Below are 52,500 nucleotides of genomic sequence, written 5' to 3'. Positions count from 1 at the left end.
ACTGTACTATGAAGTTTATAACGACTTTTATCTCTTGGGTTTGATAACAAACATCATGGAAAAGGGGGGAGAGGGAGGGGGAGGGGAGGTAGAAAGAGGCCTGGGGGTATGATGAGAGATAAGGTCTGAGGGAGGAGATTTGGCGTAGAAGAATTAGTTGTTAGATGATTGTTTATGTGATTGGGTGTGTTGGTACTTACTCGGTGAAATTATCCGCGGTGGTATCCACGGTATTATCCGCGTTACTAAAGTAAGCAAGGATGGACAACTATTTTACCGATTTCCTTTGTGTGTTTGTGCGTGTGTTTTTTATATTGAAGCTGTCCCATTGGATGGCATCTTGTGGTGATATTCCTTGATATACTGTATGTATTTTCCAAAAAAAATTACCACTTGTGTGTGTATTTTTTTTTTTACTGATTCTGTGTGTGTTTTTTTTTATATTACTGCTGCCCCATTGGATGGCATCTTGGGGTGATATTCCTTGATATACTGTATGCATTTTCCAAAAAAAAAAAAAAAAATTATCACTTGTGTGTGTGTTTATTTTTCTTTTTCTTTTTTTTACTGATGCCATGTTCGTGTTTATGCTTGTGTTTTTTTTATATTGCTGCTGCCCCGTTGTATGGGATCTTGTGGTGATATTCCTTTATATTATTGTATATTTTTTTTAGAATTTTTTTTTCCACTTTTGTGTGTATTTTTTTTTTATTGCCGCCGTTTCATTGAATGGCATCTCGTAGTGACATTGGTCTGATTTATACATTTTCAATAGATTTGATGTTTTTGGAAACGCTGTCCAAGGAAATGCTCGTATTTCAAAAAGAAATTATAATGACTTAATTCATAAGAACTGGTTTTTTTTATACTTTTTCATCTTCATTGGAGAAAACAATAACTGTTCTAAACTTTATATCCATGAAGATTTTATTAGAGCGAAAACTTGTTCATTTCAAGTTTAATGTGACAAAGCAAACAACTGTTCAATGCCAATTTCATCATATGTCATCTAATATAACAATGAACAATTATTCAATGAACACTGAAGTTGGCAACATTTTCCTCAAGTATAAAACGTGTACACTTTACGTACAGTTGGACACAGGAATTCATGGCGTACCTCTCTGAGGAAGTGTACCCAGCCTCACTCTTACTACGCGACAAGTTCCTGTGCTTGACCCGCCTACCACCTCTACCATATGTCCCTATGCTATCTGTTTGGCTACTTGCCGCAAAGGATTTTGGTCGCCTATTGGAAACGTCCTTGCCTATCGATCTCGTATTGGGGTTCGAGTCCCGCTCAAACTAGTTAGTTTCTTGTAGTATCTGTAACCTCATCATCCTTTTAAGCTAAAGAGTTTTGGGGGATCCTATAGGTCTACCTGCTGAGTCATCAGCGGCCATTGCCTGGCCCTCCCTGATCCTAGCTTGAGTGGAGAAGGACTTGGGGGCTGATCATATGTATATATGGTCAGTCTCTAAGGCATTGTCACTGTTCCATGCCGCTGCCATCCATGAACGGAATAAAGTAATTGTGTGACAGGGTGCACTATAGTCAATTCTTTTTGGCGAGACAGATTTGTACCGACTCGCAAGGGTGCCCTTTTAACTCGGAAGAGTATCCTAACAGCTGATTGGTTGGACAAGATAATTCCAACCAATCAGCCACCAGGAAGCTTTTCCGAGCTAAAAGGGCACCCCTGCGAGTAAGTGCATATCTGCCTCACTAAAAAGAATTGACTAAAGTATGGAACGAGGTGTATCAGGGACAAGATAATTCCAACCAACCAGCGATCAGGAAACTTTTCCGAGCTAAAAGGGCACCCCTGCGAGTCGGTGCAAATCAGCCTCACTAAAAAGAATCGACTAAAGTATGGAACGAGGTGTACCAGGGACAAGATAATTCCAACCAATCAGCGATCAGGAAACTTTTCCGAGCTAAAAGGGCACCCCGGTGAGTCGGTGCAAATCAGCCTCACTAAAAAGAATTGACTATAGTATGGAACGAGGTGTACCAGGGACAAGATAATTCCAACCAATCAGCGATCAGGAAGCTTTTCCGAGCTTAAAGGGCACCCCTGCGAGTCGGTGCAAATCTGCCTCACTATAAAGAGTTGACTATAGTATGGAACTAGGTGTACCAGGGACAAGATAATTCCAACCAATCAGCGATCAGGAAGCTTTTCCGATCTAAAAGGGCACCCCTGCGAGTCGGTGCCAATCTGCCTCACTAAAAAAAATCGACTATAGTATGGAACGAGGTGTACCAGGGACAAGATAATTCCAACCAATCAGCGATCAGGAAGCTTTTCCGAGCTAAAAGGGCACCCCTGCTAGTCGGTGCAAATCTGCCTCACTAAAAAAGAATTGACTATAGTATGGAACGATGTGTACCAGGGACTTTTGTGTCCGACTGTACAATTTCCCACCACCAGGACGCGAGTGTTTACCAACAATGGGCAAATCGATTTTCAATTGCCTCATATTAGTGCCCATTTGAGGTCACAGCTGTTGGTAGAATTGCCCAGCATTTGTTTCCAATTGAGGTTGATTGGTTAAGATGATGCCCACAGACCTGTCGCTCTATTGAACTTCGTTGAGGTGGTTATTCGTTTAATTTCTGTTGGTGTTTGTTTGTTTATTATAAATAATATAAAGTTAGCTCTACAAATTTTGAATCTGAAAAAAACTTTGGTTTTTCTAGTCTTTTTCTCATCATAATCATTTGCTTTAATCTTTCCTTTCTGCATATATATACATGAGTCTTTTTATAGTTTTTATAGTCTTTTTATAGTTTATTTATGACATCTGTTTTTGACGTTGTTAATAGTTTATATAGGACATATCTGTTTTGACGCTGTTACTGTTTTTAGAATTATATATTGTTAATTTATTCTCATCATTTATTTATTTCCTTATTTCCTTTCCTCACTGGGCTATTTTTCCCTGTTGGAGCCCTTGGGCTTGTAGCATATTGCTTTTCCAACTAGGGTTGTAGCTTGGCTAGTAATAATAATAATAATTATAAAAATAATAATGATAATAATAATAATATATACATATATATATACACATACATACACACAGACACATATATATATATATATATATATATATATATATATATATATATATATATATGTATGTATATATACATACACACAGACATATATACACTGTATATAGTGTGTATTTCAAGGGTACAAAAGGAGGATATATAAAAAGAACACGATGAACCCAATATCAACATGTAGTAAACTTTGCTTCATCATTTAATAAAGAGTTTCCAACAGAAAGGTTATAACAGTCTCTCTCTCTCTCTCTCTCTCTCTCTCTCTCTCTCTCTCTCTCTCTCTCTCTCTCTCTCTCTCTCTCTCTCTCGAAGATTGCCAATATTGCTCACAGCCGTATGAACCGATTGCTTAAATTGCCATCTCGTTCTGAACAACAGTAATAAACAGAAAAGTGACGACAAAATTGCAGTTTCTGTATAATGTTTATCTCGTTGCAAGATAGCATCATTTGTACCAATATTACATTCGATTTGATGACACTCGAAAGTTTAAAAGCTTTGTAATGTTCTACTTCGTGTTTTACCGTCACACACATATATACTGTATAATTATATATATATATATATATAAATATATGTGTATATATATATATATATATATATATATATATATATATATATATATATATATATATATACATATACATATATGTATATATTAATATTAATTGAGACTGCTGTGTCTTTTACGTGTTTTTAATACATTACAAAAATGTACCTTTATATAAAGAAGATTGTGGCTAAACACTGAACTCTTACTTATACTTAATTTTCTTTATTCCCTACCTTGGTTAGCTAGCTAAATGCCCTCATTCTTCTTTCATTCATCTTTCCTCTCAGGTAAAAAACTAAACTTTTATTTCCACTTAAAATCAAGTTTACTTCCCTTTTTGGGATGATATGCATCTGGTTTTTATGTTGATGTGTTATTTCTGTGGTATATATTTATTTATTTATTTTTTATTTGATGCTTTTTCTTATTGCTTTTTATTAAAGTCTGTTCATTACCCATGAAGATATTTTTTCTCTATTGACCTTTGGAAATGTAGCATTCTGCTTTGTTGTTGTGCTTGTTTATTATTATTATTATTATTATTATTATTATTATTATTATTATTATTATTATTATTACTTATAATGTTATAATTCCTGTTTCTCTTTATTTATATCATTATCTTTCCTTTTTCAGGAATAAATCCAGAAGACCTTGCCTGTAAGCATTCACATCCTTTTGGACTAGCCAACAACATCAGCCTTTAATCTCTGGAAAATCCTGGAAGTTCCTTGAAGCTCAAATCCACAATAGAATTAGGACGTCACAAGTCAGAAGAAGAAGAAACAGCAGCAGCTTGATGTATTGAAAAGTTCTGGAAGCTCCTGGAAGCTCAAATCCACAACAGAATTAGATCATCACAAGTTAGTAGGAGAAGAAGAACCTTGATGTCTTGACTCAGAGACAACCAATCACCAATATGATTTAAAAACCCAATTTCTAGTCTTCGAAACATTAGCTATTGGCGTAGATAGCACAGGGTATATTTCGTGGTTTATAAGGACTATATAAACATTAACCTTTAAAGAATCAAAATGGCGAAGATAGATGGACCAGCTTGGATTCTTTCCGTATTATACTTAGCCTTTGGGATCACCTTCGCTCACCTAGATTCGCCGCCAGGTGGCTCGGCCCTGCAGGGAGACTTCGAGCAAGGGTTCTTCAGATATGTCAGCTATAATGGTGAGATAACTTTAATTAATTGTGATGTTTCAGTGAGAGTATTGATAGTGAATTGTAAATTTATGAGTATGAGTATGGTGATATGTAACTGCATTGATAGTGATGTGTTCATAAGCGAGTACTGTGATATGTTAAGTATCAATTCTGTGATGATTCCCAGATGGGGTGGGTTCGAATCCAGGCTCTGGTAGATGTATTTTATTATTTTTATTCCCAGGTTCAGGGAATTTGATATTAAGAGTTATTGTAGGTTTGATATTTGAACTTGTTTTATGTATGTATATATATATATATATATATATATATATATATATATATATATATATATATATATATATATAATGTGTGTGTTTGTGTGTGTGTATGTATATATATATATATATATATATATATATATATATATATATATATATATACATATATATATTTACATTTATATATATATATATATATTTATATATATATTTATATATATATATATATATATATATATATATATATATATATATATATATATATATATACCAGAGTATATCAATATGAAACCATAATTTAACTATATATGATTTAATTTATTTTATATTTACATTCCATTGATATAACCCATTTAACTCAATCTTTAACATCAATAAAATTATATGAATATTCCAACAGTTCTTCTGACCTTCAAAATAAAAAATCAGACAATTAATAAAATTAATTATTCTTTTTTTCATCTTTTCAGAACTTCTGGACACTACAGACAAGTTCAGTCTAAGCGGAGTCAAGAGCTATAGCGAACTGCTATTTGACCCGACTAATTACCAAATTGTGGTTGGAGCAAGGTAGGCCTATTTTTATTTTATACATAAGTATTTCCATTTTGTTTTAGGGGTTTCAATTAGTTTACATTTTCTTTAAACTTTTTATTGTTATTTTTTTTTATTTATCAAAAAATTTCTACATTCGTCAGAATTTTTTGTTTTTGTTTTTTCATTAGTTGTTTTTAGGCCTATTTTGTACATATGTATTTCCATTTCGTTTTAGGGGTTTCAATTAGTTTACATTTCTTTTCAACTTTGTTTTATCGTTAATTTTTATTTTTTTCATCAGACATTTCTACATTCGTCAGAATTTTTTGTTTTTGTTTTTTCATTAATTGTTTGTTAGGCCTATTTTGTACATACTTATTTCCTTTTCGTTTTAGGGGTTTCAATTAGTTTACATTTCTTTTCAACTTTTTTTATTGTTATTTTTTTTTTTTTTTTTTTCAAAAATTTCTTGATTCGTCGGAATTCTTTTATTTGTTAATAATTGGTTATAGGCCTATTTTGTACTTACGTACTTCCATTTCGTTTTAGGGGTATAATTAGTTTACATTTCTTTTCAACTTTTTTTCATTGCTATTTTTTTATTATTTTAATCAGAAATTTCTTCATTCAACAGAAATTTTGTTTATTTTTTTATTGATTTTTATTCTACACCAAATTTTCTTCGTTTCTGTGATTTTCAATTAGTTTGTATTTATCTGCAAACAATTTTATTTTTATTTTTATCTTTTATTAGATATCTCTTCATTCGTTAGATTTTATTTTTCATTCTTTTCCTCATTTCCAAATTAATTAACTCCTCAACTGGATCTCATAGAAAATATAATTGTTAACACAGCCATCATGGTTAACTAATATAAATGAAAGATATTAATTTATGCATCTTTAGAAAAATATTTCTTCAATCGTTAGATTTAATTTTTTCATTAATTTCCGCATTTCCAAATTAATTAACTCATCAACTGGATCTTTTAAATATATAATTGTTAACACAGCCATCATGGTTATCTAATATAAATAAAAGATATTAATTTATGCATCTTTAGAAGAAAAAATGTCATTTAGGACGCATCATGTAATTTTGAAAATGGGAAAGATAAAAAAAAGTATATGTATGTATAGAAGTACAACCACTCCAAAACCAATTGCGTAGCTTACATGTAATGGTTAAAATCCAAAATAGTTATTTATGATACATGAAACATGTAAATGATAAAAAACAACTAATCATGAATGAAATTACAAAAATAAGGAAAAAATTACATCCATCTGTATTGCGAAGTAACCGAATGTCTTGTTTCTCTTCATCTTGCTTTGTTAAATTTTTATAGTTTATATATGAAATATCTATTTTAATGTTGCTATTGCTCTTAGAATATTTTACTTTTCCTTGTTTCCTTTCCTCAATGGGCTATTTTCCTTGTTGGAGTACTTTGGTTTATAGCATTCTGCTTTTCCAACTAGGGTTGTAGCTTAGCAAGTAGTAATAATAATAATAATAATAATAATAATAATAATAATAATAATAATTATGATGATTATGATGATAATAATAGTAATAATAGTAATTATATTAATAATAATAATAATAATAATTATAAGATTAATAATAATAATAATAATAATAATAATAATAATAATAATAATAATAATAAAACGCTCCACCTTCTGCCCTCAGGGATCGAATCTTCCGCCTGAGTCTCGTGGGTCTCCAACTCCTCGAGGCTTCGGACTGGTCCTCAAACAAATCCACGGTGGAGACCTGCACCCTCAAGGGACAGAGCCAAGAGGCCTGTCACAACTTCGTCAGGGTGTTGCATCGCCACGACAGTCGCATCCTAGTCTGCGGGACGAACTCCTTCAGTCCTCTTTGCACCTGGAGGAGGTAAGGCGCCCTTTGGTTATATTTACTCTTGTTAATAGAGGGGCGAGTTGCCCTCAACTCGTACTTTCCTCGTTGGAGCCCCTAGGCTTTTAGTATCTTTGCTTTTCCAACTAGGGTTGTAGCTTAGCAAGTTATAATAATAATAATAATAATAATAATAGTAATAATAATAATAATAATAATAATAATAAACACCTCTAGGGCCTGAAGACATTAATTATTTCAGGCGTTTAGCCTTTGAAAATCAAGACATTTTGGCAAAAGAAATATACAAATTAATTGCATAAGATTAAACTTAGTTCCAATATGTATCCAAAATATTTAAACAACCCTTTCCCCCTTCCCCCTTCCCCCTTCTCTCTTCTCTTCTGCAGGTTATCCAACGTGAACGTCATTGATTCGTGGGAGAAGGGAGTCACTCGCTGCCCTTTTGATCCCGAGCACAGTGTGACGTCACTTCTAACACTGGAAGGAAATTTGCATGTTGGAACCACTACAGATTTCTCAGGTAAATATCAAGTTTTCTAAATGTGAGTTTGTATAGTTATACATGAACTTATGTATTATTTGTGTTTATTTATATTGTATACATGTGTACTGTATGTATATTGTGCTTTTTTCAACTACCTTACTGCTCTATCTACAAGTGAAAAGATGTATGAACACCATGAATATATTTGTGACATTGTGTTTTTAATATCATGGATAGACATTAATCTAAAAACATTAAAACTTTGGGTTTACCAATTAATGAAAAACAAATTATTCTGACATCAGTAATGAGAGAATTAACTATTAGAGACATATCTTGATATTTACAAAAGTATTACTGTTTTAGAATTTTTTGATTTTGGATTTAAGAACACAATAGTAAGTGGTACTGAATAATTTAATAATCTGAATATTGTAGAATGATGTTTTTTAATACAGCCAAATAATTAAAACATTTCAAATTTCATATATGTAATGAAATATACAGCTGTTGTTTCAATTACATTTCATTTTACAATGGTATAAAGATAACAATAACAAACAAATAATTTTGTCTTCCAGGTAGAGACCCAGCCTTCATGAGGTCCTTGGGACCAGGAGAACGTCTCAGGACACCCCAGTCGGACCTCAAATGGCTTTCAGAACCCACCTTCATAACTTCGTTTGAATCTTCGGGTTTCGTCTACACGATCTTCAGGGAAAACGCCATTGAAAACCTCAACTGTGGGAAGGTAAGAGCATTTTTAAACTAATTAGTCATTTAAAGGGTTAGGCAGTTAATTCTAATAGCCAGGCCTTCTCCATCATGAGGCTCAATACTACACAGTATTCTAGAAGTTTTATTCCAGCTGTGACCAAGTTGTGGAATGACATTATGATCGGGTAGTTGAATCAGAACTTCAAAAGTTCAAAGTTGCAGCAAATGTTTTTTTTATGTTGAACAGGCTGACATTAAGTCTTTTTATAGTTTATATATGACATATCTGTTTTTACGTTGTTACTGTTTTTAGAATGATTTATTGTCAATTTGTTCTCATCATTTATTTATTTCCTTATTTTCTTTCCTCACTGGGCTATTTTTCCCTGTTGGAGCCCTTGGGCTTATAGCATCTTGATTTTCCAGCTAGGGTTATAGCTTGGCTAGTAATGATAATAATAGGGGAGTCATTGTATCTCACGTAGTTCACTGTAGGCATTCCTGTACTTGAGGGTCATGGCAGGTTCTCCCCCCCCCCCCCGCCCTCCTTTAACTGCACCTGCTTTTTAGCCTTTTAGTCTTTTAGTCTACCTCCATTCATGCATTCTTTCTTCCAAGATTCTTGAGGATACGCTCAGGTACACGATTCTATCTTGTTTCTCTCCGTCTCGTCATTTTGAAGTTTTTATCCTCCTGTTATTTTCAAGTTTTTATATTTTATATACTGTATGAAAGCGTTATTTTAATTTTATTGTTGTTCTTGAACTTTTGTAGTTATTCCTTATTTCTTTTCCTCACTGAGCTATTTTTCCCTGTTGGAGCCCCTGGGCTTATAGCATCCTGCTTTTCCAACTAGGGTTGTAGCTTAGCATGTAATAATAACAATAATATTGGATGTTAATGCCCCAAAAGTGTACTTCATAAATAAGTCGAATTTAACCTTCCATCTCTTACTCCCTTTTCAGCATATCCACTCTAGAATTGGCAGAGTTTGCAAGAATGATGTTGGAGGAACGTTGGTTCTGAAAGAAAACTGGACAACGTTTCTGAAGGCCCGTCTTATTTGTTCCTCGCCTGGAGACTTTCCATTCTTCTATGATCACGTGCAGAGTATTGCCTACCTCCCTCAGGAACAGATGCTGTATGGTGTATTCTTAACAGCTGAGTAAGTTTTTTTTTAAACTTGTTAGTTGTAGCACACTGAGATCGGGAGTTGTAACGGCTCTCTCGCCCACGTATCCAATCCTATCCCATATCCTTCGAGACAAGGTTAACTTTATTTTGGGAAGGATAGCCGTGGCTTGTTTTAAACACGTCCATGGTTTATACACGATATCTCTCGGGATATTCGCTCATGAGGTAATAACTCTGCGATACCTCTTCAGGTAAAATTCTCTCGTATATCACGTTCAGAAATATCCCAAGTAGAAAGCTGCCTTATGAGGAACTTCCATCATGATGACATGGCTATCTCACCCAAAAATAGATTTTTCCTACGTCAGAATCCTTTTTTCTAAATTTTGACAGATAAGGATACTTTTTATATTGACTTTACTGTATTGTGAATGAATAACTGTAGTTGATTTTGAAACATGCTGTGTGTTAGTTGAATTCAAAAGAATACCACTGAAATTTTCTAGATGTACAAATTTACATGTTTACTTGTTTCTGTTTATGATTCCCACTCATGTTTAAACACCATCCTGCATATTATTCAATTGGTATATTGGTTGTATCGTACCTCTATTTTGATATTTCAGTTTTTCTCTTCCACAGAAATGGCATCATTGGATCAGCTGTGTGTGCCTTTAACATGAGTGCCGTTAACACCTCCTTTTACGGGCCTTTCAAATACCAGCCGTCTCCCTCTTCAATATGGGGACCTGTCACCGCAGACAACACACACTTTCAGTGCCAGGATTCAGGCTTACCCAGCAGAGAGTCAGATCTAGCTGCCAACAAATTCCAGTTGATGGACAAGCCTGTTGTACCACAGAGTCCAGCTCCCTTGTACCTCCTGAATTCTGAAAGGTAGGGATTTAGATGCCAGAGGGGCATTGAGTACAGGTCTATGTGCATTCAGAATGTCCTTTTATATTTTCTTTTTTAACATCATACCTTGTTTATATAATTTGCTTTAAACATGTAATATTTTCTTCTCGTTTCACTTTTGTTCTTTCCTTACTGTTTCTACTGTGTCATATTCCTAAACTTGCAATACTGTAATGCATAGCAGTGACTTTTTCATGTAAAATCCATTAAGATATTTGAAATGCTCTAGTTACCAAAGCATATTATTTAGGTAGTCCAAGAAAATTCAGTTTTCTGGTGCTTCAGTAAGTTGGAGAACATTATCTACTGTATATGTACTGTAACTGTTATTTATTATTTGTAAAATCACTCAAAGAATACAAAGACGCAGATTATCAGCCTTGTCCTTTCATTAATGTTTTCAGAATGGACAACCTTTAATTGGTTGATTAATTGATTCTTATGGGCCATTGCAGACTGACACATGTCATCGTAGACGTTGTGGTGACGAGACAAAGCGGAAGTGTCCACGTTGTCTTTGTCGCTGGTGCCGGAGGAGTAATAAGAAAGATGAGCTTGGTTCCCAACAGTCAAAACAGCTGTCTGCTCGAGGTCCTGTCGCCATTTCCAAGCAATTCCTCTGTCACAATTCATACGCTTAAATTCCTTAAAGATACGGTGGGTATTAGATTGTTAGCCTAGGAATAGTAAAAAAAATTTAGTTGTAAGGAAAGCATGTCTGTGAGATTGCTAGCTAAGGAGTTATGATGAAGTTTTAATCATATAAAAAGAATGTCTTGATAGATTACAAGTTATGTCATTTGTAATGTACAGTTCATTGAATTGGTGCAAGGAATGGGCAGTCAGTACTGTGTATAACAGTATATTATATGAACAGGAAAATCCCATTAATATATATTATTTGAAAAAATATTTTAACCCTTTTACCCCCAAGCTATTTGGAACTTTCCAACCCTTAACCCCCAGGTGTTTTTTTTTTTCAAGCACATATTGCAATATATATTTTTTAAATTGCTCCAACACCCTGTATTTTCATCAGAGAGAGGTCAGGTTGGTCTCATTCTTTTGAAAAAATGCCTGAAGTTTCTCCTAAAGTTATCAAAAATATGTAAAAAAAATGTGAACAGTAGTTTTTTTCCAAGGACGTATCAGTACAGTACGTTCATGGGGGTAAAAGGGTTAAAGCCATATTGTTCTTGGGATTACGAAGTTTTATCACCTGAACAAATTAACAAATTGTGTTCGCACTTTCAGAGCTCGCTGTACGTTGGAACCAATAATGAAGTGGTACGTATACCAGTACATCGTTGCGGACAGTACAAAACTCAACACTCGTGCCTAGCAGCAAAGGACCCTTATTGTGGTTGGGATACAAATCGTCTCGAATGCTCACCTCCACCTGGGAAGAATCCGTTTGTTTCTTCATGGATCCAAGAAGTCATTGATTGTCCAAAAGCTTCTGATCCAGGTAGTGTATTATGAAGTACAGAACTGTAATAAATTGATATAGTTTTGAATTATGTAAAGTGGTTTATTTGTTAACAGATAACCATGGCAATTTATCAGATAGGCAACTCTATATCTATCCATTTATTTTTCTAAACTTTCAAAGGTAGAGTATTCAGTTATTTGTACAGTAATCATAATTTTATTTTTAGAGATTATCTATTGCCCCACATAGGATACATCTTACACATTGATGTGCCATAGATTCTATGCCTCTAACCCTTTCACTGCCATTGGTGCCTTAGTCAAAATTTGAAAAAGGGAAACATCTTTTAAAATCCCCTAAACCAAAGCAAGTTGATATTCATTGGAGAGGGCTTAATGAGAGCTTCCCTGTAAATATCAAGAAGCTCGGGTTTTTATGATCTTGATAAATTTTGCTACATCAGAATTTTTTTTTTTCAATCACCACTGGTAGTGAAAGGGTAAGTATTAATAACACACTATTAGTGCAGCCGTAAATGGAAAAAATGTTCAAATGGTGGTAAATGTACCAAATTTGGTACAGTTGTAGTATTGTACACTTTTTCATTTAAGGAATAGTTCCACGAAATATTCATGGTAGGCTTATTAGCGGTTTATAGCCTTTTGAGCCTATTTATAGCCTTTTAAGCTTATTTATAGCCTTTTCATAGCCTTTTTAGCCACTACTATGGTTAGTAGAATGGGGGATTACTGAGCGGGTCACAATGTTTTCTAGGGGGCCCATTATGGTGTTCACCCTCTCAACGTGAGGGTTTTTGTAGTGAAGAATTTAGATCAATTAATTTTCCGTGTTGAAACACTAAAAGACAAGAAAAAGAGCTTCATGGATATGAGAGCAAACTAAAGTAGAGGATGATCTACAATAGAGTTACATTTTTTTCTCACAGTCGACGGGGGTTGGAGCCATTGGTCAGCGTGGTCGACGTGCAAGAAGGAAGGCAGCACCGATTCTTGTTTGTGCCGGCATCGTGTGTGCGACTCTCCAAGGCCTGCTCGCGGAGGTTCCGACTGCATTGGCTCGAGCACTGAGGTAGGATTTCTAGATTTTGGTTTCAAGTAATTCAGTATGAACTGTGACGTAATATGCGATGTACTTCATGGTATAGACATGAAATTTTAGATTAATTGTTTTCGTAACAGAATTTATTCTATGAATATTTCAATATACCTTGTACAGCAGCTTTATATGTACAGTACAATATATAAAAACATTTTGAATATCTAAAGGTCTCTTAAGTTCACTCAAAACAAAACTGGGTAATTATTATTAAAAACTATTCAAACTGAACTCGGTTGAGTCCCTTGTCAGGCTGGGAGGAACGTAGAGAGTAGAGGTCCCCTTTTTGATTTTGATTCATTTGTTGATATCAGCTACACCCCAAAAAGGGGGGGGTTGCCTTGGTATATGTATGTATGTATGATTCAAACAACTTCTTACTTCGATTCTCTATCTGGGATACAAAGTAGTGTGAAAACATACGTAATTGAAATAATACTCTACAAAAATAAATATATTCTATGTGCTCATATCAGTAGACTCAACTTCCAAATGCTAGAATCTACTTGTGATTTTGAAATCAATGCTTTTGCAATAATTTTAGGCATTATGTTTTAATCACAGAACTGTACAGTGTTTTAGTAATGTAAATTAATATCAAAGAAAGAATAGATATTTCAGAAAGACATAAGAAATATGACATCAAAGACAAACCTCAAATGGAATCACAGAACAGTACTGTAATTTTATTTACCTCTGATGATAAATTAAAAACAGTGAATGAATTTTGTAGACTGTATATGATTCTTTAGACCAAAAAGTAGTGTTACATACATCAAAGACAATTCCCAAATTGAATCACAGGACAGTATACTGTACAGTACTTTTATTTACCTCTGATGATAAATTAAAAACAGTAAATGAATTTTGGGGACTGTATGATTCTTTAGAACAAAAGGTAGTGTTACATACATTAAAGACAAATCCAAAATTGAATCACAGAACAGTACAGTACAATACTTTTATTTACCTCTGATGTTAAACTAAAAACGGTAAATGAATTTTCAGGTTTCCAACTGCACTCTACATGGAGGTTGGACAGCCTGGTCCTCCTGGTCGCAATGCTCAGCGACGTGTGGCATCGCCGTCAAGACTCGACGACGAACATGTTCCAACCCAGAACCTCGTCACGGAGGACGTGTGTGCGTTGGACAAGAACGCACGGAAATTTACTGCCATTCGCTTGCTCACTGCCCATGTAATTTGCCCTCTTTTTTTTTTTATTTTCAAATACTTTTTGGTACAAGGAATGAAATATCGTGTAAATACATTTGAATACTGTACTTAAGATATTTCTGTTATGGTATATAGGATGAGGGAAGTCTAATTTTAGTACAGTAGATCATGAAGATTAAGTCTGCCATGGTATATAGGATCAGGGAAGTCTAATTTTAGTACAGTAGATCTTGAAGATTAAGTCTGCCATGGTATATAGGATCAGTGAAGTCTAATTTTAGTACAGTAGATCTTGAAGATAAATTCTGTCATGGTATATAGAATCAGGCAAGTCTAATTTTAGTACAGTAGATCTTGAAGGTTAATTCTGTCATGGCATATAGAATCAGGCAAGTCTAATTTTAGTACAGTAGATCTTGAAGGTTAATTCTGTCATGGCATATAGAATCAGGCAAGTCTAATTTTAGTACAGTAGCTCTTGAAGGTTAATTCTGTCATGGTATATAGAATCAGGGAAGTCTAATTTTAGTACAGTAGATCTTGAAGATTAATTCTTTCATGGTTTATAGGATCAGGCAAGTCTAATTTTAGTACAGTAGATCTTGAAGATTAATTCTGTCATGGTATATAGGATCAGGGAAGTCTAATTTTAGTACAGTAGATCTTGAGAATTAATCTTCTTTCATGGTTGCATAGTTTTTGCAGCATCATCTTTTTGGTAACATATTGTAGATCTGCAACATTATTGATCAAGAGTTATTACTATGTAGAAAAACTTTGGACAATATTATTAATATAGTAATTATGATTACCGTTATAACCAGTTCTTCGACAAGAATTTTTTAGTCTTCTAAAACATAATTCAGTGCTAAGAATAAATAGCCACTGGGCTACTTTTTCTTGTTGGAGCCCTTGAGCTTATAGCATCCTGCTTTTCCAACTTAGGTTGTGGCTTAGCTATTAATGATAATAATAATAATCTTCTTGGAATATTTATACAAAGATACTGTACTAGAATTGAGAAAATATCTTGCAATGTTATATATTGCTATTTGGTATGCAATTACAGTTTTATAAATGAAATTTTAAACTTGAACATTTCCTATTGAAGCTTATTCAGCGCTGCCTGTGGATGGAGGATGGAGTGAATGGGGGTCCTGGGGAAGATGTTCTGCCACCTGCGGTACTGGCATCAGGCGCAGACATCGCACGTGCACCCGGCCCGTCCCGAAAAATGGAGGGGCTCCCTGCTCAGGGTGTGAAGAGGACGTTGAAACGTGTGGCAACTGGCCCTGTCCGGAAGCTCGCCAGCTTTCCTCCTGGACTCCATGGCTCAGGGCGAACGCATCCGGAGGATCGCAGGTTCAGAGACGATACAGAATGGAGTGCATAGCCACCGGAGATAAGGATAACCCAGTTCGCACGGGCAACATGCAGCAGGAAGATAGATTTTGCTCAAGTGAAGGCCACTGCTATGGTTCACACTCCTCTGACACTGACGAGAGCGGAGGCTGGTCCGAGTGGAGCGATTGGACCAAGTGTGACAAACCATGCGGAGGAGGTCATCAGTATCGGCACCGCTCTTGTGTTGACGGTTCTTGCAGTGGAAATTCTCTTCGAGAGAGAGTTTGCAATGAGAATGCCTGTCGAGGTATGAAATTCTAAGGGGCTTGTGTTGTTTGCTGTTTTAAAAGTGTTCATCATTATAAGTTTGAAGTAGCATATGTTTTGATGGACTTAGAGATTTGTCAAAGTTATTGTTATAATTGATATTCCCTGCAGACTGATTATAGAAATTGGCTCAATGCTCCAAGCATTTTTTAAAATGAAATAGCATTCACAAATGGTCATTATACTTTTAAGATTTCCAGACATCAATAGAACTGTACTTTTCAATCTGACCTTAACAGGATTGTGGGCGTGTTGGAGCGAGTGGAGTTCTTGCTCATCCTCTTGCGGATCTGGATTGCAATCTAGGACACGTCGATGTGTGTCCGCGCACAATCCATTTGTCGATGCGGAGGACTGTATTGGGTCTTATACAATGCAGCAACAATGCGACGAAGGAGCATGTCCAGGTAAGTTTCATTGTCATTTCTGTTTTAGATAAGTTTATTATTATTATCGTTATTATTGGTGTTTGTTCTGTAACTGAAATACAAACCACGCTATTTACATTGGGTTCTGAGCCAAATGTAAATAGCTAAGGTTTGTATGGTTAGGAAAAATACAAATTATCTCCGAATTTGTCATATTACTAGCCAAGCTACAACCCTAGCTGGAAAAGTAGGATGCTATAAGAACAAGGGCTCCAACAGTCATATTTCTGGATTTGGACAGAGTTAGGAGAATAACAGTGAGCAAGTTAACAGTAAAGTTTATAAAAACAGTCATTTTTATCTAGGTAAAATTGTATTTACCAATAATTCATAGTCATTTGCGTTGAACAAATTTTATTGTTGTCAAAGGCATGCAGATTTTTCCTAATGTCTTTCAGTGTTTAGATTGTAAATAAGGAAATTTTAGACATTAATTGATGCAGTGTAGGTGCCAATCTGTTTGAACATTTCAGCAAAAAAGTAAAATGCAACACGCAAGCAGGATATACACTCAAGCAGGGTTTATAAAATGAAAGAAACTCGTCAATTGTACTGAAAATGTCACGCTGTACAGAACAGTTCAAGGTTACTTGCTATTAACCTTCATTAAGTCTAACAAGCTTTTGCGGAATAAGAATTAAGTCAGACATTTCCCTCTCACACATTTTATAATCCAGTAGACAGTTATACAGATATGTCAGCTTTTAAATAATGAATGACAAAATCAGCTTTTAAAGAATGAATGATATTGAAGCTGATTTTTTTTAGCTATAGAAAATATTATAATGTTCTGCACAGCACTAACATAGGCTAGCCTATAGTTCTTTGTTTCCATTTTTGCATTTAAAAGATTCAAGAATACTTCACGTTAATAATTCCAGATCAGATGTTGGTAATTAAATATTACAATTAACCCTTTTACCCCCAGGCTATTTGGAAATTTCCAACCCCTAACCCCCAAGGGGTTATTTTTTTCCCAGCACATTTTGCTGTATATTTTTTTCAAATTGCTCTAATAGCCTTAATTTTTGTCATAGAGAGGTCAGGTTGGTCTCATTCTCTTGGAAAATGCCTGAATTTTCTAAAAAAAATATCAGAAATATGAAAAGATTTTATAGCATTTTTTTGCAAGGACGTAACGGTACGTCCATGGGGGTAAAGGGATGACTTTTGTGAAACGTACCAGTACGTCCTTTGGGGGTAAAAGGGTTAAGATGTTTTATGTGATGAAGAAAAGTCAAATGTTGTATTTATTATCTCTGTAAGCAAAATTTGCAGTGAACTTACCTATGTAATTTCTGGATAATTAATTTTGATTTATTCAACTCTACAGGAGAGGAAGGATGGGGTACTTGGTCTGAGTGGACAGAATGCTCTCCTGGGGGAGAGCGGGAAAGGAAACGCCACTGTATGTCAAGCCAGCCAAGTCAGTGCCGTGGACTTAATCTTCAAAGGCAATCATGTGATCCTGAAGATGGTAAGTTATGTTCTCTACATAGGAGAAAAGTAGGCATCTCCATTGAGGCTCTCTGATATAAATACAATGATAGTATTTTCACCAAATTTTTAAATTCAAAGCTTGATTTAAGACCCCTACTGAATCTTTATGAGTGTGCTTATGTTTCAATATAGGGTAATACCTTCAGAGCTGATGTCTATGACATGGTTTTTCTGAAGTTGGCTGAGGTTGGGGTGTAGAGACAAATATCTACTTGCTTCAAGATTGTAAGCAATAAATCGAAAGGATTGGGGTTAGCCTGGCTGATGTGTGCTGGGCTTTTGTAGGTTACTGTGGGCTGTGTGGTTCACGGGAACTTGCAACATATGTCCCATAACCCCTTTTTTCATTCCTATTTCTCCTGTACCTCTTCCTATCCCATAATTACCTTAACTCCATCATTGACACCTTGGTTATTTACAGCACTTTTAAGCTGGCTAAGCAAAACTCGCTGCCTCAAGTGTATTTGGATATTTGGTGCATCTGATGTGGTATGTTCCACAGTTTTTGGGGGTAATCTGGCTGCATTAGTGGCTATGACAATCACGTAACTTGAGTTTTAGAAGAAAATATGCTAGAGAGAGAGAGAGAACCCGTGGTTTTATGAACAGAAAACGGGAACTCCAGCTCTCGTACTAGGTATAACTAACATAAATGAGAGAGAGAAAGGGAGACACGTGACCGTATGAACAGAAAACGGGAACTCCAGCCTCTCTCTCTCGTGGTTACTATAACGAAAACTAAAACGAACCTTAAGAAATTTTGGTACCCCTCTTGGTAACCAACTCATGTTGATGCTACCTTACCAGTTACCGAGACCTTCACTCAGAATGGCAGTGTTAGCTCATAAAATGGTAGATCTAACGAGGGTGGGCATGCTCTCAAATTATGAGAGAACCTTCCATATACAGTACTACTGTACTGTATGATGTTTGTGTACAGAATTTACAAAGTGTTTCACGTGTATTATGATACTGTATTATACAGTATCATCATTACAAGCCTTCTCCATGATTAGGCTCAATACTACACAGAATTCTAGAAGTTTTATTCCAGCGGTTACCAAGTTGTGGAATGATCTTCATAATCGGGTAGTTGAATCAGTAGAACTTCAAAAGTTCAAAGTTGCAGCAAATGTTTTTATGTTGACCAGGCTGACATGAGTCTTTTTATAGTTTATATAGGACATATCTGTTTTGACGTTGTCACTGTTTTTAGAATGATTTATTGTTAATTCATTCTTATCATTTATTTATTTCCTTATTTCCTTTCCTCACTAGTCTATTTTTCCCTATTGGAGCTCTTGGGCTTATAGCATCTTGCTTTTTCAACTAGGGTTGTAGCTCGGCTAGTAATAATAATAACAATAATAATATAGTGATGAAACCAGAATACTGCAAGCCAGAGGGACCCAATATGGGAAGAAGCTTATCATGAAAAGGAAACGGGTAAAGAATTAAGCAAATTAAAAGAAATAACAAAGTAAGATAAATAAGTAACAGATAAACTATGAAACAAGACTATGAAGTAGTCTTGATATTAATTTTAATGATAAGTAAGATGAATTTTACTTCTTCTCTAGGGATGTTAAATAATCTTACATCTTAAAATACCACTTACAGCCACAGGAATCACAACGTTAAAGAAAATACTTAGAAATGTTTATAGTTTAATAAGTTTAACTTACAAATAGCAAAGAGAAATTGTTAGAATAAATAAAAGATTTTATTATGATGGAGTAAATAAATGTTTTGTCATTACAGATATTTGTTCTGTTGACGAATTAACTGTTTAGACAGTTAATTTCACATCTGAACTGTAATAGTAAATGAATAAAACTTATCCAAAGTTATATGAAATGGTGAATTGTCGCAGATATGAAGAAGAAACAATTCTTTGCTGAAGAATAGCATATCTTTATACAGCAATTTTCTTTATAATGTCTTTCAAGACATCAAAGGAAATATACAGTATATTGATTCCTAGTAAGATTTAGTGCATGGAGTTTGAAGTGGAATTTTATGACCAGTGTAAGCTGTTCTAATTCATGCCAATCTTTGTTTGCAGAAGAAATCACAGCTATAGAAGCATCTGTCGTGAATGCTGGAGCTGGATCCGGAGGCGAAGGTGGTGTGTCGGTGCAGGCTCTAGTAGGTTCCTGTCTGGCTTGCTTAATAGGAGGTGCTATACTGGGCGCTCTTGCCTCGTTCCATTTACTCGTAAGACGTCGCCACAGGAGGGTGCCCTCCTCTCCCCACTATATATCAGCTAAGCCCAACCACTACGTCAGCGTACCGGGGGCGGACTGGAAAGCCGGACAGTCTCCGAGCAGCACGATCAGAAACGGGAGCATCAAGAGCACTCTGAAGTCGGCCATCACCACCCTACCCTTAAAGGAGTTTGATACTGCCACTATCAAGAGGTCTAGTCATGGGTCCTATGGCAACGGACACCTTAGAGCCGACCTAGACTCAGACACCATCTTTAATTTCTAGCATTGATTGACCTGCCCAGTCTATCACAGTCAATTCTGGTGCTAATGGCCTTGTAAAGACAGGCCTTGTCTTTCTCCTATTGGTGTTCATACTTAATGAAATGTGATAAATGTAAATAGTTTTTTATTCGAATGTTGAAACTAACCATAAATCAATATGGCAGTTACTAATACGTTTTACGTTATGAATGTGTTCGTATAATGTTACGGGATACTGAAGTGTGTGGGAAAGGAACACATATCAATCGTATGATTAAACTTTAATATTTATTACGAGAAACGGTGAAAACTGATACAAGGACTTGAAAGTGGTGTCGTGTATAAAACGTAAACATTTGTCGTAACATTTAACGTGCGAGAAACTTTAAACACGTCTTGTGTTTATTATGATCTGAAAGACTTCACATTGAAAATGTGTAGAACACAAGATGTGGAGTAGTGAAACTGTCTTGTGAACGGAAATGAAAATGAAAGACTTGTCGAATGTACTTTATGTCGAGTGCACACTATACTACTGGAAATATAGAGTACATAGTATACAGTACAGTACTGTAAATGGATAGCCATTTAAAAAGGAAAGAATTTTGATGGAATTAACTCTTGAGAATTTTGTCTGTGATTTTTTTTTATTCGAAATAAACAAATCTACAATGAAAGACAAAGGTGCCACATTGTTTCGGTGAAAATTATGAACAAATAGCAATACTGCTTCCAGTTCTAGTCATTGCTGACATGAATATATATAATGACATGGAATTTTTTTATAACCCCAGCTGTATACATTTCTTGAAGGTAGTTTTAAGGGTTTTTTTATTTGTATGTGCCATATTGTTCGCAGAAAAAACTATTATACTTTTTTATATTTTGAATTTTCATAAAATTGAAATGATATGGTGACTGATTCATTTGCCTTATCTTAATATTTTAAGATATTTTAAGATTAGCAAAATTCATGAAGGGTGAAAATGAAGAATTTCAGGTTGAAAAAGTATTGAATGAGGAAAACTTACTCATCATATCTTATTGCGTCACCATTTCATCCACTGCCTAGTGGCCTGATTACATTCATGGAGGTCCAAATCTGTAAAGATTGGTCCCTGTTCACACCCACAAATTATGTGGTCTATTGTTAAAGATAAAGTTGCGGGTTTTAGGTCTCCACTGAGATGATTTACATCGTTCTCCTCGGGCGACCATTAGCCAGCAGGGACTATCACTAGTCCCCTCTAACCTCCCCCCCAGGCGCCACCCTGGGAGTAATCCCCGGTAGAAGGTCTCACGGTATTCGCGTCCCTGGCGGGGACCGAACTCGGGACCTCTGCAATAGAAGTCCGCGACGCTACCAACCTTGCTACCCGGAATGCTTATATGGACACTCAGCAGAGGAAATGAGACCCCCAGTAATGAAGATTGTCTCCAATCCTTCCAACCCTAGCTCTTGTTCGATTAATAGCAACTCAATCCTTTCTACAGAATTTTCTCCTGTGTGGTAAAAAGATGGAAACCTACTGAATAAAGAGAAGGATTATGAAGAGCAGAAAACCAAGAGACAGAATTACCAGCAAAGGTATTAAGACATTCTCACAAGAAGATGAACAAGAAAATCCAAAGACAATCAAGGAGAACTAATAATTTGTTAGAAGCAGCTAGAGAACCTTAATGATCTTGATAGATTATATGACAGCCTGTTAAATAGATATATGGGCCAAAGTGAGAAATGATCTTTGCAGCAATATTATAATGTTATAAAAAGTAGAGTACTGTACTGTGCCATGTTAAATGTATAAAGGTAATAAAATGGTGAGAAGATACTATAAAAACCATTAAGATGACGGAAGAAAAGGTGGAAAGAACATCAAGATAGACTGTTAACTGTTTACCATCTTGCCAGAGAAATCAACAGAATAGGCAGTCATCGTAATTAGACGACCACGGGAGATTTACGTGCAAAGGAATAGGTTCGGTATGTGGCCTTCTGGGAGCCATCAAGCTCATCTTGAGTCCTGGCGAAATTAACCCTCGGTTGATTAGCAGACAGATCAGGGTGAATGGCTGGACGAGGTTTTTTTTTTTAACAATTTTTTTACCAGCTTTCCACTTGGTGGTGAGGTTGCATTCATTCATATGCTGGAAAGGCTGATATTATGCCTCTTATCTGTTGATTTTAGGAACGAATTAAACAGTGTACTGAGACAGAAAATTTGAGTTGGAGGTACATCATACGAGCATGAGATATATATTGGCGTCTAGTAAGGATTAACTATAGAATTATTTGTTTTTCAGAGAACTGGATTGACCTAAAAAGAATTGTGGAAAGGGAGACCTATGGGAAAAGTTATATTAAGATGAGCTGATACTAACATTAGAATTGAGGGAAGAGGCTGTAGAAATTCATGAAAATGGAATAAAAACCAAACTGGAGAAAAGCAAGTGTTACGGTGAAGGAAACTGAAGCAAAGGAAGAATCTTGGTGATGGCGATAAGTCAAAATTAGCCCATAACTTTTTGAGTTAGGTTGGTGACAAACAAACAGACAGAGGTGAAAACATGACCACCTTGGCGGACCTGTGAAGACGTATTAATGTGAATGCAATATAGTACAGCATAGTAATAGACAGTTTATAAGATCTTGTAAGGATTGGAAAGTGAATATAGTAGGGATTATTGCTGCCTGAAGCACTCTTATGAGAAAATTTCTGATACCTGAAATGTACAAGAAGATCTAATGGGGAATTGAGAGAGAAGGAACACCCGGATGTTGTGAAAAGGCTTTAAAACAAGTAAAATATTTCCTTTACTGTGAAGATTGTAAAGCAGGCATTTAAAAGGCAGCCTTAGAATGAAGGTCCTTAACTTCAGCACCACACAAAATGTAAAGATCTCTTTCACTGTAAGTTTACAACCAACCATCTGGAACTCGTAATTTCTTCAACTGAAAAATCTTTAATAAAAAGAACATCAACAATTTGGAAGAAAAATCTTACTATGCATATCCAAGGTGCACATAGCTTTATACAGTAGACATGAACACTTAAAACACTAATTGTAGAGAATTTGAAAGCTTTATAATTACAAAATAAAGTTTATACATGAAGGATGAGGTGTACAGCAGCGAGAAAACACTACAGTACAGGGATTTCAAGTACAGTATTTAGTTGGCTCAACCGTATTGAAAACCTGACAAAAAGGTTTCAGTTGGAAGAGTGGCATCATCGTCATATCTTATGGCACCATTGTTTTACCCATCGGAGGGCTGTATCATTTGATGTTCTTAGATTTATGTCCAAATAGATGGGCCCTAGTGGGCAGCTACACAAGCCTTGATTCATTGTTTGGATTGGCTGCCTCCAAGGGCATTCAGCACCATTTGTGTAACCCCATCTCTGGAGGTTATCCCCTTGTCCTACCAGTTTTTGTTCTTCCTCTATTCAGGGTGACCCAATTTCGAAACTCTTGGTAAGGGAAAATCCACAGGGCAGATCTTTACTAGGGTTGGAGAAGACATTTTTAGTGGTCTGACTGTCATTCACTCTCCATTTATGCAGCCTGTATTTTGATAGGTCTGAGGTCTCTAGTTCTTTCACGGTCATGAAGCTCTTTTGTGATTTCAGATGACTTCTTGTTTCACAGTGGTTGTAGAGTGGGTGTCTGGGACCATTTGCTCCTTTGGTCTTTACATTTTTAGCTACGGTATCTCAACGGATATTAGGTGGTGCAATGCTGACTAGTCTACAAAGTTAGTTAGGGTGTTGCTCTTAATGTACCAGTGATTAGTTGGCAGGCTTTATTTAGCTCGGTATCCATTCTTGGCATGGCTTGTTCTTTCCCACACAGGAGAACAATATTCTGCAGTGGAGTAACTTAGTGCTAAGGCTGTTTGCTTTAAAGTTTTCGCATCAGCTCCCCACTTGGTGGATGCTATTTTTCTGAGCAGGTTATTTCTGGTGGCCACTTCTTACTTGAGCTTGTTTACATGCTCCTTGAAAGTCAGTGTTCTATCAAGAGTGGCACCAAGATAGACTGGATATGGATGGTTTTGCAGTTTTTCATTATCCAATTTTAATTTCAGTTTTCTATATGCCTGGGTTTTCATGGGATTTGCCTGGAGAGCCATTTTTTGTAATAGTCAGAGAGAGATGATAATGCCCTCGTCAGCCTTCTTTGATGGCTTTAAAGAACCTTGACTGTGTTGCAATGCAGAGATCGTCAGCATATACAGTACTGTATAAATCTCTGGATGTCTTGGAGTTGCGGTAGGTCATTTGTGTAGATGTTGAATAATAATGGGAGCTAGTACACAGCCCTGCGGAAGACCATTTGTCATATTCCTCCACCTACTATTCTTACCATCCATTTTCACATAGAAGGATCCATTTTCTAAGAGTGATCTGAGGATGAGTACAGTAGTGGATTTTTGGGTTATTTGGGCTACCTTGAAGAGGAGAGCTCTGTGGTTAACTATGCCATAGTCAGCTGTGAGTTAAAAAAATACAGTGCCTGTAATTTGCTTAGTCTCGAATCCATCTTCTATGAATTGGGTTAGGCTCAAGACCTGACTGCTGCATGATCGTTCAGGTCGAAAGCCTGCTTGGTCTAGTGTGAGCTGCTCTTCGATGATAGAGGACATTAGGCAGGATATTATCATGGGTTCATAGCATTTGTAAGTGATGCAGAGTAAGGATATTGGTCGGTAGCTCTTAGATAAACTTGAATCTTTTCTAGGCTTGAGGAAAGCTGCAACTCTTACTCTTCTACATATCCTTGGGATTTAGTATAATGCACATTTATTGAAAAGTGCAAGAAGCCATGCCTCAACTTTGTCTCCGAAATGCAGATCACCTTGACCAGCAGCTTTCCCTATTTAAATGTGTTCTATAGCCAATTGTAATTTGTTCATAGTAAACGGTTCTGATATATCATCACCCTGTGCCATGATGCGTTGCATGCCCTGCTTCATTTTCTTTAGGTATCCCCTCTCTCTGTTTTGGTTATTGGTCTTTCCATTGATTAGAAGTGGATGGGCTACTTCATTGGGGGTGACTGCTGCTATTCTTGCAGGGTGCCGGTCTTCTGAGTTAAGCTTTTTGATATTGCTTCAGGTTTTTTAACTGTTGTCGGTCATGTCGCTGTTTGTGATGGTTTCTTGCCAGCATTCGCATCTTTCGAGGCATAGTGATGATAACAAGCCCTCTCCTAGACCCATGATATTTTCGGATAAAGGATAGTCAATGTAGACCTGTATGTACTCTTGATGGTTTTTTTTTATCCGAGAGACCAGGGATGTAAAAGTTCATACAGCCTCTGGAAGTGCTTTTCTTTGCAGCTCCTTTTTCAAGCGACTGGAAGTCTTCGTATCGCTCTGGGTTAGGTACGATGTTTGCAATTTTGTTTTCTATATCAGATGTAAAACCTTCCCAATCAGCCTTGCGGTAGTTTGTTCTGGGGTTTTGGGATTTTGTTTCGCTTGGTTGTATTACTGGTTTTATGTCAATGGCCACTGGTTGATGTTGGGAGTTTGGTATTGGATCCATGATTGTTTTTGAGAATGATTGGTGGAATTTTTCTGAGACAAATGCCAGGTCCGGTTTGTTTCCCCTCCTACATTGTGCACTCTGAAAAGTGGTGTTATCTTTTTCATCATACAGGATTGTAAGATGATTAGCAAGGGCCCATTCTTCCACTGCCTCTCCATCGCAGCCGTTGCTATCAACCCCATACAGTACAGTGTTGTGGTTATTGAAGTCGTCAACCACAAGACAGGACATACTTTCAGGGATGTTAATGTAGAAAGGACCAGGAGGGACTGTTGACTGAAGTTATGTTTAGGTGTTTAGTTTTCACTTGTAGGATCTCCAGCCCATCCTTGGATAGGTCTTTTACTTATGTGAATTATAGATTTCTCTATCGTACTGTATATTGCACTTTTGTGGATTTGGGTTTGGTGGAAGATTATTAAGTCCATCCAAGTAGTTTAGGCAGTCTCTGATATTTGTGAGTTTCTTGGATGCACAGTACATCGGCTTTCAGGTTAGTGAGCAAATCTACTTTCGCTGTTGAGAGGTCCAAAGCAGGATGTGACTGAAAAGCGTAAAGGAAAGTAAAAGGTTATAAAATTAGAATGTCACTTGTCAATTTTCATCAGAAAAATGATTGGTAGTACACTTGCAATGGACATTGTTGATTTCCAGCATGGGTGATAATGAGAGTTGACAATACCAAACGTTATTGGGCCTCGATCCCGGCTACAGTTCTAATGGTTTTTGCTCCGCCGTGGCATGCTACATTCACATAATTAACGTCACTGCTCCTATGTTCTGGCAAGCGGTACATGTTGAGCTGCACTCGCAAGCCATGTGAGTCATTATTTCAGGGATAATTTTCAAAACTTTTAATGGTTTTTGCTCCACCTTGACTCTCTACTCTTGCAAAAAAAAAAAAAAAAAATACATCACTATTATGTTCTGGCAAGCAATATGTTGAGCTGCGCTCACAAACCCCCTGGGTCATTATTTCGGGGATATTTTTTTTTTTTATTTTATTTTATCATGAGGAACAATAGCTATTTTTTAAAACTTCCTGTGTCTCTCTGCGTTCAAAAAAAAAAAAATACATCACTGCTCCTATGTTCTGGCAAGCGGTACAGGTTGAGCTGCGCTCACAAACCCCCTGGGTCATTATTTCGGGGATATTTTTTAACTTTCACATGAGCAACAATAGCTACAATATATGGATATTGCTTGGAAAGCCTCTTAATAAGAAAACTACATATATTGACCTTTACACTTTCTATACCCCTTTACGGTCCTATACGCTATTAAAAAAAAAACGCCTCAACATTGAAGCTGATAATTCTAAGCTTACTCTACTTGCCAAAATGCTAAGGGTTTAGCCTTTTACTACCTCTTGGGCTGTGTAGGGTACGTGGTGTAGCAATTGGTCTCTAATAGTTTAGATTAACAGGGGCTACACGTGAAGGCTTCCTTCATGCCCCTAGAAGAGAAGTACAGTATACATCGAACATGTAGGATGAAGACCAGTAGGGAGTGCTAGGAAATAGATGAATACTGAATAAACTAGGGGCAAAATAGATATTCAGACATGTAAAATGATTTTATTCCTGCCTGTATATAACAATAACTTCAAAAACAATAAGGAATAGTACTTATTTGCAAGATAGTAATACCTTAGATTTTTGAAGTTTGTGTTTCGTTACGATTAATTGCACGGTATACGAGTAATTTACATTCTATAAAATAATGGTTAGCTTAAATATATAGCTGACTCATGATAAAAATTATGTATTTTGCAAAGTAAACAGGTTCGAAGTAGATTTTAACGAGTGACTGACAAACTCCAGTAGTTTGTTATCAACCCAAGGGATACCATTAAAGAATAGTTAAGTTTACCTATAAATACTAAAGTAATGGCTCTATCACAGTCACAGAAAACGACAAACTTTAATACTAATGGCATACTAGTGTGTTTTCCAACTGCACATTGCTTTGAAGTTTAAATAAATATCTATAGAACTAATTTTACGGTGAAACTACACACACTTGTGTGAAGAAAACATTGAGGCTATAAAAGCATATTAAATCACCTCGTATATTAGATCCCTTTCACATATATCATGAATAAACTTTCATAGACATCTATGGGTGATTCATTTTCTTTTGCTCTTTAACACTATACATCCAATGGGTCTAGGTTTTCTTCTTCCTCCCCACTAACACTTATAAAGGCGTGTTTACACTGTCAAACGGTTCGTCTAACACGGTTCGACAGACAAGTGTTTGAAATGATGTTCGAACGTATGAACGTGGTATTGGGTTTTCGAACATGTTTGTCGAACTGTTCGAAAAAGTCTGTTCTTGCCTGACTTCATTATCCTCAAAGCTTACGCCTTTGTGGCTGACTCCACCTCTTCGAACCGTTTGACAAGTAGGTTCGACAACAGAGTTCGACGAGCCGTGTAGACCCCGCTTAAGTCACAACATTCTACACCTCAGTTCAGTTATGTGAGAATTGTTAATATAAAGGGAATATAGACTGACGTATATCGGGAAAGCTTAATGGTTAATTTTATTACTAGCCAAGCTACAACCCTAGTTGGAGAAGCAGGAATAAATCCAAGGCTCCAGCAATGAAAATAGCCCAGTAAGGAAAGGAAATAAGGGAACAAATAGAATGGTGTGCCTAATGCAAGAGAACTATAACCCAAAACAGTGAAAAACCATGGTATAGAGGCTATGGGACTACCCAAGATAAGAGAACAATGGTTTTATTTTGGAATGTCCTCATAGATGCGCTGCTTACCACAGCTAAAGAGCCTCTTTTACACTTAAGTGGTAAGTAGCCACTGAATAATTACATTGTAGTAGTTAACCCCTTGAGTGAAGAATAATTTTTGTGTTATCTAAGTGTCAGGTGTGTGAGAGAAGAGGAAAATGTGTAAAGAATAAGCCAGGCTATTCGGTGTATGTGTAAGCAAAGGAAAAATGAGCCATAACCAAAGAGGGATACAATTTATTAAAATGTGGCCAGTCAAAGGACCTAAATAACTATAAGCAGTAGTATCTCAACGGGCTATGAACAAGAACTTCGATGTAAAATTGCATGCATTGGTCTAGGTATAGCAATGAAATTATGGAATAATTTATTCCTCGCACTTAAACCCATTTATAAAAATAACTTGTAAAATTTATTGCAATTACTTTGAAAACTGAAAACCATTTAATGACTTTGGCTATACTATTAAAAGTAGGGTTTGCACCGGTAAAAAAAAAATATATAAATAAATAAATGTCAGTAGATACAACCAATCAGGTTAAAAAAAAAATATGTATATATATATATATATATATATATATATATATATATATATATATATATATATATATATATATATATATATATATATATATATATATATATATTACGTATGTAACCCTTTGACGATAATTAGAAATTAGAATTACCGAGATCTTTATATTTCCTATGAATCTGTTATCCATCCAATATTTCTATTTCTTATTCTAGATTTATTTGGCTATATATATGCACAACGCAAATCATAAAAAGCTTTTTCAAAATAATTAGTGAACATAATCGTACTCAAATGACAACTGTATTTACTAATGTTACAGTTGATATACAAATTGAATATAAATGTTCCTAGAATAACGTATAACATTTAATAAAATAAAAATATTCTAAATATTTTTGCCTGTGTAGTAAGTATTATTTTTATCAATAAAGCATGCAATACTTCATAAAAAAAAACTTCATTATACATCTGGCATGTTACTTGTGACCGTCCATGATACACAAGTTGAAAATAAATGTTTCTAGAATAACGTAATAACATTTAATAAAATTAAAACATTCTAAATATTTTTGAATGTGTAGTAAGGTTTTTATTATTATTATTACTATTATTATTAATAAAGCATGTAATACTTCATAAAAAACACATTATTATACACCTGGCATGTTACTTTACCGTCCAGTGGTGCCAGATATGGGAATTTATCCCTAGATTTTGGGATTTATCCTTAGATTTGGGGATTTTAGACGACTGGTGACGATATTCTGTACATATTTCTATGAAGAACAGAGATGAGGAAACCTTTATATTGTTGCAGTTAGTTTACTTACAATTGCATAAAGTATAAGTGAGTAATTTCTATATTATTAAGGCCTATACATGATCAGAAGAAAATATATTTCTGGAAATGGGGATTTTTTTATCACGTGTTTTAGGGATTTTTACATTAACTCATCTGGCAATACTGTTACCGTCCACTTGTTTTAATTGTTTACATTCTGTGACATCGGTCAGTCGGTCAAGCCAGCTGATAGGCAAAGGTTATAGATTTCTTTGTTGTGAAAAGTTGTGCTCTCAGGACTTATTACAAGCTAACCTCGAAGTTCCAGGAATTACAAGCTAACCTCGAAGTTCCAGGAATTACAAGCTAACCTCGAAGTTCCAGGAATTTACAAGCTAACCTCGAAGTTCCAGGAATTACAAGCTAACCTCGAAGTTCCAGGAATTACAAGCTAATCTCGAAGTTCCAGGAATTACAAGCTAACCTCGAAGTTCCAGGAATTACAAGCTAACCTCGAAGTTCCAGGAATTACAAGCTAACCTCGAAGTTCCAGGAATTACAAGCTAACCTCGAAGTTCCAGGAATTACAAGCTAACCTCTAAGTTCCAAGAATTACAAGCTAACCTCGAAGTTCCAGGAATTACAAGCTAACCTCGAAGTTCCAGGAATTACAAGCTAACCTCGAAGTTCCAGGAATTTACAAGCTAACCTCGAAGTTCCAGGAATTTACAAGCTAACCTCGAAGTTCCAGGAATTACAAGCTAACCTCGAAGTTCCAGGAATTACAAGCTAACCTCGAAGTTCCAGGAATTACAAGCTAAGCTCGAAGTTCCAGGAATTACAAGCTAACCTCTAAGTTCCAGGAATTACAAGCTAAGCTCGAAGTTCCAGGAATTACAAGCTAACCTCGAAGTTCCAGGAATTACAAGCTAACCTTGAAGTTCCAGGAATTTACAAGCTAACCTCGAAGTTCCAGGAATTTACAAGCTAACCTCGAAGTTCCAGGAATTACAAGCTAACCTCGAAGTTCCAGGAATTTACAAGCTAACCTCGAAGTTCCAGGAATTACAAGCTAACCTCGAAGTTCCAGGAATTACAAGCTAACCTCGAAGTTCCAGGAATTTACAAGCTAACCTCGAGGTTCCAGGAATTACAAGCTAACCTCGAGGTTCCAGGAATTACAAGCTAACCTCGAAGTTCCAGGAATTACAAGCTAACCTCGAAGTTCCAGGAATTACAAGCTAACCTCGAAGTTCCAGGAATTTACTAGCTAACCTCGAAGTTCCAGGAATTACAAGCTAACCTCGAAGTTCCAGGAATTTACAAGCTAACCTCGAAGTTCCAGGAATTTACAAGCTAACCTCGAAGTTCCAGGAATTACAAGCTAACCTCGAAGTTCCAGGAATTTACAAGCTAACCTCGAAGTTCCAGGAATTACAAGCTAACCTCGAGGTTCCAGGAATTACAAGCTAACCTCGAAGTTCCAGGAATTACAAGCTAACCTCGAAGTTCCAGGAATTACAAGCTAACCTCGAAGTTCCAGGAATTTACTAGCTAACCTCGAAGTTCCAGGAATTACAAGCTAACCTCGAAGTTCCAGGAATTACAAGCTAACCTCGAAGTTCCAGGAATTACAAGCTAACCTCGAAGTTCCAGGACGTTGATCAAGTTCCAAATTGTCCGCTTCATAACCTAGTAAGTGTCATATGAACAATTGTTATCCATTTTGATTTCTACGTAACATTTTAGACAGGTTTACAATCACCTTTCAAAATTTATTATCGTCAGACTGATTTGAACTTAGGACAAACTGTTTATTGTTACTGAGAAAAGGATTCACACAGATTTAAAATTGTTTAATTATTTCCATTTGACGAAACCTTTGTTATATCAAGGTTATCAAGGTAGAAAGGCCACAACGAGCTCCCTTGTACAGCCATTCATCTTCTAGATCGTATCTGGGCAAGAAATATCTCTAGTTGAGGGAGGTTAGGTTTTACTAGTAGGAAATAGTAACATTTACCCATTATATTATAGTTTCGGTCAGGACAACCTTCTAATAAAAATTCATTTTATTATAGTTTCGGTCAGGACAACCTTCTAATAAAAATTCATTTTATTATAGTTTCGGTCAGGACAGCCTTCTAATAAAAATCCATTTTATTATAGTTTCGTTCAGGACATTTTTTTAAAATAAAAATGCTGTATTTCTCATAGGAAAATTCCCGTTTTCTTCGAAAATAACATTTATTAGGAACATCCCCGTTTTATCCGAAAATAACATTAACTTCTGAGTAATATTCCCGTTTTCTTCGAGAATAACTTATTTCTGAGGGAAATTCCCGTTTTCTTCGAAAGTAACATTTATTTCTGAGGAATATTCCCATTTTCCTCTAAAAATAAAATTTATTTCTGAGGAAAATTCCCGTTTTCTTCGAAAATAACATTTATTTCTGGGGAAAATTCCGTTTTATTCGAAAATAACATTTATTTCTGGGGAAAATTCCGTTTTATTCGAAAATAACATTTATTTCTGAGGAAAATTCCCGTTTTCTTCGAAAATAACATTTATTTCTGAGGAAAAATCCTGTTTTCTTATAAAATATATTCGAACATAACATTTATTTCTTAGGAAAATTCCCGTTTTCTTCGAAAATAACATTTATTTCTGAGGAAAATTCCCGTTTTCTTCGAAAATAACATTTATTTCTGAGGAAAATTCCCGTTTTATTTGAACATAACATTTATTTCTGAGGAAAATTCTCGTTTTATTCGAAAATGACATTTATTTATGGGGCTAATAAATAGTTAGTGAGATATACCGTATAATTTTACCGAAATATCTCAGGTGAGAAAGGTTATTTTGCTACTAGTAAATAGTAATATTATCGACAACTTATGACTCGTTTATACATCTCATGAAAAGAGCAAATCTTTTTTTAACTAAAAGGACAGCACATTTTTGTTTTTAAACTAAAATGACAGAAAATCTTTGTTTTAACTAAAAGGACAGCAAATCTTTTTTTAACTAAAAGGACAGCACATTTTTTTAAACTAAAATGACAGCAAATCTTTGTTTTAACTAAAAGGACAGCAATTTTTTTTCTAACTAAACCGACAGCAAATCTCCTTTAACTAAAAGGACAACAAATCTTTTTTTTAACTAAAATGACAGAAAATCTTTTTTTTTTAACCAAAAGGACAGCAATTTTTTTTATTTACTAAAGGACAGCAAATCTTATTTTAACTAAAAGGATAGCAAATCTTTTTTTTTTAAACTAAAAGGACAGCAAATCTTATTTTTCAACTAAAAGGACAGCAAATCTTTTTTTTAACTAAAAGGACAGCAAATCTTTTTTTAACAAAGTGCAGCAAATCTTTTTTTTTTAACTAAAAGGACAGCAAATCTTTTTTAACTAAAAGGACAGCAAATATTTTTTATAACTTAAAGGACAGCAAATTTTTTTAACTAAAAGGACAGCAAATCTTTTTTTTTTAACTAAATGGACAGCAATTTTTTTTATCTTAAAGGACAGCCATTTTTTTAACTAAAAGGACAGCAAATATTTTTTTATAACTTAAAGGACAGCAAATTTTTTTAACTTAAAGGACAGCAAATCTTTTTTTTAACTAAAAGGACAGCAATTTTATTTTATCTAAAAGGACAGCCATTTTTTTAACTAAAAGGACAGCAAATATTTATTATAACTTAGCAAATTTTTTTAACTAAAAGGACAGCAAATCTTTTTTTTTAACTAAAAGGACAGCAATTTTATTTTATCTAAAAGGACAGCCATTTTTTTAACTAAAAGGACAGCAAATATTTTTTATAACTTAGCAAATTTTTTTAACTAAAAGGACAGCAAATCTTTTTTTTTAACTAAAAGGACAGCAATTTTATTTTATCTAAAAGGACAGCCATTTTTTTAACTAAAAGGACAGCAAATATTTTTTATAACTTAGCAAATTTTTTTAACTAAAAGGACAGCAAATCTTTTTTAACTAAAAGGACAGCAAATCTCCTTTAACTAAAAGGACAGCAAAACAATTTTTTTAACTAAAAGGACAGCACATCTTTTTTTAACTAAAAGGACAGCAAATCTTTTAACTAAAAGGACAGCAAATTTTTTTTAACTAAAAGGACAGCAAATCTTTTTTTTAACTAAAAGGACAAATCTTTTTTTAACTAAAAGGACAGCAATTTTTTTTTAACTTAAAGGACAGCAAATCTTTTTATTAACTAAAAGACAGCAAATCTTTTTTAACTAAAAGGACAGCACATCTTTTTTTTAACTAGAAGGACAGAAAATCTTTTAACTAAAATGACAGCAAATCCCTTTTTTTAACTAAAAGGAGAGCAAATCTTTTTTTTAACTAAAAGGACAGCAATTTTTTTTATCTAAAAGGACAGCAATTTTTTTTATCTAAAAGGACAGCAATTTTTTTTATCTAAAAGGACAGCCATTTTTTTGTAACTAAAGGGACAGCAAATTTTTTCTAACTAAAAGGACAACACATTTTTTTTTAACTTAAAGGACAGCAAATATTTTTTCTTTTTAATTTGATGGACAGCAAATTTTTGTATTAACTAGAAGGACAGCAAATCTTTTAACTAAAATGACAGCAAATCTTTTTTTAACCAAAAGGACAGCATTTTTTTTTAACTAAAAGGACAGCAAATTTTTGTTTTAACTAAAACGACAGACAATCTTTTTTAACTAAACGGACAGCAAATCTTATTTTCCTTTTCATTTTCATGTTCGTTTCACTAATAGGATATCTGTATTGCCTCCATATTAGACTACCCTCACCGTGGGAACTTTCGATTTCGAGTTTCTGCCGTTAATTACATCTTCAGCTGATAGTCACAGACGCTACGCCCTGGAAAAATGATACACGAAATATCGAACAAAGGGTTTTGTGGGAATATGATCTTTTGAACCGGAATTATTTCTTTCCCAGTGGGTGATAATTGTCTGACAACGCCAAATTTGCGCTGGAAGTCATAATTGGCCCATTATTGCTTATTCGGTTTATCTTGCTTAAATTTCTCTGTACGTTTATAATAATCTAATTTGAATACGTTTATAATAAACTAATTTGAATACGTTTATAATAAACTAATTTGAATACGTTTATATTAAACTAATTTGAATACGTTTATAATCAACTAATTTGAATACGTTTATAATCAACTAATTTGAATACGTTTATAATCAACTAATTTGAATACGTTTATAATAAAACTAATTTGAATACGTTTATAATAAACTAATTTGTATACGTTTATAATAAACTAATTTGAATATGTATATAATAAACTAATTTGAATATGTATATAATAAACTAATTTGAATACGTTTATATTAAACTAATTTGAATACGTTTATAATAAACTAATTTGAATACGTTTATAATAAACTAATTTGAATAATTTTGGTCCTTTAAATTTCTCGTTTCGCTTATAATAAACTAATTAGAATAATTTTGGTCCCTTGAATTTCTCGTTTCGCTTATAATAAACTATTTCGAATAATTTTGGTTCCTTAAATTTCTCTTTTTACTTATAATAAAATAATTAGAATAATTTTGGTCCCTTAAATTTCTCGTTTCGCTTATAATTAACTAATTTAAATAATTTTGGTCTCTTAAATTTCTCGTTTCACTTATAATTAACTAATTTAAATAATTTTGGTCCCTTAAATTTCTCGTTTCACTTATAATAAACTAATTAGAATAATTTTGGTCCCTTGAATTTCTCGTTTCTCTTATAATAAACTAATTCGAATAATTTTGGTCCCTTATATTTCTCGTTTCGCTTATAATTAACTAATTTAGATAATTTTGGTCCCTTATAAATTTCTCGTTTCGCTTATATTTAATTAATTTGAATAATTTTGGTCCCTTAAATTTCTCGTTTCGCTTATAGTTAACTAATCTAAATAATTTTGGTCCCTTATAAATTTCTCGTTTCGCTTATAATTAACTAATTTAGATAATATTGGTCCCATAAATTTCTCGTTTCGCTTATAATTAACTAATCTAAATAATTTTGGTCCCATAAATTTCTCGTTTCGCTTATAATTAACTAATCTAAATAATTTTGGTCCCTTAAATTTCTCTTTTCGCTTATATTCAACTAATTTGAATAATTTTGGTCCCTTAAATTTCTCGTTTCGCTTATAATTAACTAATCTAAATAATTTTGGTCCCTTATAAATTTCTCGTTTCGCTTATAATTAACTAATTTGAATAATCATGATCCCGATTTAAATTTAGAAAGCTTTTGCAAGTCAATAGTATTATTTATTAGTTCGACATTAGGTTTTGGACGATGTAGATAATCAGTCCTGATTGTAATTATGGAAGTTATTCGGTAATCCTTATTGATAGGCCAAATCCAGATATATAGGTCTACTGTAATGAAAAATATTGCCTTCTAATTTGTATGTGTGTGCGTGGAGACTTAATTTGCTTCACGTTTACAACGTGAATAAATTAGTTAATGATTTACAGTATTAGATAAAAATGGCTTTCAGTAGCCGTTTCTTTTATATTATGGAGAGAGAATTTGACAACATTGAAGATTTTAGTGGTTTGAGAAATATAGGTTGAGAGGCTGTGATTATTATTATTATTATTATTATTATTATTATTATTATTATTATTATTATTTTATTAGAATAGTATCACCTCTATTGAATTTTGTATCTAACAGTGTTTAAAACGCTCCCAAAAGACTAAAATTACAGCCAGATCTGTGCTCAGACAGTATCTATAACGTTGAAAAGGCTTCCAGAAGACTAAAATGACTGCCAGATTTTTGCTCATCAGCAACTTTGTTTAAAACGAGCAAAGATCTGGCAGTAAGTTTAGTCTTCTGGAAGCTTTTTAAACGTTAAAAATGTTGTCTTCGCAAAGATCTGGCAGTAAGTTTAGTCTTCTGGAAGCTTTTTAAACATTATAGATGTTGTCTGAGCAAAGATCTGGCAGTAAGTTTAGTCTTCGGGAAGCTTTTTAAACGTTAAAAATGTTGTCTGTGCAAAGATCTGGCAGTAAGTTTAGTCTTCTGGAAGCTTTTTAAACGTTAAAAATGTTTTCTTCGCAAAGATCGGGCTGTACTTTAGTCTTCTGGGAGCGTATTAAGCGTTATAAATGTCTGAGCAAAGATCTGGCAGTAATTTTAGTCTTCTGGAAGCGTTTTAAACGTTATAAATGTTGTCTGTGCAAAGATCTGGCAGTAACTTTAGTCATATCTCCTTTTCATAACCTCACTAAAGTGTTTGATCCAACGTTGTTTTTCTTCATCGTCTGTTGCTATAACAGAGCCACCTCTTATTTGAGCCGCCTCTTATTTTGATGGTATACAGTATGCTTCTTTGCCCCAGTCGAGATTTCATTATTAATTCTAAGTTGCTTGAAGGAGTTTACAGCCAAGGTTAAGATGGGAGTAGGACAAGGCATTTCAAATCAAGCCAAAATATTATGTGATTGTTAAGGTGTCGATAATTCTTTGCCTATATTCTTCATTTTTCTCTGGGCACCACATGATTTCCATTTGAGGTGTGGTATCAGGAGTTACCCGCTTTTTGGTTATGTGCTGTTGTATTTGGGATGAATTTGCTAGGCCTACTAATTTATATCCCTAAAGATATCTTGAAATCAGGATAGATAAGTGAAAGATTATTCACACAGGCAATGCCTTGGTATCCATAAGCAAACGAGTGCATTTAATACAGGCTTGAATAGTGAATTTTCTATAGGAGTGTTCGATGTACTACGAATGCGCATTTGTTTTAGGTATATGGAGAAACGAACATTGTAGTAGTGTTATTGTACTCGGTGGTGTTCACCATGTTAATGAAATTGAAGATGGAATACGGTAGTAGCTGATGATTTATATATATATATACATACACATTTATATATATATATATATATATATATATATGTATATATATATATATATGTATAGTATATATATATAGTATATATATATATGTATGTATATATATGTATGTATATATATATATATGCATGTATATATATATGTATGTATATATATATGTATATATATACATATATATATGTGTATATATATACATATATGTATGTATGTATGTATATATATATATATATATATATATATATATATATATATACATGTATATATATATATATATATATATATATATGTATATATATATATATATATATATATATATATGTATATATATATATATATATATGTATATATATATATATATGTATATATATATATATATATATATATATATATATGTATATATATGCATGTATATACTAGTGTGTTTTTATTTATGAACGTGTATAAGTATGTAGAAACATTTCGTGTGTATATTTATATGGTTATGTACAGTATACAGTTATATGTATGGAGTATATACATAAGCATAAGCTCGTGTATATTATGTAGGCTATATACACAAAACAGTCTTATATATAAAGATAGATATGCCATGTTTCACGTGGTTATATAATTCCTATATACATAGTTATTGATGGGAACCATAGTGACTATAGGAATTTAATATTTGGTGTTCCTAAGAGTAGTGTTCTTGGCCCATAGTTTTTCATGTTATATAAAAATTATATTTGGTTTGGCCAAGAAAACAAACTCGTTGCATATGCAGATGATGCTACTCTCTGCATCAATTCCATCTCCTGAATGTAGACCTGCGGTTGCTGAATCCCTTGTTAAATATACAATTAAATTAGCACGTGGTGCAAATCATGGGGGATTTACTCGTATTTTAACCCTAATAAAGCTCAAAGTATTATTGTAAGTGTAGGACAGTAGCTCCTCAATTATTATTCTTCTTCTTCTTCTTCTTCTTCTTCTTCTTATTATTATTATTATTATTATTATTATTATTATTATTATTACTAGCCAAGCTACAACCCTAGTTGGAAAAGCAAGATGCTATAAGCCCAAGGTCTCCAATAGGGAAAATAGCCCAGTGAGGAAAGGGAATAAGGAAGTAAATAAGTGATGAGAACAAATGAACAATAAATCATTCTAAAAACAGTAACAACGTCAATATCCAGACCTTTGCATTGGCAATATCTCTTCCACTATATACAACTCATTTAACATTCGTAGTGTGATTCTTGAATGTAAATTTACCTTTGAACTCGTCTTGTTTGTTTCATCTTTAATCACCCAAAGAACTAGCATATTGAGATAGTCTTTTAAGGTTTTTTGTTATGATCAATCTATCTTAAGGAAATGTTTTAATTATTTCACCCTACCATGTTTTGAGTAATGTTCTCCTGCCTGGCCTTCAGCTGTTGATTCTCATCGTAATTTGTGGGACAAAAACTTGTAATCTATTAAACTTCTTGCCTCAGATCGGGATAGTAATCTCGGGTACCGTCATTCATTTAGTTCTTTGTGCATGTTACCTAAGATAATTTTCGTAATTCTGGTTGTCCTTTAAGCCCAGATCTTCACAAACTGTATCTTCCTGTATGTAGTACCAAGTTGTGGAATGATCTTCCTAATCGGGTAGTTGAATCAGTAGAACTTCAAAAGTTCAAAGTTGGAGCAAATGCTTTTTTGTTGACCAGGCGGACATGAGTCTTTTTATAGTTTACTTATGATATATTTGTTTTTGATGTTGTTAATAATTTATATATGACATGTCTGTTTTGACGTTGTTACTTTTTTTAGAATGATTTATTGTTAATTTGCTCTCTTCATTTATTTATTTCCTTATTTCCTTTCCTCTCTGGGGTATTTTTCCCTGTTGGAGCCCCTGGGCTTATAGCATCTTGCTTTTCCAACTAGGGTTGTAGCTTGGATAGTAATAATAATAATAATACTACGCAGTTGATTCTAACAGCCTTGTTTTCTTCATCAGAAGGTTAATTAATATACATTATTCTTGAAGTTTCATTCCATTTGTGACTAGATTGTAAAATGATCTTCCTAATCTTTACTTAAGTACTTTGATGGCTGCTTTTCCGGTCCCATACAGCAGGGGAACCCCACTCTCTACAGGACTTCCACTATCGTTTTACCTTGTTCGTTCAGAGTAATTTAACGTTTCATATCGCGTATTGTTCATTTACTGTTAAATCGTCGCTGTCGAAAGACTCATGAAATAAGAAAGTCTTCAGTTTCCTCTTGAAATCTGGTGGTTGAATTCGTGGAATATCTGAAGTTCCAACTAGTTGCAACTCTTGGCTGTTGAATAGTTTGACATAATTATGGTTTTATACTTTATACATGAAAGATATATTTTAACATTGTTCCTTATTCTATCTTATATATTTTCATTATTGCTTATTCATAGTTTCCTAATTTCTCAAGTTCATTTCCGCACTGGACTGCTTTTTTTCTGTTGTAGCCCTTGGGGTTGTAGCACCCTCCTTTAATAACCAAGGTTGTAGCTTTGCTAGTTATGATGATGATGATTATGTTAATATCATCCGTTGTACCATAAAATATTGTTATTAATAAGAAAGTTGTTTAAGGTAATTGATTCAAATTAAATAATACTTAGTACACGATGATTAGGATTGCAAGATTCTGTAAACAGTGAAAAAGTTATTTGTTATATATATATATATATATATATATATATATATATATATATATTTATATCTATTATATCTATATCTATATATATATATCTATACTATATATATATATATATATATATATATATATATATATATATATATATATATATATATACATATATTATATCTATATCTCTATATATCTATACTATATCTATATATACCTATATCTATATATATATATCTATATATATATATATATATATACTATATATCTATATATATACTATATATCTATATATATACTATATATCTATATATATACTATATATCTATATATATATATATATACATATATATATATATATACATATATATATATATATATATATACTATATATATATATGATAGTATATAATATAGGTTGTATAAGCATATACGTGCATATCAGTTCAACAAGCTTTTATAAACAGTTAAATTTGATAAGGATCATAATTATAAATTTTAACAAACACCTTTCCGCAATACAAGAGGTGTCTCCTTTCACAATTTTCCATCTGCTCTCTAAATAAAAAATATAAATTAGCACTTTTTACATCCAAAACTCTTAACAATTGGCAAACGACACCGAAAAACCATTATAATGAAACACGGAGAATTACCTAGGAAATCGAAGCTCGACTAATTATCCACGCATTTCCAATCCCTTCTCGCACTGCAGACTGTTTTAGAAGACAATGCATGAGTCAAGGAGGAAAAGGAGTATGGCAATTAACTTGCAAAGGTTACCTGCTCACACTTCCACTATACCACCGTGAGAACTTCAGATTTTGGGAGCGCTCATAGATTCGTAGGCTTCATAGACCACGCCCGTGACTGACTGGTTTGGGTAGGGTGGGGGGTGGAGGTTGGGGTGGTTAGGAAAGGAAGGATCTTTGGAAAAGGGCTGGGTGATTTTAATGATGTTCTTTGTGAACATGTTTGCAAAGTGATTTTGTTCAGTGTGTGCTTTGTTGTTCTGCCAGACAACAGAACAAAGAGATTCGGTGGCTTTGTGATAAATTCATTTTAGATATTGTTTTTGAAAGTAAACATAGCTGTTTTTTTTTCTTTGTCCTTTTTTTCTTCCCTTGACTTTTTTTTCTTCACTTGTCCCTTTCTCTTCACTTGCACTTTTCCTCTTGCCTTTTTTCCCTCCCTTGCCGGTTTTTCTTCAGTTGCCATTTTTTCATCGCTAGCCTATTTTGTCTCTTGCCCTTTTTTTCCTCGATTGCCCTTTTTTCCTCCTTTATCCTTTCTCGTCCTTTGTCCTTTTTTCCTCCTTTGCCCTTTTCCCTCTCTTGTCCTTTTTCGTCCTTTGCCCTTTTTCCTCCTTTGCCCCTTTTTTCCCTTGCCCTTTCCCTCCCTCACCCTTTTCCTCTCTCGTCCTTTTCCTCCTCTGCCCTTTTTCCTCCATTGCCTTTTCCTCCCTTGCATTCCTCCCTCGCACTCCTCCCTCCCTTGCCCTATTTTCCTCGATTGCCCTTATTTCTCCCCTTCTTCCCTTGTCCTTTTTTTCTTCTCTTGCCCTTTTTTTTTCTCCCTTGCCATTCTCCTCCCATCTCCCTTTTCCTCCCATGCTGTTTTCCTCTCTTGCTCCTTTTCCTCCTCTGCCCTTTTTCCTCTCTTGCCTCTTTTCTTTTCTGGTCCCTTCACCGCCCTTGCCCCTTTTCCTCCCATGCCCTTTGTCCTCCTATACTGTTGTTGGTGTATTAAAGCCAACACTTCTTGTTGGCACGGGCCTTTTTATTGTTCGGCCCGTAGTCCTCCTATACCATTTTTTTCTTAATTTATATTGCGAGGGACGAGTCACCCTACGATGACAAACTGCGCCTGGTTGAAAGCCTTCTCTAAGGCCACTCCCACGAATTAACCAGGAAATCAGTCGAGGTGACACGACCCCCACGTCGTGAAGTTATTTTCTGAACCGGGCGATGGTGTGGAAGATTGAGTGATCGCCATCATCCCAACACGGAAGCGATGCAGCTTTTTTAGAGAGAGAGAGAGAGAGAGAGAGAGAGAGAGAGAGAGAGAGAGAGAGAGAGAGAGAGAGAGAGAGAGAGAGGGGGATTTTGGGTGTCTCAAAGACTTTTTAGTCCATCTTCGGAGACTCCATTTGCTCTTGGGTAGAGCGAATTAGTTTAAATGTTTAGAGTTTTTATGATCTTGTCTAATTTGTTCTTGAATTTGTTTACAGAGAGAGAGAGAGAGAGAGAGAGAGAGAGAGAGAGAGAGAGAGAGAGAGAGAGAGAGAGAGAGAGAGGGGGGGGGGATTTTGGGTGTCAAAGACTTTTTAGTCCATCTTCGGAGACTCAATTTGCTCTTGGTTCGAGCGAATTAGTTTAAATGTTTAGAGTTTTTATGATCTTGTTTAATTTATTCTTGAATTTGTTTAGAGAGAGAGAGAGAGAGAGAGAGAGAGAGAGAGAGAGAGAGAGAGAGAGAGAGAGAGAGAGAGAGAGAGACTACATCCACTTGTAGTCAGTTTTATGTATTTGCTATTTTGTATGTAAAGAAATTACTAAATTGAGTGGTGTATCTTTTCAATTACCAGTGTTCGAGAGAGAGAGAGAGAGAGAGAGAGAGAGAGAGAGAGAGAGAGAGAGAGAGAGAGAGATAAACCTTGATTTTATAACATAATTACATTCACATGCTTTCCCATGCACAAGCTCCTCTCGAACGCAACTGCGTGCAAACACGATCGTTCTTGGGATCGCTTGTAAACAACCTATACGCTTCGTGTACGTCCAATCATTCCATTTCGAGGGGTGGGGGGAGGGAAAGGGGGGGTAGTACGTCACCTTGGAGGAAAACTAGTACGTCACGTTCCCCTTGAAGATGGGATGAGGGATGAGCACCGAGTGAAATACGGTCCAAGGTCGGGCCAGGTGCCTCAGAGACAGTGTTGCCAGGCCCAAATGGGTTAGTGTAAAATTCCCTAAAACTCTTGATAAAAAATCCCCATTTCTAGAAATATATTTTCTTCTAATACAGAAATTACTCGCTATACTTCATGAAATTATAAATAAACTAATTGCAACAATATAAAGGTTCACTCATCTCTGTTTCTTCTTCTTAGATACATGTACATAATATCGTCACCAGTCATCCAAAATCCCCAAACCTAAGGATAAATTCCCAAATGTAGGGATAAGTCTCCAAATCTAGGGGATAAATCCCCGTATCTGGCAACCCTGCTCAGAGAGCCGGGTTACCAGATTATTTCGTCTGGATTATCGTACACGAGCCTGAAAATTGTCATTTTTCAACCAAAATTTCCGTGCACAGTTTCAATATGATTATCAAGGGGTTACATGATTGACTTATTTCAAAATGTTTTAGTATAATTGGTTAATTAAACACATTGTATATACCTAAGGTATGTATCGTACATCGTACTGGACCTAAAATAATCGTACATGTACGATACTTATCGTACGAATAGCACCCCTGCAGAGAGTCTCGAGTTCGTTCGTTCGTTCACCGGGAGAAGATGATTTTGGGCGATGTTACATTCTTTCTCTTAAATGTTGCCTTACGGGGGATGGGATGTTGCAACAATTGTTTCACTGTTCTTGTCTTATTTGATTTTCTTGCTTGCGCTTCTCGGTTTGCAATTGTTTTCGTCATTCTTTTGTTTTTCTCGTTCTTCTTTTGTTTCAAGTAAATTATGCTTATTTTTTATCATCCTTATTGTTCAGTATTACTGAAGTTGTTCTTGTTGTTATTTTCGTTGTTGTTGTTGTTGTTTTTATATGTGTCCGTTATAGTACATTCAGGATCAATTATATTGGGTTTTTTTATGGTGGGGATGCCGTATGATTATCAGACATTCGGAGCAGTATTATTATTATTATTATTATTATTATTATTATTATTATTACTATTATTATTATTATTATTATTATTATTACATTTTCGTTGCTATTCTTGTATACTTTCTATTTTTCAATTATATTAAAGTATTGTATATTTTAACATATATCAAATTCGCGATTTATCGATCAAATTTTTACCTGTTGAATCTCTCTCTCTCTCTCTCTCTCTCTCTCTCTCTCTCTCTCTCTCTCTCTCTCGTTCCACTTCCGAGAATCATCTCAAAGACGGTCATTATAACAAAGAAAATCAAAAGAGTGTAACGAGCGTACAGTGATTTTAATATTCCCCGGTACATCTTACGGTGCCCATAACAAGGGTCTTTCGAAAAAGTTCTTGGTCTCCACAAAAATCTTTATTCGTACTTTATTTTACTTTTATTTAATCTGGTCCACTGAATTTGATGGTAAAGCAACAGCAGAGGTTTGCTGGCTTGCCCAATTTATTGTCAAACAACAGCAGATGGTTGCTGACTAGCCCAATTTATTGTCAAACAACAGTAGATGGTTGCTGGCTTGCCCAATTTATTGTCAAACAACAGCAGATGGTTGCTGGATTGCCCAATTTATTGTCAAACAACAGCAGATGGTTGCTGACTAGCCCAATTTATTGTCAAACAACAGCAGATGGTTGCTGGCTTGCCCAATTTATTGTCAAACAACAGCAGATGGTTGCTGGCTTGCCCAATTTATTGTCAAACAACAGCAGATGGTTGCTGACTTGCCCAATTTATTGTCAAACTACAGCAGATGGTTGCTGACTAGCCCAATTCATGGTAAAGCAATAGTAGAGAGCTGCTGGCTTGCCCAACTGATGGTTAGGCAACACCACAATGTTGCTGACTAGCCCAGTTGATGTTAAACAACAGCAGAAGGTTGCTGACTAGCCCAACTGATAGTCAAGCAACAGCAGTGTTATTGACTAACTCAATTTGTGGTCAGGCAACAGCAGAAGGTGTCTGACGTGCCAAACTGATGGTCAAGCAACAGCAGAAGGTTGCTGACTTGCCCGACTGATAGTCAAGCAACAGCAGTGTTATTGGCTAACTCAATTTGTGGTCAGGCAACAGCAGAAGGTGTCTGACGTGCCCAACTGATGGTTAAGCAACAGGAAAGTGGGGCCAGCTAGCCCAGTTGATGGTCAAGCAACAGCACAGTGTTGCTGACTAGCCCAATTGATGGTCAAGCAAGATCAGAGTGTTGCTAACTAGCCTAGTTGATGGTCAAACAGCAACAGAAGGTTGCTGACTTGCCCAGTTGATGGTCAAGCAACAGCAGAAGGTTGCTGACTTGCCCGACTGATAGTCAAGCAACAGCAGTGTTATTGACTAGCCCAATTGCTGGTCAAGCAACAGCAGAAGGTTTCTGACTTGCCCAACTGATGGTTAAGCAACAGGAAAGTGGTGCCAGCTAGCCCAGTTGATGGTCAAGCCACTGCACAGTGTTGCTGACTAGCCCAATTGATGGTCAAGCAAGATCAGAGTGTTGCTAACTAGCCTAGTTGATGGTCAAACAGCAACAGAAGGTTGCTGACTTGCCCAGTTGATGGTCAAGCAACAGAAGAATGTTGTTGACTTGTCCAACTGATATTCAACAAAAGCAGTGTTATTGACTAGCCCAATTGCTGGTGAAGCAACAGCAGAAGGTTTCTGACTTGCCCAACTGATGGTCAAGCAACAGCAAAATGTTGCTGACTAGCCCAATTGATGGTCATGCAACAGCACAATGTTGCTGACTAGCCCAATTGATGGTCAACCAACAACAGAAGGCTGCTGACTTTCCCAATTGATGGTCAAGCAACAGCAGAAGGCTGCTGATTTTCCCAACTGATGCCCAAGCAACAACAGAGGGTTGCACCTTTACTGTGCAGATATTCACAATATAAATTTTTACATTATTTTCATTTAGATGGGGATTCAGTGATGATAATTGAGTGAATAGGAATAATGTTGAGGTCTGTAAACAGTAGGAAGTTAGGGAAGGGAATGGCAAAATGCAATGATTCATAATCAAAATCAAATTGTCACCAGTTTGCCTCATGCAGTGCACTATGGGTATTACTGAAGGGTCTTAGCAGTGTTACCCTGATTTCTAGCTGTACCCTGTTTTTAGCCTTCTACCTTAATTTAGTTTCTCTTCAATTTTATCCATATTGTTGCCCATTGTCTTTTAATAATTACATCTTTGTGCTTTGTGGAGTTTAACACCCAATCAATCTTGACACTGAATGGCCTCCCAGCCTCAGTGATTGACAATAAGGCCCAAAATTCCATGTAGATATTACCACACTCGACCCCTTTAACTAATAATGCTTGCTCTGTGTAGACAAGGTCATTGTCTTGGACAAACATCACGATCGTCTGCAGACTTTCTTGGCTTTTCATTTTGATTGCTGCCTTGTTTTCAATTGGTTTCAACAATCTTGCAATATTATTCCATGCTGACGCTGAGTAACGGATAGATTAAAAGCCAATTACTTCTATTTTTAGGAATACATATAACTGCGAATTTTGGATCTTTGGCACAGGTTTAAATTGGTAAAACTTATTCACATCCCTGGGTAGGAAAGTAAAATAAAAATCACCAAAAGGTCATTCTCTTTGAAGGAACCCTAAAATGACATGCACATTTCCCCTTAGTCAATTTTTATCCCTATGTTAATCTTCATTAAAAGGCAATAAGCTCGTTAAAAATGACATTGAAATTCTCCATCTAGTCATTTTGTATTCGGGTGTTGATATTCTTGGGACCCACTTGGCAAATAGATGGCCCAGCCTCCAGAAATCGGTAAGAAAATCAGAAACTTATGTCTATCACACTCAGGCCTTGTCTGCTGTCCACTTGTTCATCTCTGGTTGATGTTTGTGCAATTTTCAGAGGGAGGTTATTTTGTGCTTTTTTTTTTTTTTTTTTTTTTTTTTTTTGCTGATTCCCAATCACGGAGGGTAGATAGTTAATTATTGTGTGTAGTGGTATGCGGTAGCATTGAGCAGTTTTTATTACAATATACAGTAAGTATATATAATATATACAGTATGTATAAATATATATTATATATATATATATATATATATATATATATATATATATATATATATATAATTTATGCAGTTTATATTTATATACAGTATATATAATTATATATATACATATGTATATAGATATATATATATATATATATATATATATATGTATGTATGTATATATACATATACCTATATATATATGTATATATATATATATATATATATATATATATATATATATATATATATGTATATATATATATGTATATATATATACAGTATATATACAGTATATACTATATATATATATATATATATATATATATATATATATATATATATATATATATATAAATTATGTGTATGTGCGTGCGCGAGCTTGTAAATAACGCAATGTAATTTTATTACCAGTATGAGTTCCCCCCAGCAAAGTAATGAGCGAAAGTACCCCGTTCTCCTTGCCTCATTGGTCGGTCTTTCGACAACGCTTTTAGCAAGCACAGGAGAACCCACTCAAGCAGAGACCGAAACAATCGCATTATCATTTCTTTCAATTATTATTGTTATTATTATTACTATCCAAGCTACAACCCTAGTTGGAAAAGCAAGATGCTATAAGCCCAGGGGCTCCAACAGGGAAAACTAGCCCAGTGAGGAAAGGAAATAAGGAAATAAATAAATGAAGAGAACAAATTAACAATAAATCATTCTAAAATAAGAAACAACGTCAAAACAGACATGTCATATAATAAATTATCAACAACATCAAAAACAAATATGTCATAAATAAACTATAAAAAGACTATGTCCGCCTGGTCAACAAAAATTGCCTTATCACTTCGTTCAATTGTCTTATTTCGTTCAGTTTGAATCTTCTTATCTTTAGCTACGTCCCAGTGATTATCAGTGCTTTCGGGAAAGTCATGAATGGTGTTCTCTCGCCTTTGTGGTAATGGTAATTTATTAAGATTTATTAAAATCCTCGTTTCTTTGTGTGTATGGCCTCGTATAGATCTGTTAAGTTTCTATGCATCTCATTATTGCCTTCGCCAATATCGAAGGGTATGTGTTCATCCCTGTCGTCGTTTGTTTGTTTGTTTGTGAGGAATTTTACACAAAAACTACTGTACCGATTTTGATCAAACTTGGTAGTCATGTTGGGTATGATCCAAGGATGAATCTGTGATATTTTGGATAAAGTATAACAGAATGCAAGTACGCAGTAGTACTTTGAAAACAATCACATTATTAAATTAAAATATTTTAATAAGTTTTTTTTTTTGGTGAACATCAATAAAAACAAAAAAACTACTGTACCAATTTTGACCAAATTTGGTAGTCATGTTGGGTATGATCCAAGGATGAATCTGTGAGATTTTGGATAAAGTACATCAGAGTACAAGTACATATCAGTACTTTGAAAATAATCACAATGTTAAGTAAATTGCAAATATTTTGTTTATTTTTTTGTATGTAAACAAACTTCTCAATTATCTTTTTTTTTTGTAAACAAAATGACGCAAAACCCATCGAACCAATTTTAATGAAACTTGGTGGATATTTTTATGGTATGACTCAAGGACTTAATATTAGATTTTGAAGAAGATACATGGAATAACACGTACGCGGTGGAGTTCGGAGCAAAATAAGACAGCCTGGCTAGGCAAAGGTATGCTCACTACTGAGTGACCCTCTTGTTTAGTTTATAAAATTTCAACTCCCAATATTATGTTAAGTCACGCGACATAAAACAAAAAATAATAATGACTAGAAATTTTGTTTTTGAAGATATATTTTTAAAAATGAAATCAAACACTTATTTACTATTTCAATGCATAATAATTATAAAATTTAATATGATTTCGCTTTTAATAAATCATTGCTGATGTGTTAAAATTGAAATCGTCGTTCTAATTCATTTGATAAAAGCTGTTAATTATGTCTAACATTTCTTATATACATATTTTCACCTCCTACATGTGTTTAGGATATGCTGCAGTTAAAATTTGCAATTTGCTCTAATATTACTTATATGAAGTTCGTAATTACAGACAAAAATTGCAGTTATGCAGTACGTCAGAGTGGGTGCTTCTGAGCAAATTGGAAATTTCAAAAATCCCTATGTCCTCCTATAAGAAATTTCCAATTTAAACTTTCACTGATATACACACTGGGATATACCCATATTTACGTCCGTCCTTCTATAAGAATTTGCCAATTTAAACCCTCACTGATATACCCATTGTAATATAACGATTTTCACGTCCTTCCTTCTATATAAGTTTGCCAATTTAAACCCTCGCTGGTATGCTCACTGTAATATACCAATTTTTATGTCCTTCCTGCTATAAGAAATTGCCAATTTAAACCATCATTTATATACCCACTGTAATATACCAATTTTTGCGTCCTTCCCTCTATAATAAATTACCAATTTTAAACACTCACTGATATACCCATTGTAATATACCGATTTTCACGTCCTTCCTTCTATAAGAAATTGCCAATTTAAACCCTCAGGGATATACCTACCATAATATACCAATTTTTCATCCGTTTTTTATCCATGGAATTAATAATTTTCCCACACTATCACGGATATGTGCAGCGCATTCTTTCTCTCCCTTCCGCATTAATTACGAGCTAACACCTCTAATTAAGGAGAGAGAGAGAGAGAGAGAGAGAGATGAGAGAGAGAGAGAGAGAGAGAGAGAGAGAGAGAGAGAGATAGAGAGATAGAGAGATAGAGAGAGAAAGGAGAGGCGTCCACCAAGTTCACCAAGTGTAAAGTTTAAAAAATAAATCATATTTTGCAACACGGTTAGAGCAAAGTTCCTCCTCTTGACGATGGGGGAGTAACTGACTTAGCCCAGCTTAATTCGTCGAAAGGTACAATAGGGTTGAAGTTTTTCGTCTTTTTGGGTTTGAAGGGAAATTTCTATAGAGGCCTTCGGGCGTGTGGGCGTATATTTGATACTTTCATGTCTAGCAGGATGCAGTGTGTAGTTATTTATTTTTTGTTTTTGTTGTATTTTTTTTGTTTTGTTATTATTATTATTATTATTATTATTATTATTATTATTATAATGCAGATTGCAATGATTTCTTTTTCTTTTTTATTGATGAGCAATTTTTTATTTATATATTTATTATTATTATTGTTGTTGTTGTTGATTTTGCTAATTTAATTTATGAAAAAATTTGCTATACTAGGATTTTCCTAATTAGATTTATGAAAATTTGCTATACATGAATTTTTATAATTGAATTTATGAAAATTTTCTATAGGATTTTCCTAATTGAATTTAAGAAAAATTGCTATACTAGATTTTTTGTAATTGAATTTATGAAAATTTTCTATAGGATTTTCCTAATCAATAGTTTTGATTTTATCAATAATTTTATATGTAATTTCGAAACAAGAATATATTGATTAATTAATAAATACTTGAATTTTATTCATACATGAGCGTTTTGACTTTATAAACAAACTCTAATATTTCAGTATTTTTTATCATAACGGAACATTTTAAATTTGATCCATATGAGGTACGTGAAAAGGGCTTTAGTAAAAGGAAAATGCAATATATAATATTCTGAATTATTTGAGGTACATGGTATGAGTCTGTGAACATCTTACGAATCGGTCATCATCATCACCATCATCATCATCATCATCATCATCATCATCTCCTCCTACGCCTATTGACGCAAAGAGCCTCGGTTAGATTTCGCCAGTCGTCTCTATCTTGAGCTTTTAATTCTATACTTCTCCATTCATCATCTCCCACTTCGCGCTTCATAGTCCTCAGTCATGTAGGCCTGGGTCTTCCAACTCGATTCAGTATTTTTATGAAAATTATTTGCTGTAGAGAATTCTGAACAATCTAAGATACGTTTTGATATTCTGAACAATTGGTGACTTGTAAGGTTGGATTTCCTGAACAATGTATGATGTTCTTGAATTATTATTATTATTATTATTATTATTATTATTATTATTACTACTACTACTAGCTAAGGTACAACCCTAGTTGGAAAAGCAAGATGCTATAAGCCCAAGAGCTCCAACAGGGTAAAATAGCCCAGTGAGGAAAGGAAATAAGGAAATAGATAAACGATATAAGTAATGAAAAATTTCGATAAAATATTTTACAAACATTAACAACATTAAAACGGATATTTGATATATAAACTATAAAAGGACTTCTGTAAGCCTGTTCAACATAAAAACATTTGTAGATAAGTGTATTAATGAATGCGTTTTTGTATATTAATTCATTATTCGTTTTTATTGGTTTAATAAAAACATTAGACTCTTAACTCTCATGTTAAAACGCAATTATGTAACGTAGATTATGATAAATCGTGAATATATTACATTAATGTAAAGATGATAATTATAATTTGTTATTTTAGCGTATATTTAGTATAGTTACAGTATATGCGGGCACTCAATTAAAACACGAAATGACCCTACTACTACTACTACTACTACTACTACTGTTAGTACTATTACTAATATTGTTAGTACTACTACTACTACTACTGTTAGTACTATTACTACTATTGTTAGTACTACTACTACTACTACTACTACTACTGTAACATTACTACTACTACTACTATTACTACTGTAACATTACTACTACTACTACTACTACTACTACTACTACTGTTGTAATATTACTAATACTACAACTACTACTAGTAGTAGTAATAGTAATAACAATAACGATATTTGACTGATAAGATAAAGACAAATATACATTGAGAACATGCTAGCAATTGAGGGTGAAAATAATGATAATCATGATAATATATATT

At 34.4% G+C, this 52,500-nt stretch overlaps 1 protein-coding gene across 1 annotated transcript; it reads left to right on the top strand.

Annotated features, from left to right (window-relative positions):
- The first annotated feature begins 4,590 nt into the window (after nucleotides 1–4,590).
- Nucleotides 4,591–21,449, top strand: LOC137653802 (semaphorin 5c-like). The gene is made up of 15 exons (XM_068387459.1): nucleotides 4,591–4,808; nucleotides 5,533–5,632; nucleotides 7,296–7,502; nucleotides 7,877–8,010; nucleotides 8,556–8,725; nucleotides 9,657–9,856; nucleotides 10,468–10,722; nucleotides 11,199–11,400; nucleotides 11,998–12,211; nucleotides 13,122–13,264; nucleotides 14,300–14,489; nucleotides 15,579–16,118; nucleotides 16,378–16,545; nucleotides 17,900–18,043; nucleotides 20,132–21,449. The coding sequence occupies exons 1-15, from the start codon at nucleotides 4,661–4,663 to the stop codon at nucleotides 20,557–20,559; spliced, it is 3,243 nt and encodes a 1,080-aa protein (XP_068243560.1). The 5' UTR covers nucleotides 4,591–4,660; the 3' UTR covers nucleotides 20,560–21,449.
- The last annotated feature ends 31,051 nt before the right edge of the window (nucleotides 21,450–52,500 follow it).

The sequence above is a fragment of the Palaemon carinicauda genome, chromosome 14, assembly GCF_036898095.1.
Source record: "Palaemon carinicauda isolate YSFRI2023 chromosome 14, ASM3689809v2, whole genome shotgun sequence".
Lineage (NCBI taxonomy): Eukaryota > Metazoa > Arthropoda > Malacostraca > Decapoda > Palaemonidae > Palaemon > Palaemon carinicauda.
The sequence above is the reverse complement of the archived record's forward strand: the minus strand, read 5'-3'. Positions and strand labels throughout refer to the sequence as shown.

Bases quoted from the DNA above. Each gene is read 5' to 3' on its own strand.
- LOC137653802 (XM_068387459.1), top strand. From the start codon at position 4,661: ATGGCGAAGATAGATGGACCAGCTTGGATTCTTTCCGTATTATACTTA. The intron at 12,212-13,121 runs GTAGTGTATTAT...TTTTTCTCACAG, and splicing joins TCCAAAAGCTTCTGATCCAG to TCGACGGGGGTTGGAGCCAT. The intron at 14,490-15,578 runs GTAATTTGCCCT...TTCCTATTGAAG, and splicing joins TTCGCTTGCTCACTGCCCAT to CTTATTCAGCGCTGCCTGTG.